At 38.5% G+C, this 72,089-nt stretch overlaps 1 protein-coding gene and 2 long non-coding RNA genes across 3 annotated transcripts; 1 reads left to right on the plus strand and 2 right to left on the minus strand.

The window, feature by feature from the left end:
* Positions 1-2,059: 2,059 nt before the first annotated feature.
* On the minus strand, positions 2,060-4,649 carry LOC311096313. Its single transcript, XR_014608993.1, has 4 exons — positions 4,298-4,649; positions 3,881-4,028; positions 3,187-3,320; positions 2,060-3,102 (listed from the first exon to the last, which is right to left on the minus strand). It is a non-coding gene; the product is annotated as an uncharacterized lncRNA (long non-coding RNA).
* A 139-nt stretch (positions 4,650-4,788) lies between these two features.
* On the minus strand, positions 4,789-5,361 carry LOC311096314. The gene is made up of 3 exons (XR_014608994.1): positions 5,258-5,361; positions 5,060-5,144; positions 4,789-4,925 (listed from the first exon to the last, which is right to left on the minus strand). It is a non-coding gene; the product is annotated as an uncharacterized lncRNA (long non-coding RNA).
* A 16,431-nt stretch (positions 5,362-21,792) lies between these two features.
* Positions 21,793-44,531, plus strand: LOC311096290 (uncharacterized protein; the record flags this gene model as incomplete). The annotated part of the gene is made up of 16 exons (XM_084135356.1): positions 21,793-21,850; positions 22,031-22,122; positions 31,149-31,187; positions 33,855-33,954; positions 35,139-35,272; positions 35,392-35,670; positions 36,121-36,265; positions 38,415-38,548; positions 38,668-38,946; positions 39,188-39,283; positions 39,396-39,540; positions 41,573-41,706; positions 41,826-42,104; positions 42,347-42,442; positions 42,555-42,699; positions 44,518-44,531. The coding sequence occupies 16 exons, from the start codon at positions 21,793-21,795 to the stop codon at positions 44,529-44,531; spliced, it is 2,169 nt and encodes a 722-aa protein (XP_083991482.1).
* Between the last annotated feature and the right edge of the window lie 27,558 nt (positions 44,532-72,089).

Here is a 72,089-nt window from a genome sequence, read left to right on the forward strand (position 1 = left end):
AGAATTGAATCTGAACTACATGAAACGATCTTCAACAATTCCAGTTCCTGTCACATACATGCGTAACAATGTAAAGACATGCTGTGGTCTTCATTGGCTTCTCGCAAAAAAAAAAAAACGTCTTATTTTCCCCGCCCTCAAACACTGTAGTTGTAACTTCATGTTGAGAAGATGCTGTTTTCAGAAGGATGAGGATTGAAATAGAAGACCGTTAATGTTTGTATAACTGTGCATAAAGTGCTGCGGAAGATCTGGTTCAGATATGGTAACAAATAGTTTCCAACACGTTCACAACAGACTGGCCCATCTGACCAATCAGAGCAGAGCAATCTCTCAGAAAGGAGGGGCTAGAGAGACCGAATCTTCCAATGAACTGTGTTTAGACTCTGAGAAATGAGGTGATGTGCAATGTGTATTATGAAAAAAAAGGTTTTTTTGACCTTGGATGCATGTAAACCTATTGTAGGAGACTCTAAAACAAAATTAGGAACCTTTAAAATTGCATAATGGGGCACTTTTGTAAGCATATTGCGTAGCTGTACATTTTGGCCATGGGTGTCATACAAAGAAATTTTGATTGCATACAAAAACGAGAGAACGGTGAAAATTATGTTAATGACATAACTGATTAAGTCAATTTATGCTTTTTTTCTGTGAGCTCATTGTTTTTATATATAATATATATATATATATATATATATATATATATATATATATATATATATATGCACCTCATGTTTTGATGGTTTAATTATTTAAAACAATACCCCCAGATATAGCTTTTAGCCACTACTGTATTTCTTGGTATTTTTAACCATCTTTAAACATGTTGATATCACATTGATTTGTGTAATTTGATCAAACAGGATGGAATGTGAGACAGATCATTGATTTCATATGAGTCTGTGTAGTGAATGAGCCGTGTGAGTTAATGTGAATGTGTTTGAGGTGTTTCTGCTGCTGGGTCACCAGGACTGAAGAACGTGTGAACGAGATAAACTGTCACAGAAATGTCATGACATAATACCCGTCTGAGCCAGTTTCCCACGGTACACTATCAACATCTGACCTGATTCATCCAGCTGAAGATTCCCTCTGAGAGGAAAGGTCATATTCCGCCATTTCATGATCACATTCAGTCAGAGTCTCCAGGCTGAGCTTCAGATAAGTACCTTAGTCTTTTCCTTCAAAAGAAATTTTCTATTTTAGTCTCACTTTAGTCACACTGCTGTCAGAGATGGAATAAACACAAAGTTATGTTTTATGCTTCATTGTGCAGCAGCGTTCATTTAGCAAAATATATTTCCATGAGACAAATAACTTTATTTATTAGAGGATGCTGGGAAAAATATCCTTGTGTACTGTCAGATGTTTTTTCTTCATGTTAATTACTCTCAGACTTATTGAGGCTTAATATAAAAGTGGCAGCAAATTAAATTTAACTTTCTATTTAAATCAGTGGTAGAAAATATCGAAACCTGTTCATCCTAAAGTTTAAGTTATTGGTCACTAAAACCCAGTGTCATTGTCTTTAAATAAAAATCTGTTTTAAACTAAACAAAAATGAGAAATGTTGCCTTTGCAATAAACTGAAAAGTTTAAGTTTAAGCACTAAAATTATTAATTGGAAATACATAAATAAAACTTACATTAAAAATAAATTAAACCTAAATAGCAATGATAAAAAATAAATACAAAAAATCTATTAAAATGGCAAAAATGTAAACTAAAAATGTAACTAAAATGAATATGAAATTAAAAATATTAATAGAACTAAAGTAGGCTAACACTGCTAAGACCCAAATAAAGTAATATATATATATATATGTATGTATGTATGTATGTATGTATGTATGTTACTTTATTCGAGTCTTACTCACTTAAAAAAGTTGGGTTAAAAACGACCCAACAGCTAACCCAATGGTGGGTTGATATAGCACCGACCTATTGTTGGGTTATTTTAACCCAATAAATTAGGTAACTAGTTTTACCCAATAAATTGGGTTACAAAGAACTAATCTGTTGGGTTATTTGACCAAAATGATGCTTTAACCAACCTAGTAATATTATTATTATTACTATTATTGCCATGTAAATAAATAACTCACAACTTAAGTATATTAACAATGCTTTATTTACATTCAATTAGACATTACATTCAAAAGTTATTGTTGCAATTGTTTTAATGTATCTCCTAAAGGTAAGAAATTGTTTCAATAAAAAAGTAATGCAATTATAAACTGTCTCATAAGGCGACAGTGTGTTGAGGGAACACCTCCAGGCACAGAATATTAATGTTAAAATTAATTTATTTACAATTGTTTTAAGTTCTAAGAAGCATGGAACACAAAAAAAAACAAAAACAAAAAAACAGTTGTAAACATTACAAATTGTAAACATTTTCATTAAGTTATTGTTGCAATTGCTTTAGTTTACTTCCTTAAGGTAAGAAATTCTTTCAATAAATAAATAAATAAATAAAAGTAATGCAATTATAAACTGCCCCATAAGGCGACAGTGTGTTGAGGGAACACCTCCACCTCCACCTAACATTAACGTTGAAATTAATTAATTTAGAATTATGTTTTAAGTTCTAAGAAACATGGAACACAAAAAACAAACAAACAGTTGTAAACATTACAAATTGTAAACATTTTCATTAAGTTATTGTTGCAATTGCTTTAGTTCACTTCCTTAAGGTAAGAAATTCTTTCAATAAATAAATAAATAAGTTCTAAGAAGCATGGAATACAAAAACAAAAATAAACAAACAAAACAAACCAAAGCTTGTCCAGCTTATCCAATTATAAACTGCCTAAGTAGGCGACAATGAGTTGATGGAACTCCCCCTGGCACAGAATATATTGTGTGTTGTAGAAACTGCCAAACAGCTGCAGCAGGCTTTGGATACTCAATGTCTAAAACATAAAATAATTTAAAGCATGTATCCACAGCTTGTAAAAGGCTGTCTTGCTCTAGTGCCGCTCCTCCCACAACGACGAAGGCTTGTGAGCAGTTGAATTTATCCCCAAGCTGCAGGACATGAGGGAATTGCCTCCGTTGCTCCTCCTCCTCCAAATACTGAATGATGTTTGTTCCAACCTTTAAATAGAATTTTAAAATTGTAAATATGTACACATGGATCAAATATTACCCAAAATGTGTTGTCATAAATGATGTACCTACAGGCTGTAAATCAACAAATGCTTGTTTTGCCTCCTGGTAAGAGGGCCGAACCATCTTGCAGCCCGTTTTGTATGGCAATGGAGGAAGAATAGCTGGCAGGGTTTTTAAAGCAACATCTCCAAGTCAAAGAGTGTCTTTACATAAAACAGAAAGAACAATGGATTAATCGTTAAACAAGTGCATTATTGTAACGGTCACCGGCTGGAGTGCCCTTGAGAGCCACCAGAGGGCACTCCACACCAGACTCTCATGTTCACTCACAGACTACATCTCCCATCATTCTCTGCCTGGACTCATCAGCACTCATTATCACTTTCACCTGTATCTCATTATCTTGTTTAGTTCATCCTATATAAGCCTGGTTCACCCCATCACTCACTGCGAAGTTTTGTATGTTGTTGCACTGCACTTCTGAGCGTTTTCCCTGGTTTTCGGATTTCTCGCCTGTTCTGTGGATTACTCTCTTGCCTCTGACCCCTGTCTGTTTTGGTTTGTTTGTTTGTTTGTTTGTTTGGACTGTCTACTTGTGTTTTGACCCATTGCCTGTTTATTGGATTTCGTCTTTGGATTACCCCTTAATAAAGCTGCATTTGGATCCTCAACCTTCGTGTCTCGGAGCAGTCGTAACCATTATATTATAGACAAAATATTATAACTTGACATGAAAGTACAATGTTGTGCAGGATTTTCTCACCAGAAGAAATGTTAGTCTGAACAGGAAGAAGATCCAAGGCTCTCTTCTCGGTCTTGCAATATGAAAGGATTCGTTGAGATGCATGTCCCCAAATTTCAAAAAGTTTATCTTTGGCATGTGGGTATAAAATACCAAAGTCCTGAGCAATCTAAAAATTAATAAAGAAAAAGATAAATTAAAATCACACCAACATCTCATATGGTGCAGTAACAAAGAAAGTATGGACATTTGTTTTTCAATATCAAAAAAAATAAGCTTAGTTAATCAAATCAAGTGGTATTAATTTTTTTTAGGGCAGGACACAGTGATTTTTTTACAATGTCCAAGCAAACAAATGAATTGTTTAGGTTAGTATTAATTGTTTATTAAAATTAATGCGAATCTCATTTTCTTATTATAGATTTAACATTTCTTTACCATTCCAGGGGTGTCCAGAAGTCTTGGATACTCTTGCGTGATCTCTATTAAAGATTTAGACCCGTTCTCTCTTATCCACTGTGCTCTGTAGATAGCTGTTCCTCTCATAAATTCCTCAACTTGACTCACTGGTTGTTTATTCTTTTTCAGCCACTCTGTCATTTTGTTATTGTCTACCTCACTGACTTGTGAATCTGCATGAATCAAACAGCATCAGAGTGATTAATATCTCAACAACCTAAAGCAATGTTTGAAGAATGTTAACAGGCCGATGTAACAGTTACTACTAAAATTTCCAAAATTAGGAGAACAAAATCTGTGGATTATTTAGATAGTTTCACATTAAACTGCTTTGATCATAGCACAATTTTGATTTAAGGAATAAAAAAGGAATAAGAAAGTAGAAAGAAGAACGTCAATAAGGTTTCAGCACCTTTGGTTACATTTTTCTTTTACCTGGCAATAAAGTAATCCTCGCAGTTACAGTAGCTCGGCGCTCATCTGTGGTTTGTGACCTCTGTCTTGATGTTGAACTGTGCCTGTTAAGGCGTTTCCTGATATTACGGAGTCGTTCCTCCAAAAAACCTGTGGCCGGATGGCGGTATCGCCCTGGTGTATACCATACCTCCTAAAACATCAACACAAATGTTAAATGAATAGTTTTTCCCAAAAATATCTTAAAAATGTCTTGAGTTTTTCAAATATTCAACTTCTGTGTGAAGGTGAGTGTAGTTCTGATAAACTTGGGATCAGCATACTCACATATCCACTGCCCTCTGAATCTCTAAGGCATGGAAATTGTGTGACCAGGGTCAGAGCTAACTCTTTCTTTCGGTCTGGTGATGGACTTAGTGGTAGAAGGATTGTACAGATATTAGGTTACTCATGAGTAAATTGAATTAACAGCTTATGATTGAATGACTTTATGTAAAGTAGAACAATGAATAAAACATTACTTACTATTCCCCAAACTTCTCCATTAAATGGGACACCAAAATGCGAACCATTTTCCTTCGGTCTTCAAGACATAAGTTGTGGTTTTGTTCCAAATTGGAGAGAATAGAAGACCCATGTGTGGCTCCCTCTAAAATCTGTCGTATATCCTTAATGGAGAATTTTGTTTTTAGAATTACACATCAGCATAGCTTCACAGTGCTAGTTAATTTCAGATGTCAGAGAATTTCAACATCACTGATGAAGTGTGTATTTCTAAGGTATTAAATATCAGGGAAAAGGAAATACGTACAAATGAGGTTGAATTTTCCAGAATAGTCAGTGTCACAGTAGGAACGATTTCACTAGCATTGTTCTCAGAGTGTTCTTCTGTCTCTTCTGTCTGTATGTGAAGAAAATATTTTTTTTATTTGCAGGTACAATACACTTTAAATAACCAACTAAATAAAAAATATATATATATTAATAATTGGACAATACAGCTCCTGTAGACTACCAACCTAACATATGCCTTGCAATTGATTAGTGAACAACACCAAGAATTGGCCTTTTAAAATTATAACAAACCTTAAAATGATAATATATACATATAACCTATGGTGAAGTGTGTTTGTCTACTCTAGATGTAAAAGAAGCTTCTATTTATAACATGTATTTAATAAAGATGTACTGATAAGGGGGGAAAAGTAAAAGCTTGTACAACTAATTTCATGTAAAAAAATAAACAATAAAAATAAAATACTGCCTTAAAAAAGTCTGTAGCGCAAGGGAATGTAGTACAAGTCATCGTCTACATTATATGATTTCACTGCATGCAAGGGCTGAAAATCATGCAGTGAGTTCACAGAGACAGCCTCGAGAGCTTCATCAGGGGACAAAGAGGACTTATGGTCACCCTAGTTTAACAATTTGTAGTATTTAAAAATTCACACTGTAGTTGGGATAGCCCAAGTAAACATTTGAGCTACAATGTAGGCCCCTTTATAACACAGCATAACGTTACCTTCTTCCTGTAAAGTGACTGCGACACTGGATGGACCAGGCTTCCGCTGGGTCTTGAAGCCGAGCGCGTCGGTTAAAAACCTATCTGAAAATATGAATAACTTCCCAAAAAGTGTTGGAAAGAACATAGAAAGTTAGGAAGAGTATCACAACCGAATATTAAGAAATTGGCTGGCTATATTGACATATTGGTGTCGTTAGTCGCAGATAGCGGACAAAAAACAGTCAACAGGGGAGATATAAACATGGAAATAATTGGCTGAACATTTAGAAAAAAGCGGCAATAATACTATGTAAGAGCTTAAAGTCACTTTATAACGAAAAAAATAGCATGTATACAATATGAATACTGTGTATAGTGTAATATTAACTCACCCGTGTATCTTCTGTATCTTCCGTGTATCAGCTGCGGCGGTGGTCAACCGTTGAAATTTGAATTTTAACCCAACAGGCTGCGTTGTTATAGAAACCACCCAATAAATGTTCCGAATAACCCAACAGAACGACCCAATATTTTTAACCCAGTTATTGGGTACACAAAATAACCCAACTTTTTTTAGAGTGTAGCAAAACTAAGGAAACAGTAATTCAAGAATAAATGCATATTTATTTTAAGTTGGGTCACATCATTTACAGTTCACCACTCGCTATAAAATACATCAGCAACTCTTTTTAGATCATTCAGGCTCGAATGTGACCAAATCTTGTGCCTGACATCCATTTCCAGTCACCCTCAGAGATCTTTTGCCACTCGTTTTAAGTGTGTTGAGTGGCAGATCACAGGCTTTCCTCGCAGGAAAATATGATTACATTCGCTTAAGCAATTTACAAGGCCAGGAGCGAAATAAACGGCGAGAACAAGCCCAGTGTCATTTATGTGCTGAAATAAGATCTCTGGTCAGGAAATCAATAACAGGCCATAAGTCAGTGTGAAATGATGTCCTGCCACGGCAGATTGAATATGCATTGCCTTCACTTTTGATTGACAATAAACAATGATTGTAATGCAAAGCTCAGGCTAAAGCTGCACGCTAACAGTCTCAGACAGCGACCCGTATAAACATCTTGTTACCAGCAGATGCTTCCATTCTCCTCCATTGAAATACTTTTGCTGTTTTCTGTGAATCACTTTGTGCTGTTCTGATTTTAATATAACTGATATATATTCATGCAGGAGGGGCCGAAGGCTAAATTGAATCCATATTTCAGTGTGATTGTGTTTGGTCTCGGCGGTGCAGTCTATCACACCGCCTCTGATTGGAGGAGAGAACCTCCTTTGAACCTAATCTGAAGCCTTCTCATAAACACTACCGTGACTGTCTGGACAAATGCAGGAACGTGTGTGTCACTTATGAAAATCTGGGGTGAACTCAGATAAACGAGCCTGCTTTTGCCCATCCATCTCAGACAAAAATTGACTCAAATTCACATTTGTACTTCAATCCAATTCTGTCCAGCTCACATTTCTGTCTGAAATCAAGCATTTATTTAATGACTTATTTATTATCATTATTATATTTTGGCCGTACACTGTAAAAAAAAAAAAAAAAAAATTCACTGGTGTTTTACCTGTATTTTATGTTGTTTTAGGGTTAACCTGTTAACTTTCCGAGCAGATCTGAACTTAAATGGTTGAAATTCATAAATGCTTTGGGACATAAGGTTCGTCCCTTTTTAAAGAAGACACTGCGCAGATTATTGCAGAAGTGAAAGCAGCTTAGTGTAAAAAAGTTGAATTTTATGTAAAGCAAATGTTCTGAATCAAACACTTTTAATTAGATAAAAATATATATATTTTTAAAAACAACTCTAAAATTGCTAGAAATTCAAATCCACATGTCTAACCAGTTGATCACAAAAATTGAGTCGCTAAAAGGGTTAAAAGTAGCCTACTGCTGCTATGGTATCGCAATGTCCAATTGAAAAACGGGATGAATTTTGAAGCAATAAAAAAGCATGCCGAGTGACAGTTAAGCTGTAGTCAATGGCAAAAAAATGTCAGTACATTTTCCGTTTTACCTTAAGGTGTAGTTTTCTATTTCCCCTGCTCATTTAGAGATGAAATGTGATCTCTACAAGTTGTCAAGAAATTTTCCGAATACACATTTATTTTTGGTTGGGTTTGGTTATAATGTCCCAAATATAGTGGCGTTGTCATCATTACAGTCTTGGAACAATATAAGTAAACATTGACAAACTTTAACATTTTTGGTTCACCATTTATTTTTTAACCAGAAGATCTATAGTGCAAAAAAAGTGCAAGAACTTTAAATTGAGTTTGTCTGCGGTAATATCCTCCTCTGTTTTCTAGCTGAACTGTGTGTTATTTTGGATAAATATTGTTGTAGGCTATTAATATTTTGATTTGACCGTTTCCAGCGGTTGAGACTGAGGTTTGGAGTGCCTGAAGATCCCAGGATTCAGAGAAACCAACCAAAACACTCCCACACAATCGTTTGTGGAATTTATCCTGCAAAATACATCTTATTGTCTGTGTTTTGTTGCGTCAATACCTAGTGAGCAATCCTCACTGCATAGTGCCCTACATAGACAGCTGCATTCACACATATTGCATTCTTGCTGTTAAAGAAGCGAGACGCTGGTCAGTAGAACGAAAAAAAGCACAAGGTCTAGAGACGTGTGGCTTGAATGACGTAATGCGAACGCAACTTAAAGACATCTGTCTAGCACGTGTTTACAGTGAAAAGCAGTGGGAAAGAAGTGCAGTGGAATGGAAAAGGCATTCTGTGTGAACGGCCCCTTAGATGACGACATGAATGTAACCTCATAAATGAGTGATTTGCAATGCTTTTTATTGGCAGCACGAACACTGGCATCAATGCAGGTGAAGAAATGGGAGCAAGCATGATTAAGATGCCTACGTTGACGACTTAAAAGCTGACTAGGCTTGGAACAGAGCAATGATGGTTTATTTATAGTGTGATGTTATTCTCAGGGTTATTAATGCTGTTTTTATTTTTGTGGCATTTAAAGGGATTGTGTTTATTTAGCAGAATGTTCTGGGTAGTTCTATTGCAGTGATTAATAGCTTAAAGCAGACACTCATCCCACAAAAGTCAAGAACAAACTTAATGTTTTAATCAATATGTGCAGTACATATTGCAAAACATAAGCAAAACTTCATGCTCTTGTACTTAAATGCAGTTTATTAAACGAACACACACTTCTCAAACTCACCTCCAGAAAGGCTTTCGCTCAAGGCTCAGACGTCTACAGACCTTTGAGTTTGTTACGGATCCATCTGAGAGTGTTTTATTGTGTGTCCAGAAGGACATCAGCCGTCTGGAAACTTCTATACTGGACGTCTGTGCTGATGTCAGGCTTCTGTTGTAGCTGCAGGTTCACTATCTTTTCTATAAGTTTGCAATGATTTTTATTTTTGTATGCAAGAGTACATGGTGATTCCTGAATATGAAGCAAATCTCAGTTGCGATTCCGCTTGGGTTGAATTTCAGTTTTAGTTAACAACAACAACACTGATCAAAAATGCTTATTGATTGGTTTTTAAATGAACAATTTGAGCTCTAAAAACTATGTATTTTATTTACTGATTCTATCTTATATTCTATTTCTATGTAATACTACAAAGAAATTAAGAAATTAGCATAAGTCAATCCATTGCAACTCTTTTTGGGTCTTGTAGGTCGCCAAGTGATCCAGGATCATCAAGGTATGAGATGCATGACGCCCGGATAAAGTGCCTTGGAAAAATTCACCTCATGAAAATGGTAGTATTTTTCAACATTCACTCTAAAACTAAAGGTTCTCAAATGGGTTCTCAAATGGGCCATATAAGAACCATTTTTGGTTCCCCAAATAACCTTTCATTCATCAGTTCTTAAAATAACCTTTTTTCCCTTAGTGTAAAGAACAAAAAATCTAAAGAACCTTTTTCCACTATAAAGAACCTCTGCAATGGAAAGGAAAGGTTCCATGGATGTTAAAGGTTCTTTTTGGAACCATAGATGCAAATAAAGAGTCTTTATTTTTAAGAGTGTATGTAAGACTTGTCATTTCAACAATAATACTGGGTTTGCTGGTCTAAGCTGGTCCCCTGTCTTGGTCAAACTGGTCTGTTGGCTGGTTTTATGGTGGACACTTTTAAACCTGAAGACCAGCCTTAAACAAGCAAAAACTAGCAAACCATCTTAGGCTGTTTTTTGTTTTGTTTTGTTTTTTGTTTTTTTTAGCAGTTAATACATCAAATTATATCACATTTTTGTCAATGCTGTCCTACTGAAGATCCACTGTCAGTTTGCCCACATATATTGGCAAAAGAGAAGCATTTCTGACTTTTGTTGCTTTTTCACATCACTGAATCTTGCCGTCAAATTTTCACGCATAATTGTATCACACTTTTATTTCTCCAACAAATTTAAATTATAGATCCTGCTGTGCCTGAATCAGATAATTCTCTGAAAACATTGTATATGTGGAAACTGCTAGAATTGAATCGATTTGCTGCGTTATATAGAGTCGTCCCATTACCATCCCAAACCAGGTGTATGTTTCAGATTGATTTTATGTAAATGTGGTGGCGTCCCATCGGGCAAACCTGCCAGTGAGACAAATATACGGAAGAAAATCGTCCTTGTCCTATTGATCCTGGCTCATATAATCAGTAATCTATGGTCACGCTTGAACACATCGATCAGGAGACTCATCCGACACAGTCAACAAACACAACCGGGTGATCAGTCTCTTTTACCCGCTCTATAGGGTTTCTGTATCAACATTAGTCAGTTGTCCTTGTGTTGATGCATTTATTTCTTATTGAAACAGGTAGTGGGGTGATTTTTAAATGCCTTTAGTTGTACGTCACAACCACAGAAATGAATACTTGACTTCAGCAATGATGCATTTAATTGGTCAAAGTGACAGTAAAGACTTGTATAATGTTATAAAAGATTTCTGTTTCAAATAAATGCTGTTTTACCATTGTGAAATGTTTCTTGAGCAGCAGATCATCATATTAGAATGATTTCTGAAGGATCATGTGACACTGAAGACTGGAGTAATGATGCTGAAAATTCAGCTTTGATCACAGGAATAAATTACATTTTAAAATATATTAAAATAGAAAACATTTATTTTAAATTGTAATAATATTTCACAATTGTACTTCTCTAAAAGCCACAAAACCTGGATTTAATGACATCTTTAAAATCACTTAAACATCGCAAGCCTGTCTTCCTGTTGAAGTGGTGTATTTTAGCCATAATAAGCTGTAAAGTGGCAGATTTTAAGGTGATTGTCAAAAGTCTTTTTCTGTGAGTCTAGAAAGCGATTAGTGATGTTGGAGAGCTCATGTTAGATCTGTCAAATCTTTGCCTGCTTGAAAAGACTTTGTTCATGTTTTGTTCTCTTGTCTTTCCACTTGTTCTCTCTCAACCCATCTTAGCATGCACAGAAATACTTGACTTTATTAAAACCGAAGAGTTTCTGTAACTCACAGGCACATTGATATGCTGTTCATATCGCTCCTTATGCAATCCACACAGCAGACACTTCACAAATGATTCCAATAGAGTTTAGCATTACAAGTTGCTAATAAGTATTAAAATGCACAGTACACAAATATTAAATAGTGTATCATTATTAAACTTATTGAGTATTTAGCTATAGTAATTAATAGTAAGTAAAAAAAAAGGGGGGGGGGGGGGGGGGGTAATAATTTGGCAGGGAGTCGAAATTCGGCAGAACACAGGTTCATGTTTTTGACACCTTAAAATGCAGCATATGTAGGCAGGGTCGTTGTGTCGCTCTGTTTCATTTATCATGTAGGCTGTGCATAAGTGTAGTGTGTGTGTGTGTGTGTGTTCCTATCTATATGTTTTGTCTTGTGTGACTGTGAAGTGAATAGGGTTTCGTCTGTTAATGCCTCTCTTCACATAAGCACACACTGACTGACATGAATTATTTGCTAGACATTTAAATTCGCTCTTGCTGCACAAGCTTTCCTAGTTCAGAGATGTTACAGTTGAAAAATTCACTAAAGATCTTTCGTACATTATTCAGTGATACCGGATGTTTCATGGAAATAGCCTGTTTATATGTAGCCTGGTAATACCAAACTCTGCTACTTCGCTTTGCTTCGTAGACAGAGTCTGGAATGGCATAATAGAGAAGTGTTTTCTCTCTCGCGGGGGGTCGCTTGTCTGAAGTTTAAAATCATTGGTTACCCGTAAGCCAATCACATAACGTTTGGTTATGGCGTGTGTTATGCGCATGCTCAGCCGCATCTAACTTCCACTGTAAACACACGTATGATGCGAAAACAAAACCATTGAGCGAAATACCGGAGTGAACATGGCTGTGAACGACTTTTGCAGATTATGTGAAGTAAATCTACACATCCACGGTACAATCAGCGTCTACGTCACGGCTCTCAGCCCGCCCTCTGTTCGTTGATTGGCCCGGCTGTTTTCAGGCCGGAGGAAAACGGAAAGATAGGTCGCTATCTCAGACTGACTACAGAAGTGAAATGAAATTGAGCGGAAGTACGAAGTCTGACGTAGTCAGGCTAGTTTATATGCATGAGAATGTGAAACTTTTCTGCTTCGTTCAGATAGGCGGCAAACATACGATTTCTTTATTTATTCTGCAATAGCTGACTGAAATCATGAGTCGTTTGGAGTTCAAACTGAAAAAAACATACAATCGAATGTTTACAAATCAGATCCAAACCGCATACATGTGTAGCATGAAATCTGATTAAAATCTAACATATTTGTTGCTAATACTTTATTTTGATGGTCCACTTTAGACATTCTACTAACTATAAGTAACTTTGCATTTGCATGTCCAGCGCAGTCATTAGAGTATTAGTAGACTGTGTGCTTAATATCTGCAAACACTTTATTCTGATGATCCTCAACAGACATTCTGCTGACTATATGTAACTTAGCAAATACAACTACTAACCTAACAGTCTACTGATACTCTACTGAGAGTTTGTTGCATGTAGTTGCAAAGTTACTCATAGTTAGTAGAATGGTTTATATTTTAGTTGATGTCTGTGACTCTATCACAGTCTCCATGTTTGTTTGTTTCTCTCTCTCGATATTCAGAGACTAATGAAGAAGGTGAAGTCATTCCCAGTCCTTGAGGAGGACACAAAGACTTTAAAGAACAAACAAACAAAAGCCACTCGAGTGCAGTCTGGGTGGAGGATGCGGGTCGGCCCTTTTAATCTCTCCTCTTCCACTTCCTTTCTAAGAGGTGTTACCAAGGTAACCGTCAGCACATCCAACCACTCCAGGTTAGTGATTAGGGATGCAAATCTAAAAACACTCGTATTTACTGGACAGCACAGGTCTGCAGAGTCCTTTATAATGTGATCATATGTGTATGAGAGAGCCCTGTTGAAGATTACTGGTCCTCTGGGACTGGGGCTGGAGGCGAGTGCTGAGCTTGTGTTTCCATTGCGTCCTTGAGCCAGAGACTTTCTGCTACAGCGGACCGCACTTTCAATGCACTTCAGTGCCTCTTAGCTTAAAGCATCTGCAAAATGAGATGATTTTGAATCCGTTGCACATGATATTAAAGGAATTTAGAAGCTGAAAGATTTCTCATTTTACACAGCATGCTATGTGGCTCCCGTCCCAGAAGAGAAGAAACTATCAAATTAAGCATTAATCATTCACATTTCTACATCTGAAAAATCAAAGTTTGCTCTTTTTATTACTTTTAAGAGGGCTTGTTTTACTACATAACTACAATCACAAGGATGTGAGTTTGCATGCTTGACGAATCGGACAGTCGTTTTAGATTGCTAGCAGCATATTGTTTTAAAGAACACAAGGCTTTCAAATTTCATAATTTGTATTGTAAATTTCAAAAAGAAGAGGAAAAGGTTTTGGTAACACTATACTTAAAACCTTTGTTTAATGCATTATAAAGATATTCATAATGTACGTTATAATGCATTAGATCTTTTCATAAATAATTTGTAACCAAAAGTTAAAATGCATTATAATATTTGTAGATTCTGAAATTGGTTGTTTGTCATTTGTTTTAATGCATTATACTTTCTAAAGGTATATTCAATAAATAGATAAGTATTATAATGTATTATAATGTATTATAACTGTGGTTATACTTATTCATGAGACCATTCAATACGTTATAAGGTGCATTACATAATCAATGCATTAAACATACTTTTATAATTTACTATATATAAAGGCTTTATTTAAAGTTACTGTGATATTTTTACTCTCCACCAACCTGAAGTGGGCAAGCCACCCTTTTCCGACTGAGAACCATGGCCTCAGATTTGGAGGTGATGATTCTCATCTCAGCCGCTTCACACTCGGCTGCAAACCGTCCCAGCGCATGCTGAAGGTCCTGGTCTGAAGGGGCCAGCACGACAACATCATCCGCAAAAAGCAGAGACGAAATCATGTGGTCCCCAAACCTGACACCCTCCGGCCCATGGCTGCGCCTAGAAATTCTGTCCATAAAAATTATGAACAGAACCGGCGACAAAGGGCAGCCCTGCCGGAGTCCAACATGCACTGGGAACAAGTCTGACTTACTGCCGGCAATGCGAACCAAGCTCCTGCTCCGGTCGTACAGGGACCGGACAGCCCTTAGCAAAGGGCCCTGGACCCCATACTCCCGGAGCATCCTCCACAGGACGCTGCGAGGAACACAGTCGAATGCCTTCTCCAAATCCTCAAAGCACATGTGGATTGGTTGGGCAAACTCCCATGAACCCTCCAGCACCCTGGAGAGAGTATAGAGCTGGTCCAGTGTTCCCCGACTGGGACGAAAACCGCACTGTTCCTCCTGATTCCGGGGTTCTACTATCGGCCGGATTCTCCTCTCCAGTATCCTGGCATAGACTTTCCCAGGGAGGCTGAGAGTGTGATCCCCCTGTAGTTGGAACACACCCTCCGGTCCCCCTTCTTAAAAAGAGGAACTACCACCCCGGTCTGCCATCCTAAAGTTACTGTCCCCAACCGCCACGCGATGCTGCAGAGGCGTGTCAGCCAAGACAGCCCCACAACATCCAGAGACTTGTGGTATTCAGGGTGGATCTCTTCCACCCCTGGTGCCTTGCCACCGAGGAGTTTCTTGACTACCTCGGTGACTTCAGCTTTGGTGATGGACGAGGCCACCTCTGCCTACGTGGGCATTGAAGTCCCCCAGTAGAACAACAGAGTCCCCCAGTCAGAGCACTTTCCAGCACCCCTTCCAGAGACCCCAAGAAGGCTGGGTATTCTGCACTGTCGTTTGGCCCGTAGGCACACACGACAGTGAGAGACCTATCCCCGACCTGAAGGCGCAGGGAAGCGACCCTCTCACGAGGTAAACTCCAACACATGGCGGCTGAGCTGGGGGGCTATGAGCAAACCCACACCAGCCCGCCGCCTCTCACCATGGGCAACTCCAGAGTGGTAAAGAGTCCATCCTCTCTCAAGGAGTGTGGTTCCAGAGCCCAAGCCGTGCGTGGAGGTGATCCCGACTATCTCTAGCTGGTACCTCTCAACCTCACGCACAATCTCAGGCTCCTACCCTGCCAGCGAGGTGAGGTTCCACGTGCCAAGAGCTAGTTTCCGTGTCCAGGGATCCGGTTGTCGAGGCCCCCGCCTTCGACTGCCACCCGATCCACTAAGCACCGGCCCCTTACGGTCCCTCCTGATGGTGGTGAGCCCGCGGGAGGGCGGCCCCACGTCGCTCCCACATGAGCCCTGCCAGACCCCATGGGGGGAGGCCCGGCCACCAGGCGCTCGCATACGAGCCCCAACCCCAGGCCTGGTTCCAGGGTGGGGCCCCTGCTGCGCCATGCCGGGCGACGTCACAGTCCTCGATTTTAAGTCCATCATAAAGGGTTTTTTAACTGCTCTTAGTCTGACCCGTCACCTAGGACCTGTTTGCCTTGGGAGACCCTACCAGGGGCATATAGCCCCGGACAACATAGCTACTAGGGTCATTTGGGTACTCAAACCCCTACACCACAGTAAGGTGGCAGTTCAAGGAGCGGCTTGAATTTTTGGATGAATTAACAAAAAAAAATGTTAAATACTAATAGTATTTTAAAAGTTTTTAAACATTTCCTCTGCTGCACAAACTTAAAACTGGCTGGATGGTGAAAAGTGGATCTTCTGTTCAAGAGTGAGCCGGAAGGAAGAGCTTAAAAAATAGTTGGGAAGTCATTTCAGATATGGATTAAGTCATTACATATAGATAAAAGAAATGATTTTCTTTGGAAAAACGTGCACTGATGAATCATGTATTACAATACAATCATGTATTAAAGTTAATAGAGTCAAGTTTGATTTGCTCTACAAAGGGTTTTTTCAGGTATTCGGTGTGTTTGTGACATCCGTCTGTGCAGTGCTGTGTAACATCACCTATTCACACACAGTCTCTCTCTGACTGCAGACACCAGGACAGAGATGCTCATTCCTCCTCCGGCTGATTAAAGGAATCCCACATTTGCATCATTAGAAACCACAGGTTCTTCCAGAGCAATTAACACACCGTTGAGCGTTGCTATGGTGACTGACGTAGACACAAGACGTAAAGATGAGAGCTACAGCCCTGGCACAACTCAAAATAACTGTCATCTCTCTCTCTCTCTCTCCCTCCCTCTCTCTCTCTCTCTCTCTCTCTCTCTCTCTCACACACACACACACACACACTCCGTCCTCCTGCACTCCACAGTAGTTAGAAATCTTAGTTAAAATGTTGACTGTGGCACAATTTATTGTAGCCTAACTTTTACAGCTGTTTGTGCTGCTGAGAAAATTACACAGCAAAGGTTTGATCATTTAGATGCTGATGTAGTACGGGGTAAATTGTGCCAGTTTTTACTGTAGTTGTCCTCTACGGAGAGGAAATGAGACTAAAATTAATGCTAATGTAAAATTAACGCTCCCTAAATGCATTTCAGGATGTTTGCCATCAAACGAAATGAGAGGAAAGAATCTTCATCATCTGGCCAATGATGAAATATGGTTCTGAAACACCTAAACTGTGTCCTTTTGATGGGTAAGTTAAATCATTACGGAATATGTGCATGATTTATGTTTCAAATAAATGTGAACATTAGTCAGACTAATGCACAACCCTATCCACAGTTTAATTAGCTGCAGATTATTAATATTTTCATAAACCAGCCAGAAAAAAGTTGAATGTTCATATTAAGTATGTATTTTGCTTCTTTTTCAGCATTTTCAATAGTATTTGTTATAATAGTAGCATAGCACTGGCTACGATGTTGTGCAAAATACTTTATTAACAATTCATGCACTGTAAAAAAAGATTATTGATGTGTTTTACCATCTGTTTCAGAAAGTTTCTCCTTCAAAATTTCACATTTAAGTCAGTGATATTTACTAGCATTTTCTGGGTGAAAATAGTTTGAGAGGAAATCCTACACCGTTTTTATTTAGTGTGGTTAATCTTTAAAGGGACAATGTGTAGGTTTTTAGGTATTTTATTATCTAAAATTACTATTTTTATTCATAAATATGTCCTCAATGGTATACAAATACCTCTGCTAATTATCTGACTTATCCTCGTAAATGAAGAATTTATTATCTTTATATACATGGGACGGGTAGGTCCCATAGACAGTATAAGAAGTGGACAGAGCCATCTCATTGGAACTCAATTGAGACAAGTGAAGCCCATTTTTAGCGATTTTTTAGGACTTCCGTTCCTGACGCGCAGACTCAAACAGAGCTTGACGACGCAGATGTCACGTGAGCAACCCGTCTGTCTTCTAGTGGCTGTGGCATGAGAAATCTGAATCATTCCCTTCCGAAACTTGCAGAGACGGAGAGTGTGAGTAGGAGCTGTCCATGAGCTTGGAGCAGGAGTAACTTTTGCTAGGTATTCTGATGAATTATTTTGTCATTTTTCCTCCATGTCATCCCGATTGCGCGCGAGCTTCTCCTCCTGTCCATATGGTAATTTCTCTACTGTGCGACAGAGAGTCGCGTGGTTATGACGCAATCGTTAGCCTACTTTTACAAAAACTGCTTCTACGGGGCTGTAACGTACACTGTAAACCCGAATAAGTTAGCAGAACTCAAAAAATGTAAGGCAATCGATTGCCTCAATTTTTTTAAGTTTTGAAATTCAAAGTTTAAGTAAGCAGAACTGGCAGATTTTAAGTTTGTACTTAAACATTTCAAGTTAAGAACAATTAAAATCAGAGTACACTATTTCATACATTTAACTTAAAACCTTCATGTAATCTCAATGTGAACACTTTCATTAGTATTAACTTATAGTTTTAACAAGCTAGTTTGCTAACATACTATTATGTTATCATGCTAACAATAGTATGTTATACAGCACTTTCTGCATGAGTGCAACAATATAAAGATTTAATTTGCTCTCAAATCAAGCCACATGCACCACTTGTCACCATGATGGTAACTTTCCTAAAACCAACATTAACAGAAATTCTTCTAAATTAGCATAACAAAACATTAATCAATACTCAATCTCCCACTTAACATTAATCTTGCACAAAAAAAAACATTATATTACACTTAATTTTAGGATTTACTCTCCCATTCAAGTGCCATCGGCAAAGCATGCTGGGAAATAGACATCCCAGCCGTTTCAGTTAAACTTAAGTTTGTTTAAATTAAAATAAATCATTTAATAAAACTCAAAACAATGAAACAGTTCAGTTTACTTAAAATATATCAGTTCTGTGAACTTGAAAGAAAAAGAAAGTGCTAAATACTCATAAAAGTTAATTTGACTGAACTAATTAGTTTAATTTAAGTTTGTCCTACTCAAACCAATTAATTATTTTGAGCGTTGGGGTTTACAGTGTAAGATACAAGGTAATGGAGCATTTTATACATTGTCGTGTTTCTTTAGAAATAAATAATGGACAAATGGAGTCTTCAAACGCCTCAGATGTAAAGTTATTCGCTGTCAAAGTGACGCCAAAATGAATGGGAGTCAATGGAATGCTAACAGCAGGTGAAGTTCTGCTACAAGATGGTGGCACGCGGCCGGCTTCAACTTCCGGTCGACTTCCTTCCCGCTTGGTAGGTCCACGGAGGCTTCCATGTAGTTCCACCATCTTGAAAAACTATAATAGCAGAGAGGGACAAAAAGTACTAAGCCAACGCGTTTTCGTTCAGAGCCAGCATCACGTGACTGAAGCCAGCAGAAGCGGAGGAGCAGAGCAGTGAGAGGCGCTTGTCACTGCCCCGGCATGTTTTAAAGGCTGCACTGTATGGTTATTTATACACCGTTCATTCATACATATGCTGAGTCACAGGATAAGGAGTCCTCGTCGTCCAAAAAGTCCAAAATAGACCGTAAAAGGAATCGTGACCGGAGATTACAAAAAACAAGGGTTAATGTCAGGATAGCTAATGCAGGAGAAAGCTTTCAAAAGAGATGCTGAAGTTGCCTGCTTTCTTCTCGACAGGTAAGTCAATGTTACGGTCTTAACACTAGAAGTGCCAAAATTCCATAACTACTAAAGCTGCCGCAAGCGGTCAAATAGATTCCAAACTCTATATCTTTAATGATAAATACTCAATTGAGAGATTAATGCATTTATTGTATTAGGATATCTTTTAAAAACAAAACAACACCAAACTGTACATTTAAACAAGTTTAATTATACATTTATAAATAAATAATATCCGTAGATGTCCTGAACAAAATGACAGAGTAGCCTATGTTTTCATGCTTCCACTGTTCGATCGTGCCCGCGCCCGCACCCGCCTACACACACACACACACACACACACACACACACACACACACACACATCTTGACATTGCAGCCTGTTCATTATAGCCATAATAAAATAGTCAACCTAACATATAAAAATTCCACTGCTCTGTTTATATAGTCAGTAGCCTGGTACAATTCGTACCATTTTTGCGCGTGTGAAGAGGATGATTTTTCCGTCGCTATTGGAACGTGAGTGAAGTACAAAGCCTATAATAAAGAATAGTTTACCATCCAAATACATAGCAAATGTTGAAACATTTTGATTCTAATTAGAGAGTTACGTGAGCCTAACGCAGCTTACTTTCACTTTCGCTTATAAAGTATTTAATTTTGGCTTGTGTATAGTTATTTTTTCATTCTTGTTATGTTCTGAATATCATTACATTTAAATGATTTGTTGTTGAATATGTTTTGTGTATTTTTTTTACCACATTTTATTGTTGTGTATATTGCCTATAATAATACCGCGAAATTCAGTGCGGTCAATATGACCGTCTATGGCCGAAATAGGTAAATATGTTCATTTGTTTTTTTGCCTTATGTGTAATTTATATGAAAAACATTTTAAATGAAAATACGGACACTTTTAGGAAAAGTCAGGTACTGGCAGGATTTTATTTATTTTTTCAACAAAGTTATTACAGATATAAAATTCAAAATGGTCAAAATGACCGCCATGGCACTTCTAGTGTTAATTACAAGCTTTTTTTCATTGCTTGGTTGTGAACTTTATTATATAGACAGTAGAACATTTATAGTTAAAAGTTAAACAGACTCTTTGATGAATAGCAGCTATTGAGTAAAGTAGAGAAGGCCCTAAAAACAAGGTTGTAAGTTTTGTTTGTTCAAAACTTTAACATTCGTTTGTTCGTTGTGTCAAGTTGCAGTTTGTTTGAAATAACAAACCAGTTCACCCGAAGGAAAACTCGATGAAGTGCTATTATAAGACATCCTGTCATAGCTTTTTGGTACATAACGGCTACCATGCAACACGCATTTGAAAATGTGAGGCGCTGGAGAGCACTATTTGTTTGAATGCAAAATACTATTTCACCGCTAGATGGGAGAAATTCCTACACAATGTCCCTTTAATCAAATGCTGTAAGTGACATGAATTCAGTTCACCAACATGTGTGTTATACATTTTTGGACCTGGATACATTTGCTTTGATATAAAATTAATTTTGTCATGCAAAAAGATGTCTAAAGATGCTTTTTTAAACTTTGTACCTTATTTAGCCCTAAAGGGTGCATATTAGCACTCTAAAGAAACATATTAGTACTTAAATGTGAGTGCAGGTTTAAGGGGGTGACACAGTTTACCCATGACCAATCTTACCCCAGAATCCCCTATTACCTGAATGTAGACGTCTTGTCCCCTTCAAAACCCATCAGAGACTGTTTGCTCGGCGGATGAGAGGACGTAACGAATCTCCTGACACAAGTGTTTGGACATCTGACATTATACCAATCTGAACTCGGCAGCATCTAATTGACCTTTGAAGAGCAGAATACATTCCCGCCATGCAGCCACCAGACTCATGCATTCGTTAATCTAACGTTAATTACTGGCCAAAGTTGCAAAATAATGAGAATATTAAAAAAAAAAAAGGATGAGAGATAAAAGCTCTTGACAGTGGCTCACTTATTAGAGCCATTTGCAGATAAGGCAGGATTTCTCATTGTGCTGATGACGCGTTTCTCTAAAAATGTGTTGAAGTGTCTCTCTGAATATTGTTCCCAATTAATTCAACATTTACTGGTTACTGGTTACTGGTTGAGGAGTGATGAAGGTCCCCACTGTTCTTGATGTGTTTCTGTTTCATCTCTACACCCTTCAGGAGAGTATGTATCAATAACTCTCATCTGTCATTTTTCCTCTGTGATCACGGGGCATTTCCTAATATTCAGACTCCGACTCATCTGAGCTTAAAGCAGGGAAGCGGTGAGGCCCGCGAGTCAAGAGCCCTGGATAAATGTTAAGGGAAATCATGAATCATCCTTTGATGTGTTTCTCCCGCTCAGACCCCAGCTGCCTTTGCCTGGAGAAGTGGCCTAAAAAACACAAGCACTTTGCATATGGAGTAACACCGACTCCATCTGGTGACTCACTGCAGGTACATTTAAAGGGATACTCTACCGTAATAGCACTTTTGGAAGTACTTCGACTGGCGCAGTAAAAAGTCACGCCTGATCCTCTTTCCACTATTGACAGAAGTGAGAGGAAGAGGATCAGGCGTGACTTTTTACTGCGCCAGTCGAAGTACTTCCAAAAGTGCTATTACGCCATACATTATAGTTATCCTTTTTAACCCGCTTAGAAAAGCGCCACGTTTTATTTTGTGTCACCATACTTGGTCGTATAACTACTCGTGTAACTGTTTTTAAATAGGGAAAACGTTGATGTGTTTGGTCACTTCTAAATTCATTGCTGCTAGATACCATTGAATATATTGGGGTAAGCTAAGTGCTTTCAAAGTGTCACCGCGCTAGAGCGATTAAATGCACGCACTGAGATGAGAGGGGTATGTATCAACTCGTCTTAGATAAGGGAATAACATAGTTTAATATGAAAAAAACGGTAGAGTATCCCTTTAATCAAAATGACAAAATCAAGTTATAGTACTTTATAGTACTTTATGGTATAGTACTTTATAGCACATTATAATACTTAAGTACTAATATTTTATTGATTCTGTGGCTAACATAGCAAGCTGTTTTACACTTGAGAACGTACATACACTCCGTCAATAGACACAAGTCAATCAGTTTTCAGTTTAATTACCATCACAGAATCAGAGGTATCACAGACCATTAAATCACTCAGACCATCCAGATGTAAAGATATTTTTGATATGGATACGGTGATGCTCAAGGGGCCAAGTATATCAGTCACACCCCCAATCACCAAAATTATCAATCTGTCCATTTCTCAAAATATGTTCCCAAGCATGTGGAAACCAGCTGTTGTTGCTCCAATTTTTCATTTTTCTCCCAAAGACCCATCAGTATATTGCCCACAGTGTCTAAGATTGCAGAGAAACTGATTTCAAAACAAATTATTAACCATCTAAATACCACACCCTATGCTCTCCACCCTATGCAGTTTGGCTTTAGAGACAATTACTCCACCGAGACTGCGACTTGCTTCTTTACCGAAAACATCAGAGCTCTGTTGGACCGAGGTGGGGTTGTTGGTGCTGTGTTCCTGGATCTCAGGAAGGCTTCTGACACTGTTAATTATAAAATTTTGCTGACAAAATTATGTAGTTTAAATTTTTCCTCAGATGCGCTTAAATGGATCGAGTCTTATCTCACTGACCGCTTCCAACATGTCAGAGTCCAGTCATTTAAATCAGCGGCCCTCAGTCTGTCCACGTTTCTTCCTCAAGGATCTAATTTAGGGCCTTTGTTGTTCTCAATTTATATAAATGACCTCCCATCCGTCTGTCCTGATGTTTCTGTGCAGATGTATGCTGATGACACTGTAGTCAATGTTCATGGTAGGGATATCTCCCAGGTGGCTGAGAAACTCACTGACGCCATGGATAATATAACAGCTTGGTTGAAACACTCCTGCCTGAAGCTGAATACATCAAAAACAGTAGCAATGTTACTCTTTCCAGTAACCTTTGATTTTATCACAATCCCAAAACACATGCATCACTGTGCCAATGTTCGACCTACATTTGAAACATAATTGAGAAGAATTGGGGAATATTTTATGAAGCCGAACTGGAGTTAGATAGGTCCTGTGAATGAATTTATCATTTTTTTTCCTGGGCCAAAATTGAGACGCCTTTGGGGAAAACACATGTACACAATGTTCTTCACCAAGTCTCACAAAAACTTCAGTGTTGAGACAGATATTTTTGTTTCAGGGGAAAGGCTGCAGATCGTGTCAGAATACAAATATTTGGGAGTTTTAATTGATTCTAAGTTGTCATTTACATCACATGTAAAAAGGGTCTGTAATCGAATTAAATTTAACCTCAGTAACTTTAGACACATTCGCCATCAAATGTCCACACAGGCAGCAAAAATGTACATGCACTCTATGATCTTCTTACATATCAATTGTAAGTGTAAAGTGTTACATCTTTGAAACCTCTGCAATCACTTTACAAACAAACTGTTAAAATTCTAGATAAGAAACCATGTATTTCTCATCATTGTCCAATATTACAAAAATATAGATTACTCAGCTGGGAAAACATGGTCAAATATTAAAATCTATGTCTTCTGTATAAAACTATTCATGGTTTATCATCCCCTCCTCTCCATCTGTTAACATCCGAACAGCTGATCACAGCAGAACCAGAGGTGCAGCGAGGGGAGATTGTATCATTGCCTTTGGGAAAAGTGTATTTGGTCAAACTGCTTTTTCTGTTCGAGCTGCTACTGAGTGGAACCATCACCCCCATAACCATCAGAAATCTAAACACATACTGTATCGTACATTTAAGATCCAGTTAAAGAAATGGTTCATTGATTATCAGAGCTGTCAACATTAACTTCGAGACCTGCTCTCGCAGCCCACTGCTGGCTTCTTGCCTTGTGTGTGTGTGTGTATGTCATGTTTTTGTCTGATGTTCGTTTAATTGTTGGTTTGCTGTGTTTCGATTGTACATTTTGACATAATAGTATTTCTTACTAAATGAAAATGAAAAATAGCGTATTGACAGAAATGTTTATTAATATGCACTGTCCCTGTAATAAAAAAATAAAATAAAAAAAAGTTCCGCCTGTTAGATCAGATGAATCTCTGTGTCAGAGATTCTGGTCAAAAGATATCCTGTTTATATCCTGTTTTGTCCAAAACCAGTTAAACCGTCTGGTACCCAAAACTCAATTAACTCTATTACGGCCTACATTTGTTCTTGTTCTAGAAGCAGTTTCACTCAAATATTTGTCACTATAGAAAAGAAAAGACTAGCGTAACTTCGTTTCATGCCGACTTTAAATGGCAAGAAGGTGCTTACGAAAATTGCACATTGAATATACCATGTTGATGCTCAACTAATACAGTATGTCATTATTGATTAATTTATGTTAAATATTACAAAGATTGGGATATATTCAGGGCAATTATTCATACAAAATGATGACTAATTTGCCATAAACTAGCTCGAATTAATGTAGTTTAAAGAGAGTTAGCAGAAGTTAATATTTTGAGTGAACGACAGGTATAATATATACTAACAAATATACTCAACTAAATATGCATGTTTTGATTAAAAATTAACAACCCATAATTGCTATACATGCAAAAAAATAGATGAAAATGCTTTGATGAAGAAAATTTGGATCTCAGTCTTTTATGTGCCAGTCTGTCTGAATGTATTAAAGCAGTAAACCATGAAAGGCTGTGTTATTATGATGCATTTAGGCATGGTACAAAGTGGGAAAACCCTTGAACCATGGTAAAATCAGTGTAACACAAGGCCTCAGGTGGTTTATTGATTTTTATTAAAATGGCAGTAGCATAATTATGTTAAAAGATCTTTTCAATACATCACCAATCCTTCTTCAAAAACATGTTTTTTTTCTTACTGTGATTCACTATGGTAAGCCTTTTATAAGTGTTTATATTTTAGACCTGGTGAGATGGTTTTCGCAGAAAATTGCGTGAATACATCACTTGCCCGTGCGTATGTAATATAAAACAAATTACAAAATAAAATGTAAAATAAATAAAAAATTGACGAAACTCTGATGCTTTTTTTGCTCTTTAATATTTTCTAGAGTATAAAGATGTGAATTAATGTAGTGATTAAATATTATTTTTCAATAGTAAAACATATTCAAGTTGTTACCTCAGTCTTGTGTTCATTCTGACACAATGATAATTCTATTAATTCATTCTAACGGCTTTTATTTTGAAGTGTAGCTCCGGATGCGGGCTTTGGGGAGAGAAATGGGTGTAATCACAAATCTAATGAATACAAGTTTTTACTAGTAAGAATTCAATTATAGACCTCTCTAATAGTTGTTAGCTTCTAGTAAGAACTGAATTGGAGAGCTCTGTAATTGAATTTGTACTAGTAAGTTCACTTATTGTCTGACTGTTAATATCTCATTGATCGTGAAGTCTGTAAAGTTTTATTTGGTTTTATTTGAAGGACAAAAAAGGACACAAAACATTATAAAAGTTTTATAAAAAGAGGCCTGTTACAGATTGACTGTGACCCAGGACTTTTATTTTGAAGGGACTGAACTCTGTTCAATAAGTGACAAAATACTTGTTCACTTATTGGGAGCAGTATGCTAGTTGGAGCCGTTTACCTCCAGTCTTTGTGCTAAGCTAGGCTAGCGCTGGGTGAGTCAGACAGAGTTACAGCACGCACAGAGATGAAAAGGGTAAGTATGGACTTATCTAACTCTGGGGGATATGGTGAATAAGCTAAAGTCACAAAAAGTCGGCGTGTTCCTTTAAATTTTACAATAGCTTTTTTAAAAATCTTCTGCTCTAGGTTTCTTGCCATGTTTATGAGATTTCTTCAATCCGACAAACTTTTGTGAATAAATCATTCTTTTAAGTTGAATCTTTTCAATAAATTGATGATGCAGTTCGCAGAACTGGTCTGAATGATTCATTAACCATGAATGATCATCATTCAGTGTTCCGGTCTTTAGAGGTCTCTTCACACAAAGCTATTGTATGACTTATGGGTCATGAATTTTGACATATCATTGCACTATAAAAATGTAAAAATGAGTATTTTGAAACCAAGCTCCAAAAACGACTTCATGTCTCAGTATGACGCCATGGAGACAGAGCGCAACGCGTCATAATCTGAAGACCACGCCCACTGGGGGGGAAAACAATCCAACCGACTCCATTGACTTTGCATTGCGAGAGGCTGCCTCCTTGTCATTTATGACTTATAACAAAAGACAGAAAAATGCCTAAAAGCTGCTGTGTGACAAGGAGTACAGCAAACAAGCTAAAAAACCCAGAAATAAGTTTTTATAATCTGTCGACCCCCAAAAAACGAGAGTTTAAGGACACAAAAGTGGGTACAGGCTGGAACGAATGGGTAAATTGTGGGATCCTGACACTCAGTATGCACTAAAAAATGCAGTAAACATTTTGTCACTGGTAAGTCAAATATCCAAATGTCAGTTTTATATATTAGCCTATATTTCTGTAAGCTAAGCTATACTGTCGCCGATTACGTTCCCTGCTCCAGTGGACGTAGCCTAGTTCTCAGAGTAATATGACACCTTGCGCTCTGTTTCAATTGCCTGTATCCACTTTTGTGTCCTCAAACGCTCGTTTTTTGGGGTCGACAGATTATAAAAACTTATTTCTGGGGTTTTTAGCTTGTTTGCTGTACACCTTGTCACATAGCAGCTTTTAGACATTGTTTTGTTTTTTGTTATAAGTCAGAAATGACAAGGAGGCAGCCTCTCGCAATGCATAGTCAATGGAGACGGTTGGATTGTTTTCCCCCCCGGTGTGGGTGTGGCCTAAATATGCTCTGTCTCTATAGTGCGATGAAAGACTTTCTCTGCACAAGTGGTGCTCACTGCAGAACCAAATTACATCTGGCTCCACCTCTCTGGATGTCATGGGCTGAGCTTGACCTAGGCTGCATCCGAAATCACATACTTCCCTATTATATAGTAGGTGAAAAACAGTATGTGACAAAAGAAGTATGTCCGAATTCACCCGGATGACCTACTACTTCCGTTGAGATTCTGAATTGTGCATATGATGGACACTTTACTATCCCATGAGGCCACGGGAGAGGATTTATGAATTGGCAGTGAAGTGACACAACTGATGCTGGTAGGTCACATGATAATGACAGCATGGCTAATGTAGTGCGTCCAGATTACATTCATACTACAAACATTACCATACAGAATGTATTTTTTTGCGGCCATGAAGTAATTACTTGTTCAAAAAAAGTACCTACTCGAGAGAAGAGAGTATGAGATTTCGGACGCAGCCCTAGTCTCTGTGGATCTAATGGTTGGAGGGAAAGAGTTATGGAAGGGTTGGGGTGTGGTTGGAGCTTCACCCTTCACCCATTACGCCCAAATGACATCCACCGAGGGAGAGCTGGACTTCACGCTCCACCCATGGCTCTGCAGAAGATGAACAACGCCTACTTCTACATCAGAGCCTCTTTAACCGCCCCGCCTACTGATTCGTGCATGTCATGTAGTAGTAATTACGAGAGCGACACCAACATTACTCAAGACACAAAATGATAGAGATGCCTCAGAGGATTACAAGAGGTTTTGCTGTCCCTAAATTGTTTTTTGATGTAAAAATTATAAGTGGACCGCAAAGAACATTATAAAAGAACTAAATGCTTTTCATCATCATCATTAAATATAGTGCATGAGTTGGATGGATAACATAATACATTTAATGGTATTTTTTCATCCTTTTTTTATACTTGAAAGGTGTTATCAAATGTCAGCTGCAGAAGTTTAAACTAACCAGATCTTAATTGAAAGTAAAACGGCTCATCTCATTCACCTTCATTAGAGTCATAACTTAATAAAGATACTAAACTGTAACTTGCTTTGCCTTTTGTTGAGAACAGTCACCAAGAGAATGCAAAACAAAAGTAAGGTGGTTCATTGATTGTTTTGTTTTTTAATGGCAGCAGCAGAAAAATGATAAAGGATAAGGACACATTTTTACTATCGGTATCTGTGATCGTATTGAGAAACTTAGTAACTTAACTTAACGTTCTCAGAATCATTCAAATGTGTTTTTATAATCTTTCTATGGTGGTTTACTGATGCCTTTGTCAAAGTGTTTTTGTTGTAAATCCAGAATGTCTTGCAGGCCAGGGGGGGTTAATCATTTTGATTTAAAGAAAATAAGGAAGTGCATACTAATAGATTATGAGGAATTAACTATAGATTCATTACATAGATAGGCAGGCAAAACTGTTTTTGTTTTGAGTTTTTGTTTTTGTTTTGAGTACAGCATCATTCTGTTTTCCATTCAGTATCTTAAACTAAAATGTCATTCTAACAGACAGTTTTCTTTGCTTTAAGAACGTTTTTGGGCCAGAAGAGAGTCAAGGAGATTGTGGCTAGTTGTTCCAAATACTTTATTGGTATGATTGTTTTATACATACAATATTGTTAAAGAAAGAATGCCTACACAGAATTTGTGTGAGATAAAATATTGGTAACACTTTATTTTAATGTGTCCCTGTTACAGTGTAATTATACATTTAAGTGCTGAGTAATATTAATTAACTACATGTACTGTACTTATAGGGTTAGGTTTAGTTTAGTTGCATGTAATTATAAATAATTTATAGTTATTACTATAGTAAATATGTAATGTGTAACAAGGACACATTAAAATAAAGTTTTACCAACATATTTTAGAAATCATTATCTAATAGCAATATACAAATTTAATTTACTGTTTTATTTTATTAAATGTTGTACTTTGTAATTATGTAAATATTAAAATTGTAATAAAAAAAATAGAACATAAATTTAAATTAGAACAGAATAAAATAGAATAATACTTTTCATGGTACATTTTGTTGTAGTTTCAGGTGGTAATTTTTCATTTATTCTGATGAATTATTGTATTATTACTATAACAGAATGTATATATTATAAAAGCTTGCTTTCTGAATCATCCCATCTCTCTCTCTTTCACTCTCTATTATACACTATTGTTTTTATGTTTTATTTCTGGTTATGACGCAAACAGTAAATTCCAGTGACCACTTTGTGATTTCTGGATCAAGCAAAAGCTTCATCTCAAACCTCAAGAGCTCAAGTAATATCGATGGACCTTCAGGGTGGACTGTGCTCAAAAGATATCCTTACAACTCAGATATTACTATTAGTTTATCCATACGTTTTCATCATTGTGAATGAGTGTCATTTGAGAACGAATTATAACTTATTATTATGAATTATTAGCCTGACGTCGTCATACTCAGATTCTAGTCAGAATGAACTTCCCGACCTAAACATTTTGTGGGCGGGGCTAAGTTCGGCTGGCATCCCGGCTAATGAATTATTATTATAAGTCAAACTTCAAAGAATTAGCAGATGCTGTTTGAAAAACCTAAATTCTTTCAACATTGCTGTCAGGTTAAGAATGTAACTAACGTTGACATTGCAAAACATTGATGTTGCAGGGCGGCCCGAGAGTCAATCGAGGCTGCTGGCGTGTCTCATGAGCATCACCTGTGCCACACTAGTCTCGAGTCGAGAAGTATGCGAGAAGTTATGTCACTCAACAGGAAGTGGAGCTGTTTTCTGTCTCAAACATAGATACACAGGTTGTGGCACAATTCAGAAGCTGCATCTTAGTAAGATAAAAGCCAACATTTGAACCATTTCAACATATATATATATATATATATATATATATATATATATATATATATATATATATATATATATATATTTTACATTTGTATCATTTTATATTTGAGTAAGTTGAATGTTTAAAAGCATTTCTATAAAAAAAAAAAATCCTGTCAATTTCATGATGACTTTGAAACTTTGAAATTAAATGTAGCTGCACAAATCACTGGTTTTAACTTTTTTTTAAAAAAATTCTGAACCTATTTTATTTAATGGTTAATTATTATTATTATTATTATTCAAGTCACCTTTATTTATATAAAGGTATACCTTAATAAATTGACTATTACAAAGTTTATTTGTATTTGTTTTTCTAATTAGTTTTCTGTAAATATGTAGTTTTGAGCCACCTTATCATAAAAAAAACTGATATGAAAAATTGTTTGATGTTGAACTAAAAAAATTGTTCAACATCAATATTTAGACAAACTTTTTTTCAGATATTATGACAAATTAATACAAATATCAAATGTAGTCTCTCAAATAATAACTGTTAATACTTCAGATTAACCATATTAACATATGACTGTATGTTGGTAAGCCACCCCTTCGAACACAAATCTCAAGAACGGTCTATGATGAGGGGCTATCTGGATATTATGAAATCTGCAAGAGGATTTATTTCAACATTAACATTTTGAACAGCAGCACATCATATCAGGGTGCGGTTTAGACATCTCAAATCGAGAATGGGCCTGAGGCCACTATCCGTCTTCAGAACGAGGATGTAAGGGCGTTAAAATCCTGTTTTTTCTTTTTCTTTTTCCAGAGGTTGTACTTCGGCTCAGAGGACGTGCGCATTGCCGAAGTGTGAATTACACAACTAAAGCAGGGGGCCTGCGAGCAGAGTTAGGAAGGTTACTTTCAAAATGCATTTCACTACAGATTACAAAATACATGCTTTAATAAACTTAAAGCAAATTACTCAAGTTTAGTAACTTAATCTAAATACTTTGGAATACTTTGAAATATTTAAGGTATGTAACACAAAAGAGCATGTTGTTATTACCACCCAAAAATTCCATCTACCAATCATAGGATTTGGTTTTCCTCTGCATTTTGTTTTTAACAACATCAGTATTCCACAGCATGTCTAGAAAATGAATGCAGACAATCTTAAAAAAAAAAAAAAGCATTTAAATGTACCAATAAAAATAAATTAAAAATGTTAAATATTGATTAACTGCAATAAAGACCAATAAGTGTAATTTTAATGCAACACAGGAATATACTCAAAGTGCTTTTCATTCATACCGTTTTTAAAATTGTAGTAAACGGCAACCTGAATTTGTAGAAAAAAAAGCAGAAAAAAAAAACAGAAATTAAAGCAAGCATTACATTTACACTTTTACTCTTAAACGTTTAACATATAGAATTACTCTCCAACATTTAACATTTACTCTCCAACTTGAGCCCAATAAGGGTGATTAATGCAGCACGAGAGTGTGCTCAAAGTGCTCATGCGTCATGCAGCAACACTGAGTGAAAGTTAGCCCTCCCTGACTACATAGTCATTGCATATATGAAGCTTACATATGAAGTATAAATCTTAATTTCAAACAATTTAACCATGTGACTGGTTTTGTGGTCCAGGGTCACATATATCTACTGTGGTTCACACTGTTTCAACCAGTGATTCTTTAATGATTTCTCAATCCACTGCATCAAAGCTTTTCAGCACATAAGGGTTTTCCCTCCACTAATTCCTGCATACGCATGCGGAAGATGGCATTCTCCATTATTGCATTAACCTACATAATCATTCATCATCACCATCATTGTGTAATGCTGACATAATTTTCCTTGATGTAAATTCAGACTTTTAATCATGAAAATGTAACAAGTAACAGAAGTAAACACAAATGTCAGGACATGTCAAAACATCTCCAGGGCCCAGAAAACACCTCAGACCACAGAGGGTTAATGCACTGAGATCTAACATTAACAAGTTAACAAAGATTAATAGATCCTGTAAAAATATATTGCTCATTGTACGTTTGTTAGTTAATGCATTAATTAATGTTAACAAATGAGACCCTGTTATAAAGTGCTAGTAAAGTGGTTTGATGTGTAAACTGTTACAAAAAAATTCTAAATATAAAATTAAATAGGAAATAATTTTCTGTGTAAAAATTACTGACGGTGTTCCAATGAAAATATGTTTTCTTGCATTCCAGGAGATGACTGGCTCTTGAGCAAAGGCTGGGACATTTAAAAGCATCCTGTAACCAACAACAGGTGCAAGAGCCTTTTGAGGCAGCTGACTGAAGTAAGTAAAATCTTTCTTTCTAAAATTGGGCTCCATAAACCAAGTTCAGATTTTTGGTTTGAACATTGGGGGGGTTTGAATGTTGAAGTGTGAAACGTTTTAGCGGGGTCCCAGGGCATGCTTCCTGGTGAGATGCATTTACTTGTTTGTTTATTGTTTAGTATCTTATATCATCCACACATGTAAAGTTGGTTGATAACATAACTGCAATAAACACAATTACTTGTTTACTACAACAACAACAACAACAACAACAAATTATTTAAAAGAAAACACATACATAATAACTGAAAAAGTTAGAATTTTCTATAATTTAAGCACCTCAAAGCTTACCAGTTTGACAGAATTTTCTACTTCAAAGTACCATGGGAAGACAAACTAACTCTACTTAACATTTTCTTATATTAAAATGGTTTACAAGACTTAAAGGTTTTGGCTATGTCATGTCTTGGAATATGTGAAGGCAAGATTTTTCCTAATTACAGTCCTCATTAGAACAGAACACATTTTACACACGGGAAAACTGATTGTTTGGTCAATGATTCAAGAAGGTCCAAGATCTTGATTTTAACTTGCCCCTATGGAAATGTAATATAGTTCTTGTAATTGTTTAACTATGATTCAGATAAGACCATTGATGGCTTCTCATTACCAAGCTTAGGTTAATGTTGACATTTTTCCTTTTTTTATCTATAGCAGTTGTTATGAAGAATAGCAACCTACATATTTAGAAACTATAGACACAACATGCTGGTTATAAGCGAATTGGTCTGAATGATCCGTTTGCAGTTGTTTTTGCGTAAGCTGCTCACTGTTCAATTATCTGATCAGAGCAAGTATCCCATTTATTTACTTGAAAAACCAGCTGAAATTGTTATTTTTGACTCAAATTCAGCCAAAATCCATCATGAGTAAAATGATCCTAGCTGGAGAGTATTTGACTATTGGCACAAAAAAGTATGTAGTGCTGAATTATAATGGTACATATACTGTACATTTGGGTGAAAATTAAGATGAATTATTACCAAGTTGACAGTGTAACTTTTTGATCACTCGGTTTGATATTAAATATTGGCTTTAAAATTACTTAGATTTGATTGAATGTTTTCTAATAAGGGTTTTTATAAGAGATATTCCAGAGTAACATTGGTTTAAGTGCATTTATAATAATACATGATATTCTAATAAAGCTCTCTCTGATTATAGAAGAAGGACTTTGACGTTCTGGTTTTATCTGACTTCATCATCATGAGATTGTCTCTGGTTTCACAGTTTCTACTGGTGTTCACATCAGTCCTGACACTGAGTAAGGTTTAGTTTAACATCTGTTTGATTAATGTAGCAAAGACATTGAAAATGTCAGTGTGTTTCTGAATTCAATCTCTTTCTCTTCAAAAGCCAGGGCACAAACAACAACTGCAACAACACTGACAGGTAAAACAGACCTTTATTACTTAATAAATAATAATAAAAAATTAAATAAACGATTTAAAGGGAATGAAGTGAATAAATAGCCTTAATTAGAATGGTAAAAAAGTTCTATAGTTATGAAGTAATCAATTTAAACTATTTGCAAATAATACTTTGTTTTAAAATGTGTACACATTCACTCTTAATCGTAGCCTATGTCGAAAACGCAAATGTTTCTTGTCTCGTCACATTCATTTCTGAATTAGCCAACATGAATCATGATTGCATATTTTCAATTCAAAACGGCGAAATTTAATAAAAGCAGTTTGCATACTAAATAGTCTATTACTGTCCATCGCTGAACATTTCTTTCGTAAAACAGTTGTCTAATACTTACATCTTTTACATCTTTCCAAGAACTGTGATGGTGACAGTAAGATCCGCCTTCTTTGATTTGATTAGTCATCTCAATAATTTTGACATTGATGATCGCTGTTAAACCACTGAGGCAGAGCAGCCTAAATATTTAATCAGCCTAAAAATACAACTGTTAAAACTTTTTGTCATCCTAACAAAAAACCTGTTTACTCACTCTACACTAAAATAAGATCAGATAAGATAAGATAAATAAAATTAGAAAACAATAATTCCAATATTTTTTACATTTTTATTCATAGCTCAGACAAATAATTGGCTCTGGTCTAAGTCAACAATGATTAGGATTATAAGGAACATACTTTAATTTGATTTTACTCTTAAGAATTTCTAGTGTTGACAATAGTTGTGTAACACGTTTTGGAGAATTCTTTTTATTTTTTCAAGTTTTACACATTTATTTTTTTATAGATTTTTGTGGAATTTTTAAATGAAAGATGATAAATAAATAACCCATTTTACATTTTACCCATATTTACCAAGCATGCCAATATTAGTCCACAGTTACACCAGTCCACCACCAGAGGTCATAATCTTCCCACTACTAATCGCAGCCAGATTCCTCACACATGACATGAACAAACACGAGCCTCAGAAATCATTGTACAAATTAAAAGTCAAAAGTTTTTTTTTTTTTCTTGGCAGCACCAGAAATATTCTACCCATTCGGCTCAGCAGCAGGAGACACAAGAAACGCTGCTGTTGATGATGGAAACTCCTCAGTTATTCCACTGTTGAGTCCATTTCTGTTCTTTGGCCGCACACACCAGCAGATTTATGTAAGAATTTGATTCCATCTTTATTTAAAGCTTAACTGTGAGTGGCGGATGGTTTATATAGTCATCTGTGATCAGTAAAACCTGTGGCTGTGATATTGACAAAATGTCTCATGTTTCAGGTTAATAATAATGGACACCTCACATTCAACCAGGCTTTATTAAAATATATTCCCTACCCCTTTCCTGCTAATGGAAGCCAAGATATAATTGCTGGTCTCTGGACCGACCTTGACAATAGTGTAAGAGGTGTGGTTTCATATCACCAGTACACTAGTGGAAGTGTTCTCACACGCGCCACTCAGGATATAAACAATCATTTCCCAAATCTGGCCTTCAGCGCTTCTTGGGTCTTTGTTGCAACGTGGGATAAAGTACCTTACTACAGCTTGACCAGCACAGTAAGATTGATTATACTTCTGAAATATGAATGTTTACACTTTAGTTATTCAATTTCAAAATACTTTATTGGTGTGAACACAATAATAAACACAAAAAGTGGCAGAGAAAATAGTAATATATTAAAACAGTAATAACAATGATGTCACTGAGTAATGTTCATGCAAATAACAATATAATGTTATTTTATATTTAAAAAAAAGATGTACAATGAACACTACATTTTTTTCTCCTAACCTTTCAGGAAACATCGTTTCAAGTGGTTTTAATTTCAGGCAGTTATTTTTCATTTATTCTGATGAATTATGGTGACATATCTGTAACAAAGCTTCTGGTGGAGGTAAAAGAAACGTCTTTTCTTTATCAGAACAAATTGTTACTATACACTATATAACAATGTACAATAGGTGTACTATTTAAATTTATATTTAGCTTTTTCATTTTTTGTATAGGCTGGTTATGACACAGTCAACTCCACTGACTTCTTTGTGATTCCTGGATCAAACAGCGGAAACTCCATCTCAAACCTCAAGAACTCCAGTAATGTCCATGTTCCCGGTCGATGGGCCTTTAGGGTGGACAGTGGACAAATCCCATGTAATATTTTTCTAATACATTTTACAGTTTAACACTTTAAATAACAAAAAAAATAATTTAAACCTGTAAGTCCAGTAGCCCTTTTCTGCTAAATTAGCAAGGCCATATTGCTACGTAAATCTGTTTTGTACATATTGACATTTACCATAATAACACTGCTGGTAAAGAGAAAGACACATGATGAATCAAAGTTAATCACAAACAGCTTTTTCACAAGCAGAAGTAAATACTAGAAGGAGCACAGTCTCATGCACACAAATGCAAAACCATCACTGTAACACCCATGACACTAAAATAATGCAATAAACATTAATTTAACAACATAAGATGTAACATAAACCCCCAATGAACATAACTGATAACAGACTAAGAAACACCACCATCATCATCATCTTCATCCGCTTATCCAGGGCCGGGTCGCGGGGGCAGCAGTCTAAGCAGAGATGCCCAGACTTCCCCCTCCCCAGACACTTCTTCCAGCTCTTCCGGGGGACACCGAGGCTTTCCCAGGCCAGCCGGGAGACATAATCCCTCCAGCGTGTCCTAGGTCTTCCCCGGGGTCTCCTCCCGGTGGGACATGCCCGGAACGTCTTCCCGGGAAGGTGTCCAGGAGGCATCCGAAACAGATGCCCGAGCCACCTCAGCTGACCCCTCTCGATGTGGAGGAGCAGCGGCTCTACTCTGAGCTCCTCCCGAGTGACCGAGCTCCTCACCCTATCTCTAAGGGATCGCCCTGCCACCCTGTGGAGAAAGCTCATTTTGGCCGCCTGTATCCGGGATCTTGTCCTTTCGGTCATGACCCACAGCTCATGACCATAGATTAGAGTGCTCGATGGTGTTTTAAGCCCCCAATGGCTCCTTAGAGGCAGCTAACCCTACCCTCAACCTTAAACCTACCCATCCCCTCGCTGCCTGGAAGGCACCGTTGGGGTCTTAAAACACCAAACACCGGTTAGAGTAGGAACGTAGATTGGCTGGTAAATCGAGAGCTTGGCCTTGCAGCTCAGCTCTTTCTTCGCCAAGATAGACCGGTACATCGACCGCATTACTGCAGAAGCTGCACCGATCTGTCTGTCAATCTCCCGTTCCGTCCTTCCTTCACTCGTGAACAAGACCCCAAGATACTTGAACTCCTCCACTTGAGGCAGGAACTCTCCACCAACCTGAAGTGGACAAGCCACCCTTTTCCTACTGAGAACCATGGCCTCAGATTTGGAGGTGCTGATTCTCATCTCATCCGCTTCACACTCGGCTGCAAACCATCCCAGCCCATACTGAAGGTCCTAGTCTGATGGGGCCAGCACGACAACATCATCCGCAAAAAGCAGAGATGAAATCGTGTGGTCCCCAAACCTGACACCCTCCGGCCCCTGATTGCGCCTAGAAATTCTGTCCATAAAAATTATGAACAGAACCGGTGAAAAAGGGCAGCCCTGCCGGAGTCCAACATGTACTGGGAACAAGTCTGACTTACTCCTGCTCCGGTCGTACAGGGACTGGACAGCCCTTAGCAAAGGGCCCCGGACCCCTACTCCTAGAGCACCCTCCACAGGACACCGCCAAAGACACAGTCGAATGCCTTCTCCAAATCCTCAAAGCACATGTGGATTGGTTGGGCAAACTCCCATGAACCCTCCAGCACCCTGGAGAGGGTACAGAGCTTGTCCAGTGTTCCACGACCGGGACGAAAACCGCACTGTTCCTCCTGAATCCGGCGTTCTACTATCGGCCGTATTCTCCTCTCCAGTACCCTGGCATAGACTTTCCCGGGGAGGCTGAGATGTGTGATCCCCCTGTAGTTGGAACACACCCTCCGGTCCCCCTTCTTAAAAAGAGGGACCACCACCCCGGTCAATTCTTGTTATTTTCTCAAGTTTTACACGTTTGATTTTTTCTATAATTTTACTTAAGTTAAAATATAGATTTTTTTGAATTTTTTTTTAATGAAAGACGATAAATAAATAACCCATTTTACTTATATTTACCAAGTGTGCCAATATTAGTCCACAGTTACACCAGTCCACCACCAGAGGTCATCATCTTCCCACTACTAATCGCAGCCAGATTCCTTACACATGACATGAACAAACACGAGCCTCAGAAATAATTGTACAATTTAAAAGTCAAATCCTTTTTTTTTTCTTTGCAGCACAAGGAATATTCTACCCATTCGGCTCAGCAGCAGGAGACACAAGAAACGCTGCTGTTGATGATGGAAGTTCCTCAGTTATTCCACTGTTGAGTCCATTTCTTTTCTTTGACCGCACACACCAGCAGATTTATGTAAGAATTTGATTCCATCTTTATTCAAAGCCTAACTGTGAGTGGCGGATGGTTTATAAACTCATCTGTGATCAGTAAAACCTGTGGCTGTGATATTGACAAAATGTCTCATGTTTCAGGTTAATAATAATGGACACCTGACATTCAACCAGGCTTTATTAAAATATGTTCCCTACTCCTTTCCTGCTAATGAAAGCCAAGATATAATTGCTGGTCTCTGGACCGACCTTGACAACAGTGTGAGAGGTGTGGTTTCATATCACCAGTACACTAGTGGAAGTGTTCTCACACGCGCCACTCAGGATGTAAACAATCATTTCCCAAATCTGGCCTTCAACGCTTCTTGGGTCTTTGTTGCAACGTGGGATAAAGTCCCTTACTACAGCTTGACCAGCACAGTAAGACTGATATACTTCTGAAATATTAATGTTTATACTTTAGTAATTCAATTTCAAAATACTTTATTGGTGTGAACACAATAATAAACAAAAAAAGTGGCAGAGAAAATAGTAATAAATTAAAACAGCAATAACAATGATGTCACTGAGTAATGTTCATGCAAATAACAATATAATGTTATTTTATATTTAAAAAAAAGATGTACAATGAACACTACATTTTTTTCTCCTAACCTTTCAGGAAACATCGTTTCAAGTGGTTTTAATTTCAGGCAGTTATTTTTCATTTATTCTGATGAATTATGGTGACACATCTGTAACAAAGCTTCCGGTGGAGGTAAAAGAAACTTCTTTTCTTTATCAGAACAAAATGTTACTATACACTATATAACAATGTACACTAGGTGTACTGTTTAAATTTATATTTTGCTTTTTCATTTTTTGTATAGGCTGGTTATGACACAATCAACTCCACTGACTTCTTTGTGATTCCTGGATCAAACAGCGGAAACTCCATCTCAAACCTCAAGAACTCCAGTAATGTCCATGTTCCCGGTCGATGGGCCTTTAGGGTGGACAGTGGACAAATCCCATGTAATATATTTGTAATACATTTTACAGTTTAAAATTTTAAATGACAAAATATTTAATTTAAAACCGGTAAATCTAGTAGCCCTTTTCTGCTAAATTAGCAAGGCCATATTGCTACGTAAATCTGTTTTGTACATATTGACATTTACCATAATAACACTGCTGGTAAAGAGAAAGACACATGATGAATCAAAGTTAATCACAAACAGCTTTTTCACAAGCAGAAGTAAATACTAGAAGGAGCACAGTCTCATGCACACAAATACAAAACACCATCACTGTAACACACATGACACTAAAATAATGCAATAAACATTAATTTAACAACATAAGATGTAACATAAACCCCCAATGAACATAACTGATAACAAACTAAGAAACACCATCATCATCATCATCTTCTTCCGCTTATCCGGGGCCGGGTCGCGGGGGCAGCAGACTAAGCAGAGATGCCCAGACTTCCCTCTCCCAAGACACTTCTTCCAGCTCTTCCGGGGGGACACCGAGGCGTTCCCAGGCCAGCCGGGAGACATAATCCCTCCAGCGTGTCCTAGGTCTTCCCTGGGGTCTCTTCCCGGTGGGACATGCCTGGAACGCCTTCCTGGGAAGGTGTCCAGGAGACATCCGAAACAGATGCCCGAGCCACCTCAGCTGACCCCTCTCGATGTGGAGGAGCAGCGGCTCTACTCTGAGCTCCTCCCGAGTGACGAAGCTCCTCACCCTATCTCTAAGGGATCGCCCTGCCACCCTGCGGAGAAAGCTCATTTTGGCCGCCTGTATCCGGGATCTTGTCCTTTCGGCCATGACCCACAGCTCATTACCATAGGTGAGAGTAGGAACGTAGATTGACAGGTAAATCGAGAGCTTGGCCTTGCAGCTCAGCTCTTTCTTCACCATGACAGACCGGTACATCGACTGCATTACTGCAGAACCTGCACCGATCCGTCTGTCAGTCTCCCATTCCGTCCTTCCCTCACTCGTGAACAAGACCCCAAGATACTTGAACTCCTCCACTTGAGGCAGGAACTCTCCACCAACCTGAAGTGGGCAAGCCACCCTTTTCCGACTGAGAACCATGGCCTCGGATTTGGAGGTGCTGATTCTCATCCCAGCCGCTTCACACTCGGCTACAAACCGTCCCAGCGCACGCTGAAGGTCCTGGTCTGATGGGGTCAGCACGACAACATCATCAGCAAAAAGCAGAGATGAAATCGTGTGGTCCCCAAACCACACACTCTCCGGCCCCTGATTGCGCCTAAAAATTCTGTCCATAAAAATTATGAACAGAACCGGTGAAAAAGGGCAGCCCTGCCGGAGTCCAACATGTACTGGGAACAAGTCTGACTTACTCCTGCTCCGGTCGTACAGGGACTGGACAGCCCTTAGCAAAGGGCCCGGACCCCTACTCCTAGAGCACCCTCCACAAGACACCGCGAAAGACACAGTCGAATGCCTTCTCCAAATCCTCAAAGCACATGTGGATTGGTTGGGCAAACTCCCATGAACCCTCCAGCACCCTGGAGATGGTATAGAGCTGGTCCAGTGTTCCACGACCGGGACGAAAACCGCACGGTTCCTCCTGAATCCGGCGTTCTACTATCGGCCGTATTCTCCTCTCCAGTACCCTGGCATAGACTTTCCCGGGGAGGCTGAGATGTGTGATCCGCCTGTAGTTGGAACACACCCTCCGGTCCCCCTTCTTAAAAAGAGGGACCACCACCCCGGTCAATTCTTGTTATTTTCTCAAGTTTTACACGTTTGATTTTTTCTATAATTTTACTTAAGTTAAAATATAGATTTTTTTGGATTTTTTTTTAATGAAAGACGATAAATAAATAACCCATTTTACTTATATTTACCAAGTGTGCCAATATTAGTCCACAGTTACACCAGTCCACCACCACAGGTCATCATTTTCCCAATACTAATCACAGCCAGATTCCTCACACATGACATGAACAAACACGAGCCTCAGAAATAATTGTACAATTTAAAAGTCAAATCCTTTTTTTTTTCTTTTTTTTTTTTGCTGCAGCACAAGGAATATTCTACCCATTCGGCTCAGCAGCAGGAGACACAAAAAACGCTGCTGTTGATGATGGAAGCTCCTCAGTTATTCCACTGTTGAGTCCATTTCTTTTCTTTGACCGCACACACCAGCAGATTTATGTAAGAATTTAATTCTATCATTATTCAAAGTCTAACTGTGAGTGGCGGATGGTTTATAAACTCATCTGTGATCAGTAAAACCTGTGGCTGTGATATTGACAAAATGTCTCATGTTTCAGGTTAATAATAATGGACACCTCACATTCAACCAGGCTTTATTAAAATATGTTCCCTACTCCTTTCCTGCTAATGGAAGCCAAGATATAATTGCTGGTCTCTGGACCGACCTTGACAACAGTGTAAGAGGTGTGGTTTCATATCACCAGTACACTAGTGGAAGTGTTCTCACACGCGCCACTCAGGATATAAACAATCATTTCCCAAATCTGGCCTTCAGCGCTTCTTGGGTCTTTGTTGCAACGTGGGATAAAGTCCCTTACTACAGCTTGACCAGCACAGTAAGATTGATATACTTATGAAATATTAATGTTTACACTTTAGTAATTCAATTTCAAAATACTTTATTGGTGTGAACACAATAATACACAAAGAAAGTGGCAGAGAAAATAGTAATAAATTAAAACAGCAATAACAATGATGTCACTGAGTAATGTTCATGCAAATAACAATATAATGTTATTTTATAAATAAATAAAAAGATGTACAATGAACACTACATTTTTTTCTCCTAACCTTTCAGGAAACATCGTTTCAAGTGGTTTTAATTTCAGGCAGTTATTTTTCATTTATTCTGATGAATTATGGTGACATATCTGTAACAAAGCTTCCGGTGGAGGTAAAATAAACTTCTTTTCTTTATCAGAACAAAATGTTACTATACACTATATAACAATGTACACTAGGTGTACTGTTTAAATTTATATTTTGCTTTTTCATTTTTTGTATAGGCTGGTTATGACACAATCAACTCCACTGACTTCTTTGTGATTCCTGGATCAAACAGCGGAAACTCCATCTCAAACCTCAAGAACTCCAGTAATGTCCATGTTCCCGGTCGATGGGCCTTTAGGGTGGACAGTGGACACATCCCATGTAATATTTTTGTAATACATTTTACAGTTTAAAACTTTAAATGACAAAAAAAAAAAAAAATTAAACCCTGTAAGTCCAGTAGCCCTTTTCTGCTAAATTAGCATGGCCATATTGCTACGTAAATCTGTTTTGTACATATTGACATTTACCATAATAACACTGCTGGTAAAGAGAAAGACACATGATGAATCAAAGTTAATCACAAACAGCTTTTTCACAAGCAGAAGTAAATACTAGAAGGAGCACAGTCTCATGCACACAAATACAAAACACCATCACTGTAACACACATGACACTAAAATAATGCAATAAACATTAATTTAACAACATAAGATGTAACATAAACCCCCAATGAACATAACTGATAACAAACTAAGAAACACCATCATCATCATCATCATCATCATCATCTTCTTCCGCTTATCCGGGGCCGGGTCACGGGGGCAGCAGTCTAAGCAGAGATGCCCAGACTTCCCTCTCCCCAGACACTTCTTCCAGCTCTTCCGGGGGACACAGAGGCGTTCCCAGGCCAGCCGGGAGACATAATCCCTACAGCGTGGAGGAGTCATGGGGCCATGCATTATCATGCTGCAACATGAGGTGATGGTCGTGGATGAATGGCACAACAATGGGCCTCAGTCACGGTATATCTTTGCATTCAAAATGCCATCAATAAAATGCACCTGTGTTCGTTGTCCATAACATACGCCTGCCCATACAATAATCCCACCGCCTCCATGGGCCACTCGATCCACAACGTTGACATCAGCAAACCGCTCACCCACACGACGCCATACACGCTGCCTGCCATCTACCCTGTACAGTGAAAACTGGGATTCATCTGTGAAGAGAACACCTCTCCAAAGAGCCAGACGCCATCGAATGTGAGCATTTGCCCACTCATGTCGGTTACGACGACAAACTGCAGTCAGGTTGAGACCCCGATGAGGGTGACTAGCATGCAGATGAGCTTCCCTGAGACGACTTCTGACAGTTTGTGCAGAAATTATTTGGTCTCAGACGATCTTGGAGGTAAAGATACTGGGTGTGGAGGTCCTGGGCTGGTGTGGTTACACGTGGTCTGCGGTTGTGAGGCCGGTTGGATGTACTGCCAAATTCTCTGAAACGCCTTTGGAGACGGCTTATGGTAGAGAAACGAACATTCAATTCATGGGCAACAGCTCTGGTGGACACTCCTGCAGTCAGCATGCCAATTGCACGCTCCCTTAAAACTTGCGACATCTATGGCATTGTGCTGTGTGATAAAACTGCACATTTTAGAGTGGCCTTTTATTGTGGTCAACCTAAGCCACACCTGTGCAATAATCATGCTGTGTAATCAGCATCTTGATATGCCACACCTGTTAGGTGGATGGATTATCTCGGCAAAGGAGAAGTGCTCACTAACACAGATTTAGACAGATTTGTGAACATTATTTGAGAGAAATAGGCCTTTTGTGTACATAGAAAAAGTCTTAGATCTTTGAGTTCAGCTCATGAAAAATGGGAGGAAAAACAAAAGTGTAGCGTTTATAATTTTGTTCAGTGTATATCCACATCGCTATGTTCAGATGCTTTCTTAACTGCTGGTTTCTCACCGATGTCATTTTTTACAGGAAATTATTGAGAGAAAGTGTGCAGCACATATTTACATATTCATTTCAACGTTTCTCAGTATATCGCTCAGAACAGTATATCACTGCAAGGTATTTTCAACTTACTTTTACTTCTAAGTGAAGAGCGAACAAGAACTTCGCCGTGAGTATATCAGGGCATTGAATCACATTCAGTCTCTTGTTCCTTATGTGTCTGATTTAGCTGCCCGAGGCTAGCTCGCATGTGATTTGTGCACCAGTGCGAACACGAGAAATAAGTTGCTGGCAGTAGTTCACTTAATGGCCACCGGTGTCACTGATAATAAGGGCTTCTAAATTCAAAAAAGCATGATTTTTTTTTTTTTTAAATCATGTATGGATAATCAAGTAAACCTAAGTTGCTTCAGAAAATATCATCTTGAAATATCACTATAGCCGCATTTCCACCGAAATTACCCGGAACAATTTGTCCCAGAACCTTTTTTTTGCCACAGACCGGTTGCTTTCTGCGTTTACACCGCGGTCTAAAGTACCGGGAAGGTAAACTGCGCGCAAACTGCTCCTCCCAGTCTGCGATGGACAGTAATCAGTTTTGAGCGCCACATTTATAATAAGTATGGAGGAGATTCAAACTGTGCTGCAGTTATGTATTGGTTTACTAACGAGGTAATTAACAAAACAAAATAGACGAGCACTGATACTAAAGCGTGTTCAGAAAACTCGTATGCGTATAAAATTAGACAACGTATGTTATCAGTTATTGTGAGATGCTGGGAAGAACGCGCAAAAATTTCCTCTTTCGCAAATACACTTAAAAAAAGCCTGAACCCCGTCTATCAATCATAAATAGTGACAGTCTTGTAAATAGTTGTTTGTTACTAACCTCAAAGCGCTATTTCAATCCTGTTTATAACATGGTTTGGAGTGCCTTGCAATAGATGACAATGTGTAAACATAATGACTTAATAATAAAAGCTGTGGCAGAAAAGAGACGAGCACTGATAAAGCGTGTTCAGTAAGCTCATAATGCTAACGTTAGATATAAAATTTGTATGTTATCAGCTATTGCGGACATTGACCGTATGGCTGGGACGAACGCGCAGAAAGTTTCCTCTTCCACAAAATAAAGCCTGAAACTCGTCGCCAGTCCACCAGTTTTTTTTCTTAAATTCCATATTTGCAGACAGACAACTCTTACTGCATGAAGCCACGACACGAACCGCCATAGATTTTAAAAAAAAGGGAGGTTAAAAATAAATAAAATGCTGCGTGGAGTCATCCAACCAAAATGCAGCGTGAACACAACCAATCAGCTTGTGCAGCGCACAAGTCCCACCCCTGAAAGTTCCTGAACTTTGAAAAAGTACTACCTCGTGAGCAGGGACTATCGGAGGGGGAAATATTTACCCGGAACTTCATTTAGACCCTGGTTCTTGCGGTGTAAACACATCGAGTACCAGCCCAAAGTTCCTAGTTCCTGGGGAAAGTTCCTGCGGTGGAAACGCGGCTTATATATATAGTTTTGCTTATGTTTACTTTATAAATTCTGTAAAGTTTTCACAGCAAAAAGACACATTAACCACGACCTGAAGGTGGACATTTATACAATTATACCAAAATGCATTTTACTTACTTAAAAATGTATTGATTTATAATGTTCTGTAATGTTTTTGTTTTGTTTAACAGCCACAACACCTGCATCACCAACATCTCCATCAACAACACCTGCATCACCAACACCTGCATCACCAACATCTCCATCAACAACACCTGCATCACCAACACCTGCATCACCTACATCTCCATCCACAACATCTCCATCAACAACACCTGCATCACCAACAAATGATTCTGCACCAACATCTCCATCCACAACATCTCCATCAACAACACCTGCATCACCAACAAATGATTCTGCACCAACATCTCCATCAACAACACCTGTATCACCAACAAATTATTCTGCACCAACATCTCCATCCACAACATCTCCATCAACAACACCTGCATCACCAACAAATGATTCTGCACCAACATCTCCATCCACAACATCTCCATCAACAACACCTGCATCACCAACAAATGATTCTGCACCAACATCTCCATCAACAACACCTGTATCACCAACAAATTATTCTGCACCAACATCTCCATCCACAACATCTCCATCCACAACATCTCCATCCACAACATCTCCATCCACAACATCAACATCCACAACATCAACAACATCTGCATCAATACGTCAGAGGGCCGGTCTGATCAGCTCAGGGTTCACTTCTGTTGTTTTCTTTGTTTGTCTGGACCAAAAGGCTGTCACTTTGTGTTTGTGTTGTCATGCCATATGCTCTATTGTCTATTGGTACTCCGCCCCTCTTGTTACTTTATCTCATTTTGGCCTGTTTTAAGTCATTTGTCAGCCTTTATATTCCCTTCTTGTTTTCTGTCCTGTGTCAGATCGAATCTCTGCATTGCTGATTTTACCTGGCTCTCATCTGTGTTAACCTTGATCTTGTTCTGCAGCTTTAATCTTAGCCTTGTCTTGGTTTCCTGTCATTTATCTGAAGTTTTGTGATTTGGTTATTTATTTATTTTGTTAATTTTTTCCCTGTTAATCTAGCCTTGTTTTTGAGCTCCCCCATTTGGTTAATTTAGTTTTTTGTTTAGTTTCCCCCCTGCCCTTTACTTTTTGCCCCCCTCTCTGCTTTGGCGGCCGGATCCTGTTTTTGTTGTTGCTCCCTTCCTGCTCCTTTTTGGATCTTCTCCGTCCACCAGCCCCAAAAAGATACCAGCTACCACCACCACCAGGTCCCTACCGAAGGATCTGAGGGTTTTCAATAACAACCTGTGTGTTTTACTTTAAGAAAGCAACCATACATTGGTGTTATTTAATTTTCTTTGTTTTTATATTAAATTTCATAATCATTAATCATTTATGTAGTTGTCATTTGATTTATAATTTATTACTATTATTGTAAATAAATGATGGCATTGTGGTGCAAATAGAAGGTTCCAGTAATGTTTGGCAAGCAGGTGCAAACCCAACTAGTGCCTGCAGTTGATTTCAACTTCTTCATTATTGCCCTGCTAGTAGTAATGGGCATTTTCTCTTTAGCTATTTTCTTAGCCATTTCCTGATTTGTTGCAGCTCAACAGCCTTTTGTCACTTTTCCATAATGATGTAGGTCCGTAGGAATTTACCTTGTATGTCCACTCATAATTAAAGCCCAGTGACGCTGGAAGTCATGACTTATGATGTAAGTGTTCTTAATTACCCAGGTGAACTTAACAACATACAGTATGATTGGGGATATACTTCAGTAAGATCACTCTTAGAGGAATGTATAAAAAAATATTTATGTATAGTGATTTTGCTGTCACATCAACAGTTACACCGGTCAGCCACCAGATGTCATCATCGTCCCACTACTACTCACAGTCAGTCCTTACATCTTTATTTTAAACAATGCAACTCTGTCTGATTCCCATGCAACTCCTATGCTGCTATTTACAAAATAAAAGAGTATGAATTGAGTACTGGATCCACTGTGTTTTAATGGACACACCATCCTGGTAGCGCATTCCTGAACCAAATCACTTCTAAACTTTACAGTGCTTTTGCATCCTTTTTGAAAACGGAATGTCAGTTCCTCACAATTTCTCCTATGTTCCACAGAATGAAGAAAGTCATAAAGGTTTTGTTTGGGTGAGGTGTGTAAATTAAAGCAGCTTCCATTTTTAGATAATCTATTCCTTTAACATTTGCTTTCAGTTTAACAACTGGAAGTAATTTTGGCATAAAATGCTCATTTTCTTCTTTGGATAATGAATGATTTTCATTTCTTTGGAATTGAATTAATGCATATTAGTGCAACCGTATTGTAAAGTGTTCCCAAAAATTCCACTGTGCTAGTTGCAAAAACAATCTGGGATTGTTTTCTCTGCCGTAGAGTTTGGCCAAAAGTAGGCATCTTATAAGTCAGCATGATGATGTCACGTATCTTTTGGAAACCGGAAGTCGTGACGTAAGGAATGCTGTTTCCAGGACCAAGCCTCTAGCTCGTTTCACTTAAAAATACTCTCTCAACATCTGTTTATGAGCACAGATTATTTATATTGCACATTTATAAGCTATTAAAAACGTAGGGTACTGTACACTAAAGTCCGGACAATATTTTAACGATTCATTAAACATGAATCACTGTCCGACCAACTGAGATTTCAGTATGGATTGTACGGTGGTATTACATCACATTGTGAGTGTATTTTAACACCATTTGTGTTAATAATAATAATTTGGCAGGGAGTCGAAATTCGGCACAACACCTATGGCAAGCCGTTTTAACATTTAATCATTTAAACCGACTAGTCTCTATTTTCATGCTACTAGTACTTATTTTTTAGATACTAGTATCTATTCCATTCCATACTATGGCAAGCCGTTTTAACATTTAATCATTTAAACCGACTAGTCTCTATTTTCATGCTACTAGTACTTATTTTTTAGATACTAGTATCTATTCCATTAAGTACTAGTACTTATTCATTAGCTACTAGTGCTTATTCTTTAGGTACTAGTGCCTATTCTTTAGATACTAGTGCTTATTATTTAGGTACTAGTACCTTTTTAAAGATACTAGTACTTATTCATTAGATACTAGTTCTTATACTGGATCGTATCCAACATGGCCGAACAGCCGGTGCCAGGGTGTAACCTCTGACAAACAAAAGCTTAAACCTTAACCCTCTGAGGTCTGAGCTGTTTTCTGGGCCCTGGAGGTGTTCTGACATGCTCTGACATTTCTGGTTATTTCTGTTACTTGTGACATTTTCATGGCTAAAGTCTGATTACACTGTATTCAGCACAAACTCTGCTACAATAATATATCAGCAGCATGTATGTAAAAGTTTGTAGTTTTGAGATAATGACATTTATGCGTGGTTTGTGAAAATACAAAAAAAAAATTCTCACTGAAATAAGGCCATGAAACTGTTGTAAAGTTTTCTTTCTTCAAAGCAGAGACCAGGAGACAGTCGGGATCACGTTCAAACAGAAGTATTCTTTATTGAGAACTCTGCTGTACGCGGCTGTAGAAACTTCCAACATGATCTAATCTAATACAGTATGCATTGTAGTTATATACATTCCAAGGGGGAGGGATTACATAGAGGTGGAGACTCTGAACAAAGCATGCAAATGAAGTAGGAACACACCCTACTCTGAGTCCAATTGAATCAGCATAACTATTCACATGCTGATACTGGCCAGGAACTCCAATTCCAAGAGCCATCCCAGTGCCATTAAAGACAAAAGGTGAAAGTCAATCAACCTAACGATTCAACGTCTGGGCTCCGAAAGGTGAGAATCAAGTGATCTGATTCATTTAAAACACAATAGAGAAAACAGGTCTAGCAGGAAAGGAGACTCTTTGCTGGAGACTCCATAATCATCTGAAATCAGTCTACTAAACTTTATCAGTTTATATACTATTGCAGTGGAAAAACTAAATTAAACATTTAATAAAAATGTAATCCAACACTTCCCCCTTTGAGAGTTCTAATAACTCTCACAAAAATACAAATTTAAACACTTAAAAGTTCAATTCTTGTAACTTGAAAAAATTACAGGCACGTATAACTTATTCTGTGTTGTGTCCTTGATTTACATGAGTGTCATAGTTCTTCTCAAAACCATAACTGTTGACACCTGCGACGCAGGGTGTAAAATGTCATATAAACTACATGATTACACAGAAAACCATGTAGCATAAGAGTGGAAGTCTTGAAAGTCCATGGCGCCTGAATAGCTGTGAAGTCTGTTTCCTGTAGAGTCCATTTGTCACGTAGAGTCGCTCTGATGACTCGTCCCTCATGAGGTTTGTTCATGGAAATCTGAGGTGATGTTTTATACCAGGATGCTGCTTGTGAAGACATCATGGCATACACACATACCTGTAACACAATAAAACAAAGAAACGGCAGACCAGCAGTATTCAGGCATGGACTTCATTCTTCCATAAGTCGCACATGTTCTGTGTTGATTTTCTGTAATTGCATGTTGACACAGAAACGAAACATGCGATTAGGGTCCGTGAATTCTCTGCGTTGTGTATTTTTCATTTTCTCTTGTGATAGTTCGTTCAGCAGTGGGTCTGGTTGTCTTCTTGAGGTTGGGGCTTCATACGCAGATGAGACGGTCGTTGCATATGGATCTCGAAAAAAACATCAAGTTTTATCTGCACACTGTAAGACAGAAAACAGAAAAACAGAGAGCAGTATTTCTTCAAAACACTACGGTTGTAGCAGTGTAAACACTATGGTTCTATCGTTTTCAGAGTCTACTGTTGTCGTTTCATTCTTTCCCTATTTCTTAATTTATTTGACACCTATGGACCAGTGAGGACTAAATCGGGAAAGGCCTATGAGGTAGTGTCTTCACCCTGGGTTCACCCCCGAACGCCTGTTGCGTCAGTTCTTCCCAGGGCACCTCACTTGTCCGTGTCCTATTCTGTCCCTGTGTTGTGTACACACTGTACAGTGTGTGAGAAAATTTCCATTCTCCAGTGAAACATCAGTCCTAATAAACATCATTAACAGAGGATGGTGTCTGATTGTAATATTCTGTGGCTTAACATTTAAGGCTGTGAGTTTTCTGAATGTCCCCCAAACAAAGGCTGTGACAGTCACTAAGTCTTTCATCTTTGTTGTGAGTTACTGGGGAGATTAAGCAATCACAGCCCAAATGGTTAACACCGTATCAAGTTGCCCCACGAGTTTAACGAGGAGGGGAGGGGCTGCTTCAGAATATCAAGCAGGCTAAGCAGAAGCTGGTTAACCTTGTTAACTTGTCTTAAGTTATTTTTGTTTTTTCTACATTCTTTTCCAAAATGTCCGTGCTTGCCACAGTAAGAACAACTGACTTCTCTAGGACTTTTGCGTTTCTGTTTCTCTGAATTGACCTTAAAGGATGCTGCTGCAATTTTTACTCTTGCCTTGACATCAGAGTCTCTTTCCCAAGTAGCTAACTTGTCCAAGTTTTTTTGCAGGGTTCTACTGGACCATGTTAGTTCTAAGTAAGGCAATGCATTTTTATGTTCTGACAGAAGACCCTGAAACCATGCGCGAACTAGGGGACCATTATCACCTAGCACCTTTTCTGCAGTATCTGCAATTCCACTGTACACTGCAACTACCTGACAGAACCTCTCAGTATATTCACTCACAGTTTCTTCTTTCTCTTGTACACAATTGGTAATTTTCGACCAGTCCACTTTCGGTCCAACAATGTCCTTTAACACTTTCAGAACTTCCTCTCTCAATTCATCTTTACTGGCTTGTTGCAGTTCAGAATTGTTTACAGCACTTTCAAAATCATTGAATTCTGACTCAGTCAAGATCTGTGATATTAGCTGGTTGATTTCAGCTAGAGTCATATCATAGAGCCGCATCTTTTTGGACAACTCTCTCCTAAACTCAGAAAAATTTCTTTGCACTGATGGCAAACTTTCAGCAATTCTCTCGATCTCTTTAGGAGCTAAAGATGTTTTGACTGCTTGTGGCTGCAATTTGGGGGTTGCAAATGAAACTGTATGAACACCTTTTCCCTGAGGCTTTTGTCTAGCTACGCACACTTCAACTGCATTTACATCTGCATTGACCTTGTCCTCTATACTATCAAAAGACTGTAAATCAGGATAGCTTTCATCTGACTGTTGGTCTTCTAAATCACATTTGGTTGAGGCCTTGAGGCCCACCGTTTTCGTGAAACAGGACACTTGAGTAAGCAATTGTTTGTTCTGTTCTTTCAACTTATCTATACAACGAGCTTGTTCTTGTACAATGGATAAGCTAAATTCTCTGTGACAGAAGATAATGCCTTTGACACTGTTCTTGCGAATACTTTCTCCTAGTACCTTCTTACAATCTTCGATTGACCAAACTTTGCCTGGATCAATGCCAAATTTCTTTGTTAAATTCAATCTGACTTCCTCAGTCACGATTGAGTCCATGTGCTCTGATAACAAAGACTTGAATTCACTATCTGTCCAAAAAGGTGTAATCTGTCTAGTACTTTTCCTAAACATTTTGTGAATTTTTGTTACCACAAACAAACACTAAAAAAACTTCTCTCTACTGTCTTGCAAACAGAGGGTACAATCTTATTAGCACATGAGGCTAAATCTAATTCTAAAGCTAATTCTCTAGCTCACAGATAGGTCTTCTCTAGCAAGAGCATACACACAATATTAACATGTAACTGTTAATCTTCCCTGCCAACAACAGGGGGTAAATTTCATCTCTAAAAGAAAAACTTTTTTAGAGGCTCATCTTTAGTTAACCAAACTCTACAGCTGTTTGTTAACTACTTCTCTGAACGGCGCAGAGGAAAACATTTGTACTGGTCTGCATTGGTTCTTTGAATGGATTGAAACTCACCGAGTCTTTGGTTGTACAGAAAACATTCGTCTGGAACTCAGTCAGCTTTGTTGAGATCTTTGAGCTTGAAGTTTCAAGATTCAGTCTGGGACTCAGTCAGCTTTGATGAGATCTTTGAGCTTGAAGTTTTCAATCTGGAGGAAGCTGGAAAGCTTGAAGTTTCAAGATTCAGTTCTTTGAGTTTCCTTTTTCTCCATCCGGCTCACGGCACCATCTGTTGTAAAGTTTTCTTTCTTCAAAGCAGAGACCAGGAGACAGTCGGGATCACGTTCAAACAGAAGTATTCTTTATTGAGAACTCTGCTGTACGCGGCTGTAGAAACTTCCAACATGATCTAATCTAATACAGTATGCATTGTAGTTATATACATTCCAAGGGGGAGGGATTACATAGAGGTGGAGACTCTGAACAAAGCATGCAAATGAAGTAGGAACACACCCTACTCTGAGTCCAATTGAATCAGCATAACTATTCACATGCTGATACTGGCCAGGAACTCCAATTCCAAGAGCCATCCCAGTGCCATTAAAGACAAAAGGTGAAAGTCAATCAACCTAACGATTCAACGTCTGGGCTCCGAAAGGTGAGAATCAAGTGATCTGATTCATTTAAAACACAATAGAGAAAACAGGTCTAGCAGGAAAGGAGACTCTTTGCTGGAGACTCCATAATCATCTGAAATCAGTCTACTAAACTTTATCAGTTTATATACTATTGCAGTGGAAAAACTAAATTAAACATTTAATAAAAATGTAATCCAACAAAACCCATACTGATTATTTCTTCACAAGACTTTTGAAAATTGTATGACGTAGCCTAGAATATTTGCTCTAAAACTATGTGAAAATCACCCTGACTGCTCATTCAGATAAGACAATATATTGATTTAAAATTTTTACGACGGGTTTTGTGTGAGAAAGCTCTATGCGGAAGGTCATTAATATGTAAGCTTTTCACACCTGAGAAAGACAAAGAGCCTCCCCTAACGGCCCTATTAGGAGCTATCAGGCCCTGTCATTCTGAGCAACCTTGCACAATACTGTAAATGAGGAGATTTTAAAAAGAATGGCTTTTAAATTGTTTGGATTTATTTACAACACAACATAATCCAAAGATACACAACAAATGCCAAAAAAGCACTTATTGAAAACAATGATCCAAAGACAGAGACCTTTGTGCCATTCCTAAAAACATTGTACATACCTTTCATTTCCAAGGTGTTTGATTTTCACTTTACCATGTTCATGTACAGAGACTCATGTGAATGTTGAAGTCAGCAGGACTCAGTGGCATCTGGGCCCTGAAAAAAAAAAAAAAAGTGAACATACTGATATCAAGAGAAAGGCCTGCACGATTTTGGAAATAAATATTTGATTTTTCTGGTTAAAATTGCTTTTTAAAATTCACAGAATACACACACACACACACAAATGTTTCCAACAATATATAATATAATGAACACCAGGTTTGTTGTGCCTTGTAGGCATAAGCTATGTGCAGTGCTGGATAAAATAATAATAACAATAACCTATAGCAGTATAAATCTTCCAAAAGATTTCAGTAACAACTAAGCTAGAGAAAAATATATTGATTATCATGTTACTTCAAATGTTTCCATTCGTTATGATGATATGAAATGAGATAATAGTAAAAACATGAAGCCGTTTGGTGCATTCTGCTTTTCAATCGTGATCCAAAATATGATACATTCAAACGCGATCGAGCTGCAAAATATGATACATTCAAACTCGGTCGCGATCCAAAATATGATACATTCAAACGCGATCGCGCTCAAATATAAAACATTATGGTTACCATATACATATCTACGTTTGAGCAGATATCCACAAACACAGTAACAGTAAACACGGGTCTAAATATTATAATATTCCCCATATATCTAGCAACAGTTCAACTGCAATGTGACATTTATGCAACAATAACAAACTAATATGTAAGAATTTCTTACCTTACATCTTTCTTGTCTTCAAATCGCGTTCTTCTTCTGAGGTAAATCCAATGTAAGCTCAGGCGCGTCTTTCAAACTCGACGGAAAGTGAAGTGAAGTGTTTTGGTGTTTTGTTGTTGAGGTAATGAGCGAGTTCGTGTTCCATGTGGAGATTTGCATGTGAATCTCTTTTGCGCGAGTGGGCGTGGCCAAATTAAATATAATGAGCAAGCATTTGAGAAGCTGGACATCTTGTTGGTTTTATACAAATTACTTAAACAGAGAATATTTGTTTTCGTTTTGAATCCGATCATTTAAAAGTACACACTTAAATGTTTATAAAGGTATATGGCTCATAAATGTGTGACAAGTATTCGCTGAGTTTTGTTTCAGTTTATAAACGTGCTCAAGAAAAAAAAGTTCACCGCGACGGAGAGGCAGAACGCACACCCTGTTTATTTTCTTTATTTTACAAAAGCACAATGTTTTGATTTGATTGTAAGTGGACACATACTAAAGTAGAAATATCACAGATTTTTTTTTTAATATTTTTCTTTTTTCTATATGACCATAAATGACGGAGTAATTTAAGTTTATAGTGCTACAATGTGGAGAAAATCCAGCAAAACGTGCCCGCGCGTTTGCCGACCTCAGAGGGTTAAAGACTGACTACTGCTTGTGGACTCAGATAAAGTGTATTACGACTTGAACCATCAAGTTATCATTTAAAGAAAAAAAGAGCGCCTAATAATGCCAAAACCAAATCAAAGACGAGGCGAGTTGTTGGATATCACGCCAGCAAACCAAACCTGCCTGGAGGGAAAGGGCGCTGGTAGCACAGATAATACTTCAGAAATACTGAAGGAACTTAAATTATTTCGAACTGAAACGGCTGAAAACTTCGGTGTGCTGAGGAAGGAGGTGAGCGACATAAAACTGAACTTCAAAGAATTAAAAACAAGGGTGAATGACGCCGAACAGAGGATTGCGGACAACGAGGACCGTAACATGGATCTGACTAAGGTGCTGTTTCATCTAATGTGCAAACAAAAGTACCTTGAGGAGAAGTGTAAGGGTCTGGAAGGCCGTTCACGGAGAAATCATTTAAGAATTTACTCTGTACCGGAGAAAACAGAAGGAAGTAATTAGGGATGTCCCGATCCGATCACGTGATCGGAAATCGGGCCGATCACGTGTTTTCAGACTCGATCGGAATCGGACGTTACCTCCCGATCAGGACTCGGATATATATGTATATATATTCTCATTATTTTTTAACACATCTATAGTTATGCGGTGGCACAGAGTTACGCCGGTTTCACACTGCACGCGTTAGCAGAGCGTAAGCAGCGCAGGAGCAGTGCGTATGGTGAGCAGGAGCAGGACACGCGCGTTTTGCTTTCACACTGGCAGCGTTTGTCACGCGCGGCTGAACCGCGGGTTGTGTAGGCTACAGACACTCTACTACAGGCTACAGTACTCTATAATGGATAAGTTGGCATTGCTTTTTTTCGTTTTCAAATACATTTAAGAAAAAAGACTTGTCAAGAAGCTTATTTTATTAATAATTTCATATAACTTTTGGTTCATCTTTGTTTTTATTGTTCTGGCAACAAGTTTGTTTTTGGACATTTGTTTTCTTTTTAAATTGCTGTTGGTCATTTGATTGACTGTTTAAAACACAATAGATATCATCAATGCACTTTTTGGATAAAACTGCGGTGTATTATGGCCATGATCAATGTATTGTCACTTTAATTCAGCAAAAGCGGCGCAGCAAAAATAGACTCGGCGCCGAAACGATCGCGGCACTTCTGCTCTGCTACGCACTGCCGCGCCACCTCTGCGCGCGGTGTGAATGCTCTAAAGCCTGGTTTAATCTGTTAACATGGGCGGCGAAAAAAATACGCGCTGCACGCTCTGCTGACAGTGCAGTGTGAAACCGGCGTAAGAGTTAGGAGTGCAGTTCCTAAAAGCACATTACTGGCTTTGCAAACACTGTAGCACTTTTATTTTTTATTTGTTTACATGCCTGCCGGGTATTTTAAGTTGAGGTGCCATTTGTTTATATATTAGACTTTTTTATATATTTACTGTTGCACTAAAGTCCAAAAGTGAAGAATTTATGTATTACTTGATTGTTCAAGCTACCTCACAGAAGTGCTCTGTTTGTTAACAGAGTTGTTGAATGTTAAAATAAGGTGAATTAAATAAAAAATAAGGAACATCCTGGATCTGTTTTTTCGCTCTTCTTTATTCTTTTTTTATGTATTAAGTATCGGATCGGGACTCGGTATCGGCAGATACTCAAAATCAAATGACTCGGACTCGGACTCGAGGGCAAAAAAACCTGATCGGGACATCCCTAGAAGTAATATGATTGAGTTTATAGAAAAGCTTATTCGTGAGCAGCTTAATATCCGGGAAGAGATTTACATTGAAAGGGCGTGATAAATAAATAAATGAAAATTTATTAGATACTAGTACTTATTCCAATAGTGACTAGATCTTATTTATTAGGTACTAGTACTTATTCATTAGATACTAGTTCTTATTTATTAGATACTAGTACTTATTCATTAGTTACTAGTACTTATTATTAGATACTAGTACTTATTCATTAGATACTAGTACTTATTCCAATAGTGACTAGTAATTATTCTTTTGTTACTAGTAACAAATATTTTTTTTTGCCATTGACTTCTATGGGGATCTGTCATTCAGATATCAACTATTCAGTTCTGACTAGTATGTATTCCAATTGTGACTAGTACGTATTTATTAGATACTAGTAGTTATTAATTAGGTAGTATCTAGTATCTAAAGAATAGGCACTAGTACCTAAAGAATAAGCACTAGTAGCTAATGAATAAGTACTAGTACTTAATGGAAAATATACTAGTATCATGAAAATAGATACTAGTAGGTTTTAAGGATTAAATGATAAAACGGCTTGCCATACTACACCAGGTTCATGTTTTTGACGCCTTAAAATGCAGCATATGTAGGCAGAGCCGTTGTGTAGAGTCGTTGTGTTGCTTTCAGTAAAATGCATTTACAGCATGCGACACACCACTTTAATTTATCATGCAGGCTGTGCAGTGTGTGTGTGTGTGTGTGTGTGTTTGTGTTCCTATCTATATGTTTTGTCTTGTGTGACTGTGAAGTGAACAGGGTTTCGTTTATTAAAGGTCCCGTTCTTCGTGATCCCATGTTTCAAACTTTAGTTAGTGTGTAATGTTGCTGTTAGAGCATAAATAATATCTGTAAAATTATAAAGCTCAAAGTTCAATGCCAAGCGAGATATTTTATTTAACAGAAGTCGCCTACATCGAACGGCCCGTTTGGACTACATCCCTCTACTTCCTTCTTTAATGACGTCACTAGAACCGTTTTTTTACTAACCTCCGCCCACAGGAATGCTCCCTCAACTCTACCGAAATTCGTACTTGCGCACTCCTTATAACTTACTGTGTTTACTCAGCTCTTACTGTGATTTTCTGAAGTAAAACTGACGCTTCATCTTTTGTGTGATGTACAATAAACTTTATTAAACTCATCAGTATGATCATCATTCAGACAGCAGACTTGTAGGCTATTAATAAATAATGGATACATACAAGCAGATGACAAATACGTTATAATAACCGTAATTAAACTACTAAACTATACCTGTTTCATCTCTATACAGCACTCTGACTCTGTAGGCATTATTGTCCGACTCGAAATGAACACCTTTACTGAGAGTTTCTGATATTATCATCATTCCATGAGATGAAATTTTCCTCAGACTGAGCGCGAGCTCATGAAGCTCCGCCCCCTGGGTCGTCCAGCAGCAGCTTATTTGCATTTAAAGGGCACACACTAAAACAGTGCGTTTTTCTGAGCCCCAAAAAATGACAATTTAAACATGCTGTAAAAAATGATCTGTTGGGTATTTTGAGCTGAAACTTCACATACACACTCTGGGGACATCAGAGACTTATTTTACATCTTGTGAAAAGGGGCATAATACGGGACCTTTAATGCCTCTCTTCACATAAGCACACACTGACTGACATTAATTGTTTGCTAGACATTTAAAGGAACGCGCCGTATACATACTGTATACATAAAAAAACGTATACATACTGGGAACTATATTCTCAGAAGGCGAAGCACTGCTACTTGGGCGGAGTGATTTGCTCGCAGCACCTGAGAAGCCCCGTGGTGAGGAGCAGAGAGTTTGCTCAGAGTTGGAGTAAATGACTCCGCACTTCGCCTTCTGAGAATATAGTTCCCACTCCCAGTATGTATCCGGTTAGAAGATGGCTGTGTCTCATTTGACCTAGTTATTTGTACACGCTGTGACTATACAAATCACAACATGTATATAGGAAAGTGTTGGCGTTATTTTGTCACTTATTGGGAGCAGTATGCTAGCTGGAGCCGTTTACCTCCAGTCTTTGTGTTAAGCTAGGCTAGTGGTGGGTGAGTCAGACAGAGTTACGGCACGCACGGAGATGAAAAGGGTATGTATGGACTTATCTAACTCTGGGGGATACGGTGAATAAGCTAAAGTCCCAAAAAGTCAGCCTGTTCCTTTAAATTCGCTCTTGCTGTACAAGCTTTCCTAGTTCAGAGATGTTACAGTTGAAAAATTCCCTAAAGATCTTTCGTACGTTATTCAGCGATACCGGATGTTTCATGGAAATGAGAATGTGAAACTTTTCTGCTTTGTTCAGATAGGCGGCAAACATATGATTTATTTATTTATTCTGCTATAGCTGACTGAAATCATGAGTCGTTTGGAGTTCAAACAGAAAAACACATAAAATCGAATGTTTACAAATACTAAAAAAAATGTGCCAATGTAGCATCCTGCGCACTTTGAGTGACGGCCAATTTACCCTACTATATAAGATGCAATGATGTGTCTGATAGCCAGCATTTGTGATGAACCTGAGAGCCGCATGATAAAGAGGGTCAAGCATTGACAGAGCAAATTGATAAATGATATCACCATAATCTATCTGAGACAGGAATAATCCTGCAACCAGTTTTTTCCGTGTAGTCCTAAAAAAGCAAGATTTCAATCTATATAAAAATGCCAGAGTGAATTAAAGTTTTATAGCAAGAGCTTCAATATGTTTTTTAAAGGTAAAACCTTTGTCCAGCCAGATACCCAAGTATTTATAAATATCAACAAGTTCAATGGCTTCATCTTGCAGTGTGTTAATAGCAAGAACTGGGACTTTAGTATTTATAGGTGCAAATATCATCGCCTTTGTCTTTTTTGCATTTAAAAGTAGCTTCAAATCAAACAGGGCAGATTGTAATGAGGCAAAATCTAACTGCAAATTTGCACAGGCAGTCTCAGGTGTAAGGGCACAAGAATACATAATTGTATCATTGGCATACAGATGATACTGTGAGTGTTTAAACTCACTGCAAACATTGTTTATATAGATGATAAAAAGCAAAGGACCTAAAACTGATCCTTGTGGGACACCCTTTTTTAGGACAACAGGGTCAGATGTTACATTCCCATGCCTTACAATTAGCATCCGTTCAGAGAGATAGCTGTGAAACCAATTTACAGCACTATGCCCAACACCAATATTCTTAGCAAATGCAACTACTAACCTAACAGTCTACTGATACTCTACTGATAGTTAGTAGAATGTCTGAAGAATTATGGAAATAAAGTGTTTGTTTGTTTGTTCATTATTTCTTGAATACAGATGTATTTAGCCTCTTGTATGCGTCTGCTATTTCTCCAGATCTGAAAGATTTTATATTATATTTTAGTTGACTCTATCACAGTCTCCATGTTTGTTTGTTTCTCTCTCTCGATATTCAGAGACTAATGAAGAAGGTGAAGTCATTCCCAGTCCTTGAGGATGACACAAAGACTTTAAAGAAGAAACAAACAAAAGCCACTCGAGTGCAGTCTGGGTGGAGGATGCGGGTCGGCCCTTTTAATCTCTCCTCTTCCACTTCCTTTCTGAGAGGTGTTACCAAGGTAACCGTCAGCACATCCAACCACTCCAGGTTAGTGATTAGGGATGCAAATCTAAAAACACTCGTATTTACTGGACAGCACAGGTCTGCGGAGTCCTTTATAATGTGATCATATGTGTATGAGAGAGCCCTGTTGAAGATTACTGGTCCTCTGGGACTGGGGCTGGAGGCGAGTGCTGAGCTTGTGTTTCCATTGCGTCCTTGAGCCAGAGACTTTCTGCTACAGCGGACCGCACTTTCAATGCACTTCAGTGCCTCTTAGCTTAAAGCATCTGCAAAATGAGATGATTTTGAATCCGTTGCACATGATATTAAAGGAATTTAGAAGCTGAAAGATTTCTTATTTTACACAGCATGCTATGTGGCTCCTGTCCCAGAAGAGAAGAAACTATCAAATTAAGCATTAATCATTCACATTTCTACATCTAAAAAATCAAAGTTTGCTCTTTTTATTACTTTTAAGAGGGCTTGTTTTACTACATAACTACAATCACAAGGATGTGAGTTTGCATGCTTGACAAATCGGACAATCGTTTTAGATTGCTAGCAGCATATTGTTTTAAAGAACACAAAGCTTTCAAATTTCATAATTTGTATTGTAAATTTCAAAAGAAGAGGAAAAGATTTTGGTAAAACTATACTTAAAACCTTTGTTTAATGCATTATAAAGGTATTCATAATGTAGGTTATAATGCATTAGATCTTTTCATAAATAATTTGTAACCAAAGTTAAAATGCATTACAATATTTGCAGATTCTGAAATTGGTTGTTTGACATTTGTTTTAATGCATTATACTTCCTAAAGGTGTATTCAATAAATAGATAAGCATTATAATGTATTATAACTGTGGTTATACTTATTCATGAGACCATTCAATGCATTATAAGGTGCATTACATAATTAATGCATTAAACATACTTTTATAATTTAAGGCTTTATTTAAAGTTACCGTGATACTTTTTTTAATTAATAGGTTATATTGTTTTGCATGTTGATGGATGCATGTTTGTAAACTTTATTAAAAAGTATTAAAAATATTTTCACGTCATGTCACGGGTCACGGGTCACGTGATGTGGTAACAAGCGAAGCACGCAGCGTCTCGCGCCCTCGCTAGCGTTTGCTCATCTTTAAACTCATTATTTGTAACTTAACTCTCTCCTAAACTTATCCAAAGTGGTGGATTTACTAACTTACTGATCTGCTGTGACCATGCCGAAGGCAAAAGCGGTGCAGACCGACTCAAACGCTGAGACGGTCACAATGGCGTCCCTCACCCACCTGCTTGAGTCTCATCGAACCACCATCCGAGGACTTCAAACAAACTTTCTCAGCTCTTGAGACCAAGTTGAACGGTGTCATAACTACCGTGACAGAACACGCTGAGAAACTCGAAATCCTTGAGAGTGAAGGTGACGCGTGAGAGCTATGCCTGAAGGCTGCCAAGGAAGCTATCACCAAGCTCCAGACAGACCATGCTAAACTAGCAACTAAAATCGTTGACCTGGAATCACGGAGCCGGTGTAACAACATCAGGGTCATTGGTGTACCTCAATCCGTGGAGGGGCCACAACCGACAGCTTTCTTTACCAAGATGCTCGAGGAGGTCTTTGGAGGGGTCCTCGATTCGCCTGTGGAGTGTGAACGGGCTCATAGAGCCCTGGCACTCAAACCTCCACCCAACCAGCGGCCAAGACCGATCATCATTCGTCTCCTCAGGTTCCAGGTAAAGGATAAGATCATCCGCCATGCACGGACCATGAGGGGTAGGCTGAAATTCCGGGACCATTCCATCCTTGTATTTGAGGATTATCCTCCAGAGGTTGTGGAGCAGCGGAAAGAGTTTAAGACGGTCATGTCGGAATTGTACGAGCGTGGATTCAAGCCGGCCCTGCTCTACCCGGCCAGGCTTTACATTAAGATGAAGTCGGGAGGTAGGAAACACTTTCCCACGGTAGCTGAGGCTGAAGCTTTCATTGTCTCCTTGCCCTCGCGGAACACCTAGATCATAGTTTGCCCAAATCCATGCGACGAGGGTGACAGACCTGCAGGCCACAGCTTACTGTCGTTTGAGCTCCTATCTTGTTCCGTTCTCCATTGACAGCGCACAGCGGTGATCTGTTTGCCTTTACTTTTGCGGATTTTGGGCGACAGTCTCTCTATCATGACTTAATGTTTCTAATAGCCTACTCCCCTTTACGGGAGATTCGAACCTTGTTTTCAGGTGGAGAGGTGAGAGACATTTTGCTTTCCATTTCTATGAGACTACTTTCATTTCTTTTTTTTTTTCTTTTTGCGAGTCGGCGCGGATGACTGCGGTGTGTTTTTTTTTGTTTGTTTATACAATGGTACTAGAATATTTTTGTGTGTGTGTGTTGTGTATGTGCGTGTGTTTGGTTGCTCCGAGCGTGTTTGTGACTATCGCCGTGTCAATGTCTCAATGTAATCCCAGAAAACTCCATGATCAATTTGTACTGCTTATATTATAGGTTTTGATGATTTCAGTATTGTTGGAGATTCTCAGCACTGCATTGATATGGATGGCAATACTACTTGTAATGTTTTTGACCCTGATAACTTAAAACAATTAAATGATATATATAATTATTCACTGTTACATTTAAACATCCGGGCCCGTATTCATAAAGAATCTCAGAAAACTCTTAATTTAGCTTAAAAACTTTTACGTAGGAGTCTTAGCTTAAGAGCGATTCGGGACCGATCTGAGAGCAACTCTGAGCAAGGAAAAGACAAAAACTTTAATCTTAGTGAGGAGGCGGGGTTGACCCCGTTGCTATGACACAATCTTTTGAAGACTGTGATTGGTTGGTTGTCCAAGAAGGAAAAAAAAAAGTGATTTTAAGTATAGGGTCTATTCTAAGTTCTATTGAACTTACATGCGTAATTTTTCCTATTTGATCGTTCTCTCACACACACACTCACACACATTATATATGTGCATATAAATCCTTTTTTTATTTACCATGCTGTTAATTTCCTATAAGGTATTTGATTGCTTAGAATGATAAAAATTGTTCCACTCTTTGCAGTTACACTGATTGCTGGCATGTCTATTTAAGTGGTGGTTTGAATGTTGGTTTTAATGTATCAAACATGGAATTTTCCCAGTTGCCAAATATCGTAATGTAGTGATTACTTTCATTTCAGGCGCTATGGCATTTCTGCGCTGTGTTGGAGATATTAGCGTGTCTCTAAAAAGATCTGTCACAAACATGATCCCTGCACGATCTAATCTATAGCGTCTTATTAACTCACTGTCATCCATTGTCTGCAACACATTTCTTCTCCCTCTTCGTCTTTCTGCCATTTTCTCCTCTGCTAAAGAAACTCTTAAGCCTCTTAAAAGTCCTTGTCCGTGCTCCTAACAATTTTGACCTTAAGACCTCTTTTAAGGGTTAAGATGCTTTCTGAATTACTTTTTTCTTTACTAGGAGTTTTTCTTTAATTTTAAGAGTAAACGCCCACATTTCTAAGAATTTTCTTAGAATTTTGTCACTAGGAGCTACTCTTTGCATTAAGATTCTTTATGAATACGGGCCCAGAAGCCTAAACAAACATCATTCTGATTTAGTTTCTCTACTCTCTAACTCAAGCTGTCATTTTGATGTTATTGGGTGTAGTGAAACCTGGCTCAATGAATTTTCAAATGCCGATTTACTTAACCTTGATGGATACAATCTACACATTAAGAACAGACCAAATAGAACAGGTGGAGGGGTCTGCCTTTATGTTAAGAGTAGCCTCCAAGTAAATATCTGTGATTTTTATTTAGAGGATGATCATTGTGAGTCTTTATTCATTGAGATTAACCATTATGACAAAACATTTATCGTCCACCAGACTCTGCTCTTGACACTTTTTATTGTAAACTGGAAGATCTATTACATAAACCGAATAATCAAAAAAATGACTGTATACTTCTTGGTGACTATAACATTGATATTTCTAAGGAAGATGGGGCAAAACATGACTTTATGAACACATTGCATTCCTCCTCTTTTTTCCCCACCATTGATAGATTTACTAGAGTAACACCTATATCCAAAACTATTATTGACAATATAATAGTTTATATTATATTACAATAATTGAACTAATATTCAAAACATCAAGCTGGAGATGGGAGTCGTGCAGGCTGACATCACAGATCATTTTCCAGTTGCAATATTTTTTGGCTCTGGCAAATCAGTCTCTCCTCCACTCTCTAAAATTAAATCTAAAATCCTTAATGAGAGAACCTTACAGCACTTAACTGTTAACTTACAGGCCAAGTCGTGGGCTTCTGTCTATGACAGTGCGACTCCTGATGCTGCATATGACAATCTGATAAAGATCATTCAAGACTCCATCAAGGATACAATTCCTGAGAAGACTGTCAAATGCAGCACTACTCTCCAGAACCCTTGGATTACAAAGGGAATTTTGAAATCTATTAAATATAAAAGTAGGCTTTACAAATTCTACATGAGAAATCCTTCTAGTTTAAATAAAGAGAAATATATTTCCTATAAAAATAAAATAACGCAGATTATAAGCAAGAGCAAAATAAATCATTACACAGAACTTCTAAAAGCTTCACAGGGGGACTGCAGGAGGTCATGGAATGTGTTAAATTAAGTTCTCAATAGGAGACATAAACCGACTGCTCTACCTGATCTTGGTGATGCCAAAGCTGATCTTGCACAGAGTTTTAATAATCATTTTGGTTCAATGGGTGTAAATATGTCTAAAAAGATAAGTCAACCCAAGGGTGTCACCTTTAAGCATTTTCTTTCTGGTAGTTACATTCATTCATTCTTCATGATACCAACAGACAGTACCGAACTCCTCAAGATCATTTTGGACTTGAGGAGCTCATACACCGCTGGTGTAGATGGAATATCTAGTAAGATCATGAAGGCCATTGCGAACGTCATTGTAGAGCCACTGGCTCATTGTATTAGCCATTCTTTATTTACTGGTATTGTACCTAAAATGACAAAAATCGCTAAGATAATTCCAATTTTTAAATTGGGCGATAGAAACCGGCCCATATCAATTCTACCCACTTTTTGTAAGTAATGGAGAAGGTAGTATACAATAGACTTAGTGGCTATCTTGATAAATTACATATTCTTGTTCCCTCTCAATACGGTTTCAGAAAAAAGAGCACAACCTGTATGTCAATACTAGACCTAATTGAACAAATTAATGACTGTATTGAAGAGGGAAAATGTGGTATTGGTATTTTCTTGGACCTATCAAAAGCCTTTGATACCATTGATTTTGATATCTTATTGCACAAATTACAACACTATGGTATCAGAGGTCTAGCACTTGAATGGTTCAGAAGTTATCTATATGAGAGGGAACAGTATGTCCATGTCAATGATCATAACTCTACTTGTAAGCCCATAATCTTTGGGGTCCCCCAGGGCTCCATTTTAGGGCCACTTTTATTTATTCTATATATAAATGATTTTGTAAATTCATCGACATTATTCCATAAAATCATCTTTGCAGACGACACAAATTTGTTTACTGTCATGAAGGTAAGAGGATCAGACAGCAAATGCGGAGAAATAATCACTTTAATAGAATCAGAGCTTGCCAGAGAGTTCAGTAAACAGATAAAGTTCTCAAAGGGAAACTTAGAACTACTAGCAGTAGTAAAAGGTCCAAATAAGGTCTCGGCTTGTAGATAACATAAACAGCAGTCAGCCCAGGCAAAAAGAGATGCTCAGAAGGAAGCTCCGTATGACAGGGAAACGGAGCGGGCTGGCGTTTCCCGAGGGAGAGTAGAGGCAAGCAGCGATTCTCCGGCTCAGTAGAGTTTTCTCAAAGTAAGTCAGCTCCCGACACGATAGGACTAAGACACGACAAAGACACGAGGGTAAATGGAGATTAGTACACATGAGAGAATGCAATACTCAGGCAAAGACAGGTAGAGAAAGGGGAAAAGAAGTAGGCACGCTAATCAGAGGAAAAGAGGAAACAGGTGAAGAGGGGAGTGAGCGATGGCTAATAGTAAAGGAGAAACAGCTGAGAGGGAATAAGGATTGAATGAGAAGGTGTGTGCGTAAATGAGGAAATAGCGGTGTGTGCGTGTGTGTGTGTGAGAAAGAAACAGGATCATGACAGTGCCCCCCCCTCAACGAGCGCCTCCTGGCGCTCCCGAGGGGGAGGGCTGACGGGACCGAAAGAAATCATCAATGAGTGACTGATCAAGGATGTCTCGAGAGGGTACCCAACTCCTCTCCTCAGGACCATAACCCTCCCAGTCTACAAGGAACTGTTGACCTCGACCCCGGCAGCGGACGTCCAACAATCTACAGACCGTGTAGACAGGGGAACCTTCGATTTGGACAGGAGGAGAGAAAGAGCGCGGAGGGGAACGAATGACCGGCTTGATGCGCGATACGTGAAAAACGGGATGAATACGGCGGAGATGGTTAGGAAGCTTAAGCTGGACTGCGACAGGACTGATAATCTTAGACACACGAAAAGGTCCAATAAAACGAGGGGCAAGCTTGCGTGAAATTGACTGAAGAGGAAGATTAGAGGTCGACAACTATACCTTTTGCCCACAGATGTATCTGGGGCTTTTGACACGACGACGATTAGCGGCTCTACGAGTCCGTCTTCGGGAGCGGCAAAGGGCGGCTCTTACTCTCGTCCAGGTCCGCTTGCAGCGCTGAATAAATTTCTGGACAGACGGCACGTTAGAATCAGAACTCTGAGACAAAAAAAGGGGAGGTTGACATCCGAGACTGGCTTGAAACGGCAATAGGCCAGTAGCGGAGGATGGAAGCGAATTATGAGCATACTCCGCCCAGGGAAGCTGCTCAGCCCAAGAAGCGGGGTTACGAAACGCGAGCGAACGTAAAATTCGACCGACAGTCTGATTGGCTCGTTCGGCTTGACCGTTAGTCTGTGGGTGGAAGCCGGACGAGAGACTGACGGAGGCCCCGAATAACGGTGTTGTCAGATGACGCCGGGAGACCAGTGATAAAATCAAGCGCGACATGAGACCAGGGTCGTGAAGGGATAGGTAAACGTCTTAAGAGCCCAGCCGGGGGAGTATTGCTGGTCTTGGTCTGGGCGCACTCAGAACAAGAGGCGACAAAGCGACGTGTATCCCGTTCGCAAGTGGGCCACCAAAAACGCTGACGAACGGAAGCTAAGGTGCCCCTAACGCCGGGATGGGCAGCAAGTTTAGAAGAGTGAGCCCACTGTAACACAGCTCGACGTGCGGAAACAGGTACAAAGAGTAGATTACTAGGACACGATCGCGGGGGAACAGCTCGAGCAAGAGCACGTTTAACAAGTCTCTCAATACCCCAGACGGCTGCGCCAATAACGCGTTTCTCAGGGATAATGGGAGTGTGTGAATCGACAGCCTCCGAGGGATCAAAGAGGCGAGACAACGCATCAGGCTTAACATTCTTGGTACCCGGACGAAAAGAGATCGTAAAGTCAAAACGAGTAAAAAATAATGCCCAACGCGCCTGACGAGCATTTAATCTTTTAGCCGACCGAAAATATATTCAAGATTCCTGTGGTCAGTCCACACGATAAATGGAACGGAGGCACCCTCTAACCACTGACGCCATTCCTCAAGGGCGAGGCGAACAGCGAGTAGTTCGCGGTTTCCCACATCATAATTGCGCTCTGAGGGAGACAACTTGTGAGAAAAACGCGCAGGGATGGATCTTATCGTCGATAGTCGACCGCTGCGAAAGGATAGCTCCAACGCCAACTTCAGACGCGTCAACCTCAACGATAAATTGTCTGGAGGTGTCGGGAAATAATAAAATGGGGGCTGAAGTGAACAAGGTCTTAAGACGGTCAAAAGCGTTCTGGGCGGACTCTGACCATCGAAACCGGACCTTGGAAGACGTTAACGCAGTTAAGGGAGCGACGATCTGGCTGAAGTTACAAATAAAGCGACGGTAAAAATTTAGCAAAACCAAGAAAACGCTGAAGAGTGGTACGAGAATCGGGGACTGGCCAATCGGTGACTGCTCTCACCTTGTCAGGATCCATACTAACCCCATCTGCCGAAATGATCGAACCCAAAAAGGAAAGCGATTGTGCGTGGAATTTGCATTTCTCGGCTTTAACCCTTATGTGCTGTTGGGGATGTTTTCATCCACTATGGGGAATTTTTTAGTCTAAATTTGGCCATAACTTTCTCTGTGTTTCAGCAAATGGAATGATTTTTGGAGACAAATCTTATTTTGACACATATTTTGGGAAAATGCTTTGAAATTTTTCAAAAACTCAACAGTACACTGTGGGCAAATTTACTACCCTTTCGTTATGTTTGTGGCTGAAAACAGCCACTACTTTAAGGCGAGACACGGCAGGCAAAAACATATTTTTTTTTTTACTGGTCAATTTTGAGATTTTTGGATATCTGTCTTCAATAACATGTCTTCTTTCAGACTGTGGTGAAAAAAGGTCCGAAATACACATTTAGGTCTTTATTTTATTACACTTTGTCTGTTTGCGTCTGTAGATTTTGCGTAAATTCAACAAAAGTTGTCGTTGTAAATCATCCCGCCGATCCGCGATCTCTGTCTGCTCTCTGTCATCACAGGCACGGCTGGAAAGCTCTCTCTTCACTGTACAATGCTGTCGGATCCAAATATGGTCATTTCCTTTTTATCAGCAACCAATCGCGAAAGTAAAAGGGCTGAATGCGCAATCTCATTGGCTGATGATAAATATTTAAAGCCCGTTTTCTCAAAATGACCTTTCTCTCATACTCCAAGTCCGAAATCTCCACTTCAGTAGCACCTATATACACCAAACTTTCCAGTCTTGTACCTAGTTATATTATGAAGACATTTACAGAAGGATTTGTAAATATATTATTCCTAGCCTGATTTATATAACATTTTATTCCAAAAAACATGGCGAAAATCATTTTTTTAAGGCTATTGACAGTATATTCTGATTTATAGGATAACAAAAGTAGATATCCATAAATCCCTCTGTAATTTTTTCCCCATCTAATATGTGAACACAATGAAAAAATAATTTTTAATCTGGCTTTATCCAATACTCAGATTTCGTTTTTTAAAATATATACAAATTAGCGCATATTTAATTAGATATAGCCTAATTTGCATATTTAAACATTAAATTACAGAAAACTTGTAATACATTTTTTTCTCATCTTAATGTAGGTAATCAACTGGGAAAGTTTCATGGTGATATCTGCTAGTTAAAAAATTTACCCTATTCACCTGTAGTGTCTCGCCTTAAACTGCTGTAAAAATATATCAGATAAATATTTTTTTCAATTTTTTTTTGCATAAATCTATTAATCAACCTCAGTCCTGCTCAAAAATACTAAATGTTTAAAAAAAATTCAGGATTTTAACTCTTTAATTGCCAAATTCGTAAATGATGTCACTGATTTGGGAAAAAACACACACAAAATGACTCATTTTCAATATAAAATGTGATTGTGGACTGGATTTTTTTTTACCTTTTATCACAGTCTTGGACATGTCAAAGATTAGAAACAACATTGGTTTTGATGCATTGTTAGTTTTTGTGCAGCATCAGATTTTAACTTTTTCTCCCTCATTTACTGTTCGTGGCTGTTTTTGCCCCATTGACTTCCATTATAACCACATTTTTTGATTGCAAAGTCATGACACCATATAATTATGCATTTTTGATTGTTGGTGGTTTTCCCTGTTGGGAAGAGGTAAAATTTGTAATTTTTACTGTTGATAACCAGGTGGCACCATTAACCCTTTAGATAGGCCTGTGCAAAAAAAAGCTTAGTTTCTGGCTTTTACATGGAGTTATATGGAGTTTATATGGAGTATAATAGCATAATAAAGTGTGTGTTTGTGTGTGTGTGTGTGTGTGTGTGTGTGTGTGTGTGTGTGTGTGTGAACTCACCTTGATGCGTCTGAGAAAATCAAAATATGCACCTCAGCTCTCAGAACTACATGGAGTAAACAAAAACAAAGTAAGTGTATTTATGCATCTGCTGCCTTTTGATGGTGAGAAATGCAGACTAAACAAAAACAAAGCAAGTGGATTTAAACGCGTGCATGCAAGCCTGCTGCTCATTTGATGGTGAGAAGAGCAGCAAGCAACATGAGAAAGGGCTTGACTTGTAGTGAAGTTTTAGAGATGATTATGCAGCCTGACCCTTCCAGCGAGCTGCATGATGTATCGTCTTCCCCCTCTGACACCACAGACTCAGGAGAGTCAGATCCTGATTTGGATGTGGCACCCTCATCATCCTCTCTAGCTTCCACTGAAGGCAAGGAGGATTCGGAGGATCCTGGATCTGGGTAGATTGGGAGAAACGGCGAAGTGTGGTTTTCCACTAACGCGGAGACAACTCCCTTTCTTCAGCCTGCCAGAGGCGTGACTCCAGGGCCGACGCGCTATGCCATCACAAAGCATAGTCATACATGTTTGTATGACTGTACAAACATGTATGTGTTGACGCAAGTCATGCTGACAATGAGGTCAATCATCTCCTCCATAAAAAACAGATTGAACACGGAATCCATGTTCTGGACCTTTGCGATGGCATAGCGCGTCGGCCCTGGAGTCACGCCTCTGGCAGGCTGAAGAAAGGGAGTTGTCTCCGCGTTAGTGGAAAACCACACTTCGCCGTTTCTCCCAATCCACCCAGATCCAGGATCCTCCGAATCCTCCTTGCCTTCAGTGGAAGCTAGAGAGGATGATGAGGGTGCCACATCCAAATCAGGATCTGACTCTCCTGAGTCTGTGGTGTCAGAGGGGGAAGACGATACATCATGCAGCTCGCTGGAGGGGTCAGGCTGCATAATCATCTCTGAAACTTCACTACAAGTCAAGCCCTTTCTCATGTTGCTTGCTGCTCTTCTCACCATCAAATGAGCAGCAGGCTTGCATGCACGCGTTTAAATCCACTTGCTTTGTTTTTGTTTAGTCTGCATTTCTCACCATCAAAAGGCAGCAGATGCATAAATACACTTACTTTGTTTTTGTTTACTCCATGTAGTTCTGAGAGCTGAGGTGCATATTTTGATTTTCTCAGATGCATCAAGGTGAGTTCACACACACACACACACACACACACACACACACACTTTATTATGCTTTTATACTCCATATAAACTCCATAATACTCCATGTAAAAGCCAGAAACTAAGCTTTTTTTTGCACAGGCCTATCTAAAGGGTTAATGGTTCCACCTAGTTATCAACAGTAAAAATTACAAATTTTACCTCTTCCCAACAGGGAAAACCACCAACAATCAAAAATGCATGATTATATGGTGTCATGGCTTTGCAATCAAAAAATGTGGTTATAATGGAAGTCAATGGGGCAAAAACAGCCACGAACAGTAAATGAGGGAGAAAAAGTTAAAATCTCATGCTGCA

This window comes from Abramis brama (assembly GCF_963993115.1).
Source record: "Abramis brama genome assembly, chromosome: 14".
NCBI lineage: Eukaryota > Metazoa > Chordata > Actinopteri > Cypriniformes > Leuciscidae > Abramis > Abramis brama.